The 72,089-nt window shown below is 34.9% G+C and overlaps 3 protein-coding genes across 4 annotated transcripts; 2 read left to right on the forward strand and 1 right to left on the reverse strand.

Moving 5' to 3' along the window:
• The first annotated feature begins 7,471 nt into the window (after positions 1-7,471).
• LOC141904248 (uncharacterized) lies at positions 7,472-9,429 on the forward strand. Its single transcript, XM_074792814.1, has 6 exons — positions 7,472-7,511; positions 7,692-7,978; positions 8,176-8,464; positions 8,589-8,873; positions 8,977-9,219; positions 9,301-9,429. The coding sequence occupies exons 2-5, from the start codon at positions 7,795-7,797 to the stop codon at positions 9,173-9,175; spliced, it is 957 nt and encodes a 318-aa protein (XP_074648915.1). The 5' UTR covers positions 7,472-7,511; positions 7,692-7,794; the 3' UTR covers positions 9,176-9,219; positions 9,301-9,429.
• On the forward strand, positions 9,312-10,752 carry LOC141904249 (uncharacterized). Its single transcript, XM_074792815.1, has 5 exons — positions 9,312-9,478; positions 9,564-9,791; positions 9,889-10,060; positions 10,155-10,300; positions 10,376-10,752. Exons 1-5 carry the CDS (start codon positions 9,328-9,330, stop codon positions 10,615-10,617), a joined length of 939 nt encoding a protein of 312 aa, XP_074648916.1. The 5' UTR covers positions 9,312-9,327; the 3' UTR covers positions 10,618-10,752.
• A 10,787-nt stretch (positions 10,753-21,539) lies between these two features.
• Positions 21,540-56,650, reverse strand: LOC141903226 (BTB/POZ domain-containing protein KCTD5-like). Of its 2 annotated transcripts, none has more exons than XM_074791300.1 (6): positions 56,408-56,650; positions 44,782-44,890; positions 33,818-33,909; positions 30,636-30,731; positions 23,521-23,633; positions 21,540-22,722 (listed from the first exon to the last, which is right to left on the reverse strand). In XM_074791300.1, exons 1-6 carry the CDS (start codon positions 56,639-56,641, stop codon positions 22,650-22,652), a joined length of 717 nt encoding a protein of 238 aa, XP_074647401.1. In that variant the 5' UTR covers positions 56,642-56,650; the 3' UTR covers positions 21,540-22,649. The 2 variants fall into 2 exon arrangements, with proteins under 2 accessions (XP_074647401.1, XP_074647402.1); XM_074791301.1 differs by having other exon boundaries at positions 23,521-23,646.
• Positions 56,651-72,089: the final 15,439 nt, after the last annotated feature.

Genomic DNA, 72,089 nt, shown 5'->3' on the forward strand with positions numbered 1-72,089 from the left:
ACTACACCCAATCAAAATGAATACAATTACAAATCCAGTTGTAAAATATAAATATTCATCAAACATTCTATTCATCTAAACGCTCTATCAGAAGGAGTAGAAATAACAATATTTTCACCATTTTTATTAACATCTTTATTATTTATTTTTTCTTTTAAAGCTTTTTTAAATTCTCTTGATTTAATTCCTAATTGCCGAGACCATTCAATTTGTTTCTGTGATCTCAGTTTTTTCTTCACAGTTAATTCTTTCACTTCGCTCATTTATTGTAGAAAAATGTTTACTTTCAATACTTGAAAATGTCATAAATCCAGTTGATAATAATTTCATAAATCCACCTAATTGAAATTAAATATCCAATCCATTTATTTAATTCAGTCATAACTAAATTTTCATTTTTCAAATCGGATTATAATCTATTTTCATCTTAAATTGGTAGCATATATTGACATAATTTACTATAACCTTTTACTACATTTTCTGATATCGCATCATTAATTCTAGCTATTCTCGCAGTTTCATAAATCTAAAATAATTTAATAATTTCATCTGATTTCATTGTATCTAATTCATTATAACTTAAATTTTTACTAATAAAACTTTTACATTTCCCAGATGCTATTAACATTTCTAATTTATGTTTGCAATAAAGATAATATTCATAATTATTATTTGTAGTAATATCATACATCGATAATATAATTATAATATAATTATAATTCCATTTGATGAATTAACAAACAAAAAGAAACAAAGAGAGCGAGATGAAATGTGGTACAATATAGAACTTTATTTTAATGAGAAAAATGAAATGGAAGAACCTAAATAATTAAATGAAAATGAAGAAGCCAATAGTGATTTCGAGTATGATGATATTGATTTATGTTTTTTTAATAACCACAAGGTACTGGTTTTATTCCATCATCCAAAATGTATCTTTTATCGTCGAATGGATTTAATCTAGTTTTTTCAACTTCATTAATGTACATTTCGTGATCTTCTAATCTTAAACAATTCATTTTATGTTTCATAACTATTGCGTTATATAAACACTTTATATAATCTTGAAATTCTATACGTTTATCAACCACGTGCTTTGTTATTCCTTTTAACTTTTTTCCTTCATGATCTTTTGTTCTGTAACTATTCATTTTACTTCTTATCCCAACAAATTCAATCATTTCATCACCCCCTAATTCATCTTTAAATTTACCAGGAATTTTCTTATTATCATTGCTAAATAATTCATGATCTTTTGGATAATTGCTAAAGTCAAAATGATGTTTTAATGTTTTTAAGTCTTTTGTTATGTCATTTGTCTTGATTTTTAGTATGTAGGCGTCCGTATTTAAGCAAATTAATGGAAATCCACAGTTAAATGTTCCATTTTCAGTTGATAAATCATAAACATAATCTGATGGGTTATATATTTCAAATAAATCTCTAACTTCTTCAGTTCATTCATTTTCTACATGGCTTAAATTAAAGCAATTTGGTTTAGATTTAATCAATGCAATATTCATATTAAAACCTAATGAACTACATAACACATTTAACCCACTTATTGCACATTTTCCTTTCTGAGCCAAAGATATTGTTTTGTGGTTTTCTAAACTTTTTGTTCCATCTGCTGCGTAGAATCCAATGAGGAACCATTTTCTTAAATTATATTTTGCATTTAATACATAATCTGGAACTATATTTTTTTTTGTTGAAGTAATTCTTTTAACTATTGCATGAATATAGAATTCATCATTATATTTAATTGCAAAATCTTTAGGGTTATTCACAAGTATTCTATAAACTGCTGTTTCATATGATCCACCATTCTAAATGTTTTATTTGGATAAACTTCTTCACAGTATTTTTTAATTCTTTTAATTTCAAATCTAGATTGCATAAATACCAACAATATTGAGTGCGACTAATATATTTATAAACACCCGCTGAACCATCTCCGATAAAACATCCTTTGATGAAATATTCTTTTTCTTCTAATGTTTCTGGTTCTATATTATAGATATTATCAATTATTTCATCAAATGACCTATGATCCATTCTTGGGTAAAATCTTTTATGTAATAATTCATCTCCAATTTTTAGCATTGGTTGACGTCTATGACGTCATGCCAATGCAAGTAAAATGGACCGAAAATAGTAGTACGAAAAAATAGCGCCAACTCTTCTCATTTTCATAATAACTTCAAATTGTCACTCCGTTCACGTAAAACATTAGAAACAGCTGAAAAAGACTAAAAAAAATGTTTCAATTATTCTTCACAACATAGCGTCGCCAGATTTCTGATTTAATGGTCCAAAAAGTTATTCGATTGCATTTTTCTCGTTCATTATCTGGTAGATGAGAGTGGGTTAAACAATCGCGTAGCGATATGTACGCATTGACATTGGCAGTAAAGAATGGGGAACAGCCTCTTCTGAATAGAAAAACATAAAATTATGTACCTCCAGTTTATAAATATCACAGTGTTTGGATATCTTTGTTACTCCAACTATCAGTATCCATGGGATTATTTGGGATTAATCCTCAGCGTCAGAATACGTATTTCTAGAGCAGTGGAACGGCAGCCTACTCGTAACTGAAACCCGTATGTGATCGTGCGGGAACGCCTTTACTAAAGTTAAAACCATTTCATGATGACACGAAACATCAAACGGTAAACGGTAGGCTACCACCATGATACGATATCACCAATAAAGATGGATCATTTTATTCAATTTTACCAGAGTTGTTTATTGGAGGAAAATATCATTGTTAGGTACGGCGAGAACAACCATGTTGTATCATCAATCAGTTGACTGACATTGTAAAATTCGATTCGGCTATATTCTAATATAGGTTTTCACTTTAGGACGCCCTACCCGCCTGCTGCACACTCATAAGGCGGTAGCACCCTCTTACGCACTCGGCAGAGATTCGCTTTGTAATGCGCGCCGGGAAAAAATACCTTTTATTATCTTTTTCCATGCGTTAAACAACAGTGATTGAATTTACGCGTTGTTTGTCGTAAATTACAATATTGCGATGGTTATTTGCCGCTGCTGTAGTATTTTGGAATTGAATCGAGCGGCCTCGGTAGCTCAGTGAGATAAGGCGTGATGCTGTTGAATCCACGATCAATGCCGAGTGACAAGTGGGTTCGAGTCCTGCAGGCTGCGAACAGTGTGCGGGCAACACTTCAAAGGCCGTACCGGCGTGAGGTTAAATGAACAATCCAATAGGAATAGTCTTGGGAAACCAAGATCCAAACGACGTACGTAATGCCAATCAAACAAAAAGACAAACAAACAATCATCAGCCGGCCTCAGTGACACCAACGCCGGCATCGCTCGCTGCGACGTTTTGCATGCGTACAGGCATCAGAGCTTGGAGCTCTAAGATCAGAGGGTCTTGCAATTGCATTCAGAAAAAATCGTTCTGTTTTTGTTTTCATTATTCAGTGGGGCCTAACAGTTCATGCGTAAAAATGGGTTTTTGTATCCAAATCTTGATTGATATAAATATCTTGGCTGGGACATGATGGAAAACATCAGAATAAACTAGTTCCGTCTTTTTAAAAGAATCGCATTAATGAGGTTTAACAGTACAAATAGCCTAGGCTAAATCGTTCGGCAGAAAATAAATTCATTTTCAGGAATGAAATCGTACTAGACAAATATAGACCTTAAAGTCTGTGGTCCTCCCAATCAACATCGTCATAGAAGATTTGCCGGCAGATGTAAAACATTATAACCACTTAATACCACAGTATAATCTACCGATGCTTCAAGGCCCATGGGCCTCTTGTTATATCAGTTGGTTTTATTTCATCACCATTTTTCTAATTAAACTATGATCTTCTGTAACATCTACAAATCCTAATTTAGTTCTAACTCTATATATTATTTTATTTGTTTTATGTCTATTATTATTATTATTATCATTATTATACATGTTTAAGTGCCCTGTCCAGATTAGTGAAACTGCTCCAAAGCACTTACAAATACAGAAATACGACGTACAATAAAATCTGATGATAAAAACATTACAATATTGAATTTAAAAACAGTGAACATTCAGTAAGACAATTTCAATTGAAGGCAATTCTAAAATAATGTGCTTTTAAATTCTTTTTAAAACACTCAATAGACTTACTGCATTTAAGATGACTAAGCAAGGCATTCCAAGTTTTTGGGCCATAGACTCCAAAAGACTTGTCACCAAATTGGCTAAACGTACGTGGAATAAAAAGTAAATTAAAATTAACAGATCTAAGATTTCGCTATGGTCTATAAAAACTAATCATGTCACAGAGATAATGAGGAGCCTCATTTTTAAGGATAGAAAATATCAAAACACAGATTTTAAAATCTATTCTAAAGCGGACTGGCAGCCAATGAAGGTCTGCTAAAACAGGAGAAATGTGTTCACTTCGTTTAGTGAGGGTAACTATTCTAGCTGCCACATTTGGTACCTTTTGTAATCTGTAAATCTGTGTCGCCGGGATATTAGATAACAAAGAATTACAATAGTCTTGCCTAGATGTAACCAAAGCATGAATAATTGACTTGGTAGAATCCGTAGATAGATACTTACGAATACAACCAATGTTTCTCATATGGAAATAACAGGATTTTATGACGGATGACACATGATCCGTCATAGACATGGATCTATCAAAAATAGCACCTAGATTCCGTACTGAGTGAGCAGGTACTACAGAAACAGAACCAACATGCAGTTGTACATCAGTAGGTGGTACATAACGAGGAGAACAGAAAAACAAAGACTCGGTTTTGTCACAATTTTTGTCACTATCTCTGTGATAATTGGTAAAAGATCGTCTAAACGCTCTTTTAAAAGCCATGTTGGCAAAGGATCCAATTCACAGGATTTACTAGCTGAACTAGTTATTATTTTCCTTATCTCATCCTGCGTTGCTAAAGAAAAAGTTGATAGACTATTAAACTCCGGAAGTGAGTGGTCACTGCCTAAATTCTCAGAACGTGGTAAGGGCATATCAGCACGGATATCACTTATCTTATCCAAAAACTTATTAAACTGATTTGCTAAAGCCTCGGCTGACTCATAATGTGGTAAAACTGGCACAGATGATGAACCAAGGAGGTGTTTCACTACTGAGAAAACACTTTTGGAGTTACGACCACAATCGATGATTTTATTGTTGAAGTACTGCCTCCTTGTTTCAACGATCATGTGGTTAACAAAACGACACAGCAGTTGATACATCTGCCTATGAACTTCCAGCTTACTCTTTCGCTACTGCCGTTCCAAGCAACGCCGTTCCCGTTTAGTATCATGAAGTTCGTCTAATTATATTTTTTAATTTTTTCCATCCATTTTTTGTCCAAACATCCATTAATCCATTAATTTGTATTAATCCTTTTTCACCATATGAAATATAAGATTTATTTTGATTAGGAATTATTTCTGAAATTCTTCTAAATAATATTTGATTATTGTATTTTTATAGTATTTGGGTATCAGCTGTTACAGAATCAAAATATAATATTTCAATATGCGTTTCCCCAAAAATTGGTTGTAAATATTATAATAGAAATCATTCATTAATAATTTTGATATTTCTAAAACAGTTGAACCAATGAATATAGGTTTATAAAATTTCATTGACGCTCTTTTTAATTTTACTGCTGTTAAATAATCTTTTATTTCCTAAGTGTCTAGGACTTGATTGTAAATTTCTCAGTCGTTCAGAATTATTTGCTAATTCAATATCATTTCTATTTCTTATATTTTCACATGTTTTTCCATAAAAAACTATTATTCATTAATTTAAAAAAATCTTTATCAAGATCTGTTTTAGATATTGTCCTCTGTTGAGTATTAAAATCTATATATTTTTCTAACCACTTCGATGGATTAAATTCAATATATCGATATACATTCTTTAATTTCATTCCTTGTTTTAGATAACACATTCTAAAACATTTAACATTCTATAATGAACGATATAATTGTATTTATTATTTTGTGATAATATTGATTTTTCTGTAAAAACATGATCTTTGGGTTTTATTTTTTTCTGATATTCACTTAAATAACTATCATCTACAGCTAAATGTTCTTGGCAATATGGTAAGTTTCTTGTTTTACACTTTATGTTATCAGGATATTCTCAATCAACTACAAATAAATAACCAATTGGTGCTTCATCTTTTAAACCCATAATTGCACAATCAGTTTTATCATCATTTTCAACTTCTGTTAATATAAAATTTTTGTATGGTTGAGGTTGCATCATTGCTCAACCATATAAATTATTGGCGTCAATATATAATAATTTATATTCATCATCCAATTAACTATCTCCCATAACACCACTAATTTCACCTCTAATTGATTTTTTAAAATAATAAAACCATGTATGGTTCTTTTAATAAATCTAATTCTACATTTGTATATTTTAAACCGCATTGCCTGGTTAAACCAGGACTTAAATAACAATAACAAGGATCAACATTAAAATGATTCAAATTAACTTCTCAAATTTTTCAAATATATCAGCCAATATCATAACATCTGATTTTAAATATAAATCTACTAATTCACCGTGATTTTCTATCTTAAAGTGATTCCAAATATTTAATGTTCTATTAAATACTTCATCTTTCACATACTCATCTTTTAATTGATCATAAAATTGTTCTTTTATTAATTCCATTACATAAAAATCATCATGTGTTTTATAAAATGAATAAGGAATTGCACCTTTAAATCTCAATAATTTAAAATCTTGTTCATTTGGGTAATAATTTCGAGTTATTATCAAATCATTATCAACTAAACTTTTTGCTAAACTATCTAATGAACTTGCTAGAAATCTATAAGAATCTAAAAATCTCAAACAACCAAATTGAAATGAAATGTAATTTTCAGAAGTCTTAGCTAATAGTTTAAAATCATATTTTCTTACATTTGCATCATTCCATAACACTATTCAATTGAGAATTTACAATACTTAAAGGACTACTGAACAATTTTGTTTTTTCCCTTGAATCAATCCAGTAAGATGTAATAAATGATAATCTAATGACCTTAGGTATATTTGTTTTCATTTCGAATACTTTTAAGAGGTTTTTTCTTGCTACGGCAAACCAAAATATACGTAGTCGCGATGCTCAGCAATCTCGGGTAATCCCCTGTGGTGACGTCAGCGCGAGATGTTGAGAACCCGGAAGTATTATCAGCCTCGTTCAGATAGCGATAACAACAGGAGATAAAGTGATTATAAAAAGATTTTAAAACGATTTTAAACTATGCCACGGCGTTGTTTGTACTACAATTGTAGTACACAAGATTCCTTGTTATACAAATGGCCGCGTGATCCAAATATTGCTAGAGTATGGACTGCTTTTGTGAGTAAAAAGCGAGCACAATGGAAGCCTTCGTCATCAAGTGTGCTCTGTAGAAAACATTTCACAACGGAGGCCTTCGACAATTACATGGAGTAAAATGCTGGTTTTGCTAATAGGTTTGTATATTAAAAACATCAATCCCATAAAATAAACTGATACCTTGATTCTACAGCTTTTGAAACAAATCATATTTAATTCACTTTCGAGTGACCTGGGTCTAAGTGTGTCATGTATAATCAGGCGACTTGTAATTAGTTTGGAAACAACTGACTATTATGATGCATTTTTCACTTCAGTCTTCGATTAAAGAAAGATTCTGTACCAACTTTGCATCTCAATGATTCTGTTGTGTCGAATTCTGTTGACTCGCCTCAGAAAGCAGATTTTTTGAGTCCGCAGATGCAGAAAGGACGTTCAGCTTTTGAAAAGAGACGGAGGCTAGCGATGGTCAATGATGCGACTCAACCAAGTGTAGCTGAACCAGAGCTTCAAAGTATTGACTTTGAAATTGATGGTGATGGCGATCTCGATAAGATGTGGGAAACTGTAGCTGTTCAAACTGAACCTATCACATCTAGTAAAGGTAATTACATCCATTCGAAATCATGAATAAGATAGTTGCCTACCTACTTTTAATTTCATATTTCATTTGTTGATTATAGAAATTGAATTAGATTTGATCAGTATTATTCAAAAATATACTTTTAATTTCATATTTCATTTGTTGATTATAGAAATTGAATTGAATTTAATCATTATTATTTAAAAATATTTTTTCAGCAATCCAAACTCTCAAATGGAAACCTAAGTACTTTTGTCAACGTCGACATTTCCCAAAATATTCAAAACCGAAAATCAAAAGCTACAAAATCAGACGCACCTCACGTGGGGTTCAATGTTCCCTTCTATCCCCAAAGACAAGACCCAAGAAGCGATACAGAAAGGCTAGTCAGAGCAGTGTCTCATCAAACAAGACAGATTCTGATGAAGAATATCGTCCAGAGTGCGACACGGAGACTGAATCGGATGATGAATTTCAAGAAGAAAGTTTGAAATTTGAAGAAATGAAGTAAGATGATCATTACATGTAGCCTACCCTCAAGTTAGATATCATGACATAGAAATTTGTATTTGATTTTGTCGAGAGATCAATACTAAGATCTGTGAAATTATAGAAGTATTTTTACTTGCAGGAATGAAGATGACGTTGATTTTCAGGATCAGACCAAGTTTATTGTTTATCAGTCTGCTCTGCTGATACTATTTCAATTCTGCAGTATCTGCAAGGGTGAAAATCTTGTCTCGAAGAGTGTGTCTTCTACCTGTCTGACAGTTAGAACCCAGTGTAAGCTGTGTAACCACAGGACCACATGGAAAAGTGAGCCATCCATCAAGGGTATTCCCGTTACCAGTATATTATTGAGTGTTGGAATACTACTGACAGGAAGCCTAACAGCAAAGGTGATCAGGTTGTTTAAGTAAGTTGAAACCAATGCTTGTCATCAAATTGTGCCTCAATTTTCATCGACTTTTAAAAAATACATTTCAATATATAATTTCAAACATTCATTGTCAATCCAGCTTCATAAAAATTCAGTGCCTTTCAACGCGAACAGTGTATAACCATCATTCGAAATACATCCATGCCGCTATACGACAAGTTTGGGAAAGGAAACGCGAGTCTATGCTTGATAGTCTCAAATCATCTCCACTGTTGATAGGAGGAGATGGACGCTGTGACTCACCTGGCCACTCGGCATGTACTGCTCATACTCAATAATGAATCTGGAGACCAATAAAATAATAACTTCTGAGTTAGTCCAAGTAAGTATGCCTTGTAGTTATTCAGGGTTTATGAATGTGGATTCGTTTTTAGGTATTTTGTTTTTTTAATGTATAATTCAGTCAAATGAAGTGACATCATCAAATGCGATGGAACTAGAAGGCTTAAAAAGATGCGCAGAAAAACTGAAGAAATTCAAAATCACAGCTCTCGTAACTGATATGCATTTGTCCGTTAGAAAATGGGCACGCGACACTTGGAAAATTCCACATTACTATGATACTTGGCATTGTGTCAAAGGTGCGTAAGTAACACAATTTTGTAAATGGTTTCTTAAGGCTTGTTCACAAAGATCTACGTTTTGTTTTTCATTTTATCTGTCAAGCAGTCACAAGAAAACTTGAACGCCTAGGAAAGCAAAAAGACATGGAGGTTATCAAAGAGTGGATACCCAATATCAAAGTCCATTTGTACTGGTGTGCCCAATCCTCAGAATCAGGAGACCACGAGACAATAAAACAGAAATGGCTGACATGCATACAGCATGTTCAAAATAATCATGAGAACTGTCTCCACGCATCATATTCTAAAAAAAAGAAATGGTTAATTCCAGGTATATTTTTCTATTCTCTATTTAATAGCTACCCGGTTAGATAATTAAGTGTAAATAATTGTTTTCATTTTGATTTATTGATCTTTTAATTTTTTAGGATCCAATGTTGCATCTGAATTTGAGAATCTTGCAACTATCACGCGGACAGTTAATCAGATATCCAATATGTCTAGCTATGGACAAACCAGCAGTATCGAATGCTTTCATAACATCTTAAATCATTTTGCCCCTAAGATGATAGATTTCTTTTACGTCGGAATGCTCAGTAGGTATGTAAATACATGTAAAAATATGAATTTACAAAATCACATCATTGTTCTACCTGGTACATTATCATTCTATCTTCATTTCAAATTCCATTAGGATCTGTATAGCAATACTTCACTATAACGAAAATTCTGAACGAATTCAAGCTGAAACGAAGACTGGTAATCAGCGATGGCAGGTGCACTATCCAAAGTATAAAGATGGTCACGTTTTAAGAAAAATTCTGACAAAAATCACTCATGGTAGGCTGAACCTAACAAAGTGTGATATTTTTTACTAAAAATTACTCGGGTTCATTAAAAAAAATTTTTTTTCAGATTACGTCAAGTTATGCTTTGCAGAAGTTTTTAACAACATAAAGAGACGCCCGCATGATTCCTCTAAAATAAATGTACCAGCCACATTGATCGCGGATCGCAAAACGGTAGTTAAGGATGAAGCAGTAATCTACCATACATCAAGATTCAAGAAGGTTACCGAAAAGGTCAAAGGAAAATCAAAATCAACTGTCCTCGCTACTCAACCTAAAAAGCGAACACCGAATCTATTGATGACGTGATTCGCGAGGTTCTGGAAAGTGACTTGGTTGACAATTAATAACCACTTGACTATTTACTGCTGTTATAGCTATCATTGTAGTTATTTGAATTCCTTGTTACTCGGCTCAAGATGACATGATTGACAACTTTTTTAATGCAAAATATATACAAATCATTTATTCTTGTAAATTAATAAAATATTTTATACATTGCAACTAAAAATTGCGTTTTAGTTTTCTAATGGAGGTAGACTGAATCCTCTGAATTGCTGATCCTCTTCGAGGACATCTTCTTTTGGGAAATGTGCCCTGATGCATGACACGATACATGCAGGCAATATAACTCTATTGTTTATGCCGCAGAATCCCCAGCACCATCAAACACACTGTCTATATGCAATGTGCCTATATTTGTCTGGTAAAGGTCCCTCAAACGCTTTACGGCCATACTGCGAACGAAACCCATACCATGCCGAAACATCCAAACACACTGACTGAAATGATGGCGTATCAGTCATGCAAGTGAAATGGTCGTCTCCTGGTCTTGCATTGAGCTGGTCTAATTTATTTTTGACCTTGGGAACCTCATGGCAGCAGATACACTCTGGCTCAGTGTCCAATATCTGGCAATGAGAGCAATGACACCTAGGAAAGAGAAAATGATTTTGAATTACCACGTTCAGTCTGCAAATTGAAAGTTAAACATCCCTAGAAACTAGCTAACACAAAGATGTATGCTACGCCTCGCTCGAGTAACGTACTACAACAACTATTGTTGAGTTCGATGACAATAACATAGGCCTATTGTGAGCAGTGAGTAATAGGCCTACCACGTTGTAATAAAAGTGTATGGTTAGTTAGACAATACTTTTTCTTAGGAATGCCGTGAATAAAATATTTGACCTTATTATGAATAGTTTTTTTTAAACAATAGTTATTCATTACCATTCATCTTGGCGATCCACGTCTAATCTATTCAGTCTATCCGGCCTGTCATCAGGTCGGTCGCCCTCTTCCGAGTCGGATGCATCTGGCTCATAGAAAATATGGATCTAGAATTGGTTCTGCCACGTTTACAGTCTCCACAGATAATTCACTGCCCGACTCACTGTCTTCCCTTTCAATATAATTATTATCTGACGAAGAATCTTCTGAACTTTCATCACTGTTGCTTATGTTGTTAATTGTATCCGCCATGTTTGTTTACAAAGTAACTTCTCGCGCTGACGTTTACTCACGTGACCTGCTCATTACACGTGGTCAGAGTAAACTAAACAGCGGAGATCTTTCAAAAGTTAATTTTTTTGGTTAAAAAAACTTCATGTAAATATTTTTAGGAGTCAATATGGAATATGTGTTACTTAATCAACAGTATAGTGAAAAAATACGATGCATATTGGAATAGTGTTCAGTAGTCCTTTAATTGCGCTTCAGATATAATATAAATGTGCATTTAAGAAATTTAAGCTTCCTTTTTTCTTTTTCATGAATAATTGTATCCCATCTTTTGTATTTTGTAGTTTTTTCCCCAGAACCATGTAATAAATTATCCTCTGTCGTTCTAAAATCTAACCATAATGCATATTTATTACCGGTATAATAATCAATTTGATTAATATTACAATTTTCAGATGATTTATTTTTTTCATTCATAAAATGTTTTCTAATTTCTGGCCACTGATCTATCATTCTCGTTCCTTGACAAAATATTTTATTTGCTATGCCTTCGATAGTTATTTCTACTTTTGTTATTTCAGGATTATAATACTTATCAACCTGTACTGCGCCATTAGAATATGTAGCAATGGTAACAAATATCAATACACCTTTAATAGATCTTCTTGGGAAGTTAATATTCTCATTAATTATTTCATCATTTGCATTAATATTTAAAGTTTTAAATTTATCAATATAATCATATAATAATGAAAATCCTTGATTGTATTGAGTTTGAATTATGCTAGCAATATTTTCATCAGTTACTGTATCATATTCTAAACATATATTCGATAATTTATATCCCATATCTTTAACAACGCTAGATAATACTATTTCATTAACAGGGGCAAATGTTATCTCGAATATAATATCTTCTTGAATTGCATATTTATATAAAGGTGCATTATTATTTATCAATTCAAAATCTAATGGAATTTTATATTTGCTTCCATGAATCTTTTTTATCAAATTATCTGTAGCATTAATTATTATTGCATTATTAGCTTCTGATCTTAATTCATTATGGTTTTCTGATTGGATTCCTTGAAATATCATATTATTTCTATTTTCTTTTGTCAACCATCCAACACTATCAACAACATAATCATTATCATGGCCAGTTACTTTTATAACAGCTGATAAATAAATACTATTTGGAACTTAAAAAGTATTTTGATTTAATCTCGGGATTCTAACATATAAAGTTTCATCAGGATTAATATTAGAAGGATTATGAGTAATTATGTGATGAGATCTCCCTGCTTTAATAGCATTAGATATTCTAGAATTCTTAGAAGGATTTATGTAACTCTCACTCATTTATTTAAGAGAAAAAAATTGATTATTTATTTTGGATCATATTCAAACCCAAAAATAATTGCACTTACAACTGTAATTAAAAATAAAATAATACGTTCAGCAGCAAAGTTAAGAATATTCCCAGCAGATTTCAATATAAAACCAACAAACGATGCTATAATTCCGGGTAAAGCTGCAGCAGATTTTTTAGATAGTTACCATAGATATTTTGCTAATTGCTTTAAACCATCTTTAACTTTATCCTGTATAGAATTATTATCATTTGGAGGTTTATCCGGTTTATTGGGTGTAGGCCTAGATTTTAATGAAGTTGATATTGCTAAACCTATTGTTGTGAATACCATAGTTACAGCTGTTAGAATTGAAAGAATTGTTATACCTTCTAGTTTAAATAATAATTTTATTCTATCTTTTAATGATATTTCAGAAATTGGTTTTATCAACAAATCTTTAAAAATAACTTTTAATCCATTAATATTATAATCACATGATTTTTTTGATAATTTAATTTCTTCTTTCTGAAATTCTATGTTATATTCTAAATCATCTTTTTCTTTTTTTAAATTCGATTTCTTCAATAACTTTATTATCTCTATCTAATTTTAATTGTTCTATTTCTCAAATTTTATCAGTTCTATCTTTTTCTTAAGTTCTAATTTTAAAATCTCTTATACTTTTATCACGTACAATTTTATCAGATGCAAGTCTTTTACTGATAATTTATCTAATTGCTTTATCAGAAAATATATTTAAATCTTCTAATTCTTGATCTGTTGCATCAAGTAATCCATTTGGTAAAAGTTTTTCAATTAAAACTTTATTTGATTTAAGTTTACCAGAAGTTGTTTCTGTTTCTACATTATTATTGATTGTTTCAAATAAGTCATTAATTCTTTGTTTAAATACTCTTTTATTTTGATTTATTTCTTCTTGTGTAACATTTTCTATTTCATTATTGCTTATTGTTTTAATTCTAGATGGTTCTAAATTACTCAATGTTGATTCTGCTAAAATGTTTGTTTTGTTTTTTATAAGAGGTATCAATATAATAATCATCTTTCAAATGATAATAATATTCACCATCTAAAAATTTTAATTCTCTTACTAAATATCTAGCACCTCTATCATTTATATTATATCCAGATCTTTCAAATATAGGTTTGAAATTATAAATATATTCATTATATTCTAAATTTTGTTTTACTAAATCTGGATTTTCATTTTCGGGATTTATTCTCGATTTAGGTTTTTTTTATCAAACTCGTCTGTTGACGGGGCTTTAGAACCACTATCTGCTAAATTAGAATTATATGCTGACCCATCATCATTATCAATATTAGTTTCATCATCATTATAATCATCATCAATATATCCTTCATTATTATTTCCCATTTCTCCCATTTCATAAGCTTCTCCACCTTCTACATCCATTTATATCTTATAAAAATTAAAATCTAAAATACGATATTCCTCCTATTACAATTCCTATACAAGTTATAGCTAATTTAGTATTTTCATGGGATTTATTATCATTATTAGTTTTAATTATTTCATGTTGAATATTATCAGTTTTTATAATTTCTGTAGTATTGTAATCTTTTATTTTAGAATCATTATCCAATTTGATATTCTTAGTTTTAGTTTCTGTTGATTGAATATGTTTTTTAATTTTTTCGCCTTCCATTAATTTTGGAGCAGTGATAATCTTTTTATTTATGTCATTTAATCCAAATGAATTGTTTATTGTTGCAGTCTTAATCAAATTATTGCAACCAATTATATTTCCCATTTTTAAAACTAAATCATTAGAAATAATTAATAAATTAGGGCCTATACATTAATTTAATCTAATATGTGATTTATCTAAATAATTTTGGTACCTGACTATATTTTCTGGAATCGATCTATTTTTATCATTATGAATGGAATCTTTGGAATAATACTTTGAATTGTTTTTTTGTATCAAATGAAGTATTATCATTTCCAACTATTGGTTATCTTGTTTCAACTTTCGCACCAAAAATACAAATCAAATATATTCTATTTCATTTAATATTATTCGGATTCGAAAATATGTGTGAAATCTAAATATTGTGTGAATAAATTTTAAATCACAATAATTCAAATTTTTATCTAAGTTATTTAAATGATTATTCCAACTTATACCACCGCCTGTTGTTGCACAATAAACAGCAAAATTCAATTGGTTCTGCCAATATTTCGTATTAGATTTTACTTTATATATATGATATTCATCTCGAGTAAAAGTAACTTCATATGTATTAAATATATTTTCCATTTTAGAAATAAAAAACTGTGTTTCAGTAACATAAATTTCTAGATTAATTAATGAATTTAAAACTAAATTTTTATATGTAATATTTTTATTAAAATATATTGCAGGAATATTATATTTAATTGATTTATTATATTGGAAAGCTTTTGGAAACCCCATTTTTATAATAAAAAAATTAATAATTCACTAATTCTTTTAATAATTTAAATTGTTCTTCAACTGTTATATTACCATTTAAACTTATTATATAATCTAATGTACTTTTTAATTTATTAATTTCTTTTATATTAGATTTTATTTTTTCTTTATAACTTTTTGAACTTATGCCGGTTAATACACTTGAACTTAAACCTAAAGCTCCAATTGAGATAGCTAAAGGTGTTAATGGTGAGAATAATGCTAAAAATGTTATTACAGAACTAATTGTTACTGAACCACTGATAATAAAATAATTATAATTTTAGATTTTAAATATTTTTTCTTTTTAACTTTTAAATCATTTTCAAATTCTAATATTTGTTTTTCCAAATATAATTTTGATTTAGTTTTATTTATATCATGAGAAATAATATCAATATTATCAACTTTATCATCCAATTATTTAGAAAAGAAATAACTAATTAGTAAATTTATATGCAACAAATAATACAATAACAGTTCCACCTAAAATCCAAATTATTTCATATTTCTGTTGTTCTTTACTTGGTGTATAATAATCTGATAATTTGGGTTTGTATAGATGTAATTTTTCTTTATTTGTAACTGCATTATATAAACTCATAGCTTCATCAACTGATTGAAAATCTCTATGTGTAATTTCTGGTTATATGATTCTTTATTGATGTAATCCATATAGTTTTGTCTGTTTTCTCTATATTCTTCTGCTGCTTTATTATACTTTTCTAACGATAAGTTGTTTTTTTTTGTTCTGATAATGGACCATTTTTATCAATATGCTTGAATAAATAACCACCACCAGTAAATGCTAAAGCATTAACAATTGCCGATCCTATGATAGTTATAATTGCAGATGCCATTTATTTAGTAAAAAATTACGCTTTTATATAGGAGGAATATATTTTTGTTTTTCTAAATAATCAATTGTTAAATTAGATAAAGTAACTGCTAACTTTAATTTTAAAATATCATTGATATCAAATCTATCAACATTAACACTTCCCATTTTGAATACTTTTTTAAATACTATTGAATAACCAACAGTTCCAACTGATAGTAATGCTCCATTATATAACCCAGTAATTATCCACTTATTATCACAAAAAAAATTACCATCTTCAAAATATTTAGTTAACTTAGTTAAAATTATTTCAACATTTATTTCATTACTACTTTTATGATTATCATATATTTCAGTTAATATGTTTTTAATATGATCGATAATTCCATCTTCATTTAATTCATAATATTCTAAGGGTGTTCTAATTAAATCAATTACTTTTTCTATATTATAATTTTCTTTATTAATCATTGATGCATTGTTAAATGATTTACTTTTTATATCAGTAATTACATCATTAAGTTTAATTCTCATTTCTTTACCATGTTTAAAATCAAACCCAAAACATATACTCGGCCCAACAGTTATATTCAGTTATATAGTTAAAATAATTACTCTTTACATCTTAAAACTAATTCATAAATTACAGGAAAGTTATTCAAATCAATTACGTATCCATTGTGATTTCTAATTTCTAATCTAAAATTATTAAATTGAGGAATGCATGGTTTGAAATCGCATTCGGCTAAATTATAATTTATTTGAGTTCCAAATTCTTTAACATTCTTCAATGGTAAAATATTCAATAAACCAGAATTACAAATTGTATCTTTAGTTGCTTCTAATGTTTTTGTAGGATCAATTAAACTGCAATAAATATAAAAGTGTGTAAAAGGCATTAAGTTTGGTGTAGCATCAGCATTACGTATCCTTACATCCGGGGTTATTCTTAAAATTTTAGCTAAAGGTTTTTTAACTAGAAATTGATGCTGATCTTCATTGCCTAATTGTATTCTTACTCTATCAGAGCTATCACTTTTAATAAGTCTTAATTCAAATCCAGCAGATGCACCCATTTTTGAGCGTGCTCTTTTATTAATTTCTTGGCTAATGTTTCTAAATTATATAATCCTGGTTTTAGATAAAGATGAAACCATCTTTTCTTATTTCTGTCATGAATTAAAAAGACTCTATGTTCAATAGATTTATCCGATATATTATAAAAAGAATTACATAGACTTACATTTATTAATTTCAAATCTACACAATTTTTAAATTCTCTATCTAATTGTACTAATAAATTATGTGATTTATAATCTGTATGTCTTCTTGAATCAACAAATATTCTATATTCTTTTAATTCTACCATTTAATTTACATATTTTATTCGAAATCTATTTCATGGTGCCCGTTTTCATTCTTACCCTTATATATGAAATAGAAATCACCAGAACATAATTCTTCTAAATCTTCACTTGATAATCTATGAAATCTATCTGGTAAATATGTTCTGAATTTATTTTATTTCAATCCTTCATATTCTAAGTGAATAACTAATTTATCTCCATATTTGTTAGTAACTGTATCAATATTTGTAATTAAATATTTCTTATGAATTGTTTGTTCATTTAACTTCTTAAATTTTATAATCTACAGATTTAGCATTTGTGATATCTTTAATTCTATCTAGAAATGATTTGATGTTCTCACTGTATATTTGTTTACTCTCCATTTTAATAACAAATTTTTTTATTAAAATGGATTTTAGAAGTTATTCATTTATAAATGTTAATCATTTATATGTTATTCATATATATATATGAATATTAAAGTAATTGGTAATATAGGGGTTCAGGTTACAGGTTGAGAGGGCGAGTGAGTAGAAAAATAAATTCGAGTGTGCGAGAATTTATTTTTCTACTCACTCGACCTTTGGCCTGAACCCCTATATTTCCACTTACTAACACTGAGTAGTAGAATTCGTTTTCGTACTCTGGTCTCTTAGACCTTGAGATCTAGCATAAGATTGATATCGCTGCTTTGGTTGTATATTTGAAAATTCATGCTCTGTCTGCTTACTTTGGGTGTACCACGCCGGCGCGTAAGTGCTAGACACATTTGCAGTTTCTTGGATGGTTTCTTCGTGGGTGTGTGAAGCATGACACACGTGCTATTCCGATATGAGATGTAGTTTTAAAACAAATAAATTACTAAATTGACAATTAAGCAATGCCTTCCAACGAAAACCATAGGGTTAGATAATTTTTATATTACAGTGAATATTTTGAAATTTCAGAAGAAAAACTAGGCATCTTGCACAAGTTATTTTGTACGAAAGGAAGCAAGTATCATATGCGTAAGCAAAAACGGACTTTGCTAAAGCTAAACTCCAATAAGAGGCTTCAGGTCTCAGAATTCAGACCAAAATTGACCTTTTGGCGAACAAAAAAGGTGATAGGATGACCGTCTTATTTTCAATCAAACCAAAACAACCACCAATCAGCCATCTTGAATCTAACACGGTTAGTTGTTGGGCTGAAGAGATGTCTAGGATGTAGAGATTAATGTATATAGCAACAAGAAAATTAATTTTAATTAATCATTTGACGAAAAAATGTAGAATTTTGGGTTAAGCTAATGTTGGTTTGCAAATTTGAAATCAAAGTTTTAAGAAATTTGGGGAATTATGAGAATTGGCGAGTAGGTGATACAGGCCTTCGACTGTAAATAGTGGTTTAATCTTTTATTGAAATTTGTCAATAACGATAACTTGTGACCGACTTCATTTCACTTATGCTCTAAGCTGATCTGCAACTTCATTGTCTCCATGGCCGAGGAAAGAGCTCTTCTGATATCTGATTCATCATCACTTTGGAGCATATCGTGTGGCCTAGCCCAGTCAGTTTGGCTGCCACTCGATATCCTCTTGAGTCTGGGTTGAAGTACTGAGACATGTCATTTTAAATAACTTGTTCATCTTATTCTGTATTAATTACCCCTGTGTTTTGTATGTTGTATTTTCTTATTGGTTTACCTTTGTCAGCAGTATGAGCTTGGCATTGAGCCAATTCATGTGAAATCGCGGTACGTATTTTTATGTGAGCATTTGTTTCATTGGTTCTCGGCTTAAACGACGTATAATCGATGCGATTGAAGACATGGCGAACCTTCCATCGATGACGTGGTCAACTCAGTTAAAATTCTACGAAAAACTGTTTTTGGCGGGAAAATTCTTAGCTCTTGCATATAAAATTACAATGACCTCGATTGGGGGACGTTGCCTCTACGAGCGAATGTGATTGGCTGTTTTTGGGATATACGGGGAATTCTGGCGCTACTAAAATAATTATGGGAAAGCCATTAATGGCGAACGTTTCATTGGACTAGGTGCCGTATATGTGCGAATCTAAAATGCTCATTGCTGGTGAGAATATAATTATTTCACATATCGCCATAGGTATTGTTTCGTTTTAATACCCGGTGATTGTGTTGTAGAGATCGAAGTGAAGCGAACGTTCACTACACAAGGCATCCACGTGTGCGCAGGAGCGCTAACATTAGACTGTTGCACACACAAACACACGCTTATACACACTACTATATGGTGATGCAGTAACGCTGCTGCACGTTTGGTGTGATAACAGGCTGAATAATCGTCGTAGCAGAAGATGAGCGCTGTGTTTTCTGTTTGATAGAATTTGTAATAAATTGTAATTTCTTGTGACCTGAAAATACTAAGCAGCAAACTATAGGTATAGGTCGAGGTATGAATATTGTAGTGGTAAATTCCAGGATTTAAAACGATCTAATACTACGCCCCGGTGTTTTAGCTTCCGCGGCCATACATGGGAAGAGGTTTCGTTTCCAAGACACAATATTCAGCCACCCTCTGATATGTGACATCATACGAATTTTATTTGAATATTTTTTCATATTGTGAACATTTTTTTTGAAAATATAAAATAGTTTCCAATGCCGCGCCTACCTGTACCCTACAAAATTTCGGACGTAGACCATAAACAAATGTTTATCTTTGGTCTTATTTGACTACAAAATAATTCTTTAAGAACGATAAAATACAATATAAACTTCTAGAACTTTGAAGTCACAAATTAAAAAGATTTTTTCAAGCAATGCCCTTACTCCAAACAACATCTAGCTTTCAAACCACACTTTGCCCATGGGCAATTTATTTTTAAATTTATTACTTGTGTTTTGTATATTGTATTTTCTTATTTTTAAATTTGTAACTTTATTGAATTTGGGAATCTGATCAATATAGAATTGAATTGTCCCCTGATACACATGCCATCAGAGGATGCGGAGCCATATACGACAGGTATGCTATTATAAATTGCTATTCGGAATGATCGTTCTCATGAAACCCGCATACCCCTAATATTGAACATATTTTCTAAAACATTTGGATATTGAAATCATATGTTTACACATTTTCAAATTGACCGCTGGTAGCCGCCGATAAAACTCACGCGGCCCTACACAGATCGTAGATAGCTTCGTCCACCAGCATCCCCATGTCAGGGTCTTACTTTTATATTAGACTTCTGCACCGTGTATACATCCTATTTTTGACCGAATAATCCGATTTACTTATCATTTCTTTTTATGCCTGCCGCTTCTGATATAATCATAGATCCATTACTATTACAATACGTCTTCTCATGATATTCAATGCCATAAAATATTTCGAGGTTCAAATAGGGCTCATTACATAATCACAGTAAGACATTCTACATCTTTGTCAATGATATTTTGCCAAATAGCTTGTATATTTACACATAGACCTGACATTTTGCACGATTTACGGTTGTGATTTGTAAAATGACGCTGAAGGGTAACATTGTTTAGGTTTCATAATGGTAACGTTTTATAAGGCGTCAAAAAATCAAGCCAATCTGGATTCCGTGTACGGCTGGATGCATGGACAAAAATTGAACGCAATAGCCTGCTGAGACCAAAGTTCCAAGTGGGCTAAAAATTCATCATGTATGTATAAGGACTTTTCAACAGACGTAAGTTGTCTAATAAACAAAATGAACTAGAATGAACTTAATATATCTATTTGAAACATATAACAGGAAAATTTATTCATTTTTGAATTGCATTTTTTGGTAGTAGAAATATATCATTGGTATGATTCATTTTCTTATGAAATTTAATATCAACAATCTTTTACTCTACTGTCTGATGGTAAAGATTCTAGGGATGATGCGCGAGTTTTTATGAACCCAATAACTTACGGCACAGATTTGGTACATTATGAGTTGGTATGTCAATGAATTAAGTACAAGTATTAATACAAGATCAAAATAACCTGAAAAATGAACATTCATGAAAAGGGGACAAGGGCAGAGAATGGGGTGAAAATCTATATGTCTTTTCAATCTTAAAAAACATTTACATTTATAAAACAAGCGTTATTGATATACTATTTACAATTCACTCCCCTGGTTGCAGGTGGTAGAACTTATCTCGTAGGCATTGTTGTTTGGATAAATAATCATTGGGCCAGGGGTTATGAATGATTGTCTCCAATTCAGGAGTAGTGATGCATGTGAAAATGAGACAGCATTGAATAGAATTACAGGTGCAAACATCTTTCGTACTAGAGTTCCATTATCAATTTTGAATGCATCCACCAGCAGAGCCGACTCCACATACAGTCAAGGATGCATGCATATAACATCCAGAAATGATTGGTCTAGGATTTCAACCTGCATGCATGGCATAGTCAGGGTATGACATTCGTTATCCACATTACAATGAAACCTACTATGAATGCAAGTACCCTTTGTTTGCCTTTATCTACAGACATGATGTGTATGCAGTGAACATCGTGCAGATTAACACAACTTTCGCAGAACAATAGAACAATGATTCAATCTTCGCTGTAAAACATCTTTCGTACTAGAGTTCCATTATCAACTTTTGAATGCATCCACCAGCACAGCCGACTTTACATACAGTCAAGGATGCATGCATATAACATCCAGAAATGATTGGTCTAGGATTTCAACTGCATGCATGGCATACTCAGGGTATGACATTCTTTATCCACAATCCAATGAAACTTACTATGAATGCATGTACCCTTTGTATGCCTTTATCTACAGACATGGTGTGTATCCAGTGAACATCGTGCAGATAAACACAACTTTCGCAGAACAATAGAACAATGATTCAATCTTCGCTGTTGGACAACTTTATATGGACACAGTAATTGTCACATCCGTGACCCACGTTGCTGTAAAACCTGAAAAAAATTAATGCTAAATAATGGTTTTCTTGACGCTCTGGTTTAATAAGGGAGCTATTATGCATGTCTAGTGGTCCTATTTTCCCCAAATCATTGAAAATCCCTTTGAGGAATTGCAAAACGATATTCATAATCTGTTCCCTAAAAACTAGTTTATTTCAATGTAATGATCTGTTTTAAATAATATAATGCAAGGTTGATGATGTAGGGTAGCAGGTGCAGCAGGGCATAGGCCATACCTGCCTTCCCTATAAAGCATAGTTTAATTGCCCAGACAGTAGGTCAATGACTTTTCTTCCCATCCCATTTTCCATGTAGTCAGCATAACGGTCTAGTTCACACACGTTCAGCAGACAATGCTTAACAATGTCAGTTGGTGGGGTTATAGGCAACATTCTCTCTATGAGTGATGCTTCAATTAATGAAGTTCACATGATAGGCACTACTCTCATGCACTTAGAATGACTCCAAAATCCTCAAAAACTTCCCCCATTTGGGCTACATTCCTACAGTATTTGTCTTGGCATGGATACAGGCTTGTTAAATATCGTCCCCAATAATGACAATATAAATCTTTTATAATGATTACAGAAACCCTGTCTTTAGCACAGTTGACACATAACATACATTCTGTCTTCTTTTTCTTACCATACAATAGCCCCTACAGAGAGTTAGATAATCATAAAAGGGGTAGATACACCTATCAAAGCATATTGAAAATTTCCCGAAGTTCACAATGTAAAAGCTGTTAGTCCGCTCATTGGTTCCACCAGTTGGTTAAACATAAGATCTTACCCTGGCTTTATCCGTAGGCTCGCTTTCTTGACCATTTGCAATATTCGGACATTCCTTGGAGACAACACACAAAAACTCTGCATGATCCTCAGCTCCATAAGTATATGATGAACCTATGTTTATTAACTGAAAAAAATGTTATGACTGAAATAACTTTTGTCTTAATGTACTCTCTCATTCAATAATTAATGCAAGATGGATTAAAATATGAAAATGATAAATTATTCAGCTATTCAAAGCCCCCTGGTGACCATATACAAAAACCAATGACCTTGAAACTCACAATAATCCAACATGTCATAAGCTACAACTTAGCAATTGATTGTGCTTACAAAAATTCCAAGTACCAATATATATATAGGCAAATTATATCATTCAATATTCAGCTCAACCTAAATTCCATATGAGGAGATGAATACTACTCTAGGTTAAAACCTGTCCATATTTTCCTAATAAAAACCTTTTTCTATCTACAAATGAGGGCTGATGACACAAAGATGGCTGCCCATTATGTCACGCTTGACTTATCAAAGGATCTGTCTGTAAAAAGTAAGAGCCTTTCTCACAGTACAACCATCATGAATTTCAATGAAAAATCGCAAAGCATTCGGAAGCTACAGTCTGGTAATTCAGGGCAAAAATAACCTTTTTGGCCACAAAAATGTCACAGGACAGCCATCTTGGAACTGATTGACCAAATGTTTCCTATGCTGATGCACCAAGTGGGGATAAAAACATATGTGAAAGATCAAGATAGTTGATCGATGCGTTTTCAAAATTTCCCAAGAAAACTTCACTAATGTGTGAAAGTGCCCATTTGGCAAACAACAATGACTGCCAGTCGGCCATCTAGATTCTGATTTCGCCAGTTTTATAGGGCACAAGATGTATCTAGGGTAGATGCATGTATAAACCAAAGATCAACACAATCCATTGAAGCATCTTCATAACTAATAACCTGATTCGGTCTACGGACCGACGGGTGGATGGACAATGGACGAAAAGTGAACGCAACAGGCCGCTGGGACTAAAGTCTCAAGTGGGTTAAAAAGCCAAGGAATATTTAAGAGAATTGGAGATGAAACTATCTATGGGCAATGTTGATATTGAGACTAATCTTTAGGCCTATATCTAATGACATTATTCATTTTTCATGAGGCATATGATATAATTTGAGTAAAACAATCAAAATACATATAATAAATTCAGAATAACATTGGTATACAATGTAGATTGAGCTGAATTTTTCTGTAGGGCCATTGATTCAAAAATAAATGCTTTGCGCTATACCACAGAGGAAATCATCCATACTATGATCAATATTATGATTACCAGCATCATAGTCAGTATGTTTTTATGTTAATTTAATTCATGTTAATTTTACATGGCAGCGACTTATGCGCATTCTAACTGCCCACATGAATTCCCATACTAAATTGACTAATTCTAATCGAAGAGCGTGCCGTTCTCATCGAGAATTCAGTGGCAAAATTATCTATTTAAGTAATGTAAGTACCAAATAGAGATGGGTCAGGAGTTCGAGGCCGCATAGCTCCATACACATTTTGGTCACCTCCAATTGTTCCCGGTCTACACGGGTACAGGTCATCAAAGCTCATATGGTGTCCACGGGCATGGACACATAGATTTTAAATGGTCCAACTAAATTCTATTGCCAAAAAAATTCAACAGTTTGAAGTCCTGGGCAAAGGAAATCACCTGTGGTTTACACGGGGATTACTGCAGTTAAGACTAATTCAGGAATTGATCTAATAATCCCGAAAAGAGACAAATCGAAAGATCTTTGTGTTCGATCTATGCATTTAATGGAATTTTTAAAATCTATTTTAGCCTTGACCATTCTTTCCTTCGCTGTTTTTCACTTATAACTCCTTTACCATCTTCACCCGTCAAGGGATTCGAACCCACTCTGCTAAAGCCATTCCCCGAACCCCTTAACCTCACGAGTCGTTGGAGTCGTTACTAGGCGACCACAATCAGGTCGGGCCAATCACAGCGCTTGTTACAAATTACATTAGGCATCTATGGAATTTCCCGGTAAATGGACCAATCAGCGAACACGGAAGTATTGTCGCGTGTTGATATATGACGTCATGCGCAGTAATGAAATCGCGCGTCGTGAGGCCAGGGGGCTAGTGGAAGCGAGTTCGGGAGCGATACCAGAACCCTGGCAAGCGAGGATGCTCCTTTACAGGCCGAACCACTTATCACTTGAAATTTACATGGGCTCTACAACACATAAAGCTAAACAGTAAAATCAACAAGAAAATTAATTTTAATAAATTATTTGTGAAATTGCAAATTTGAAATCGTAGTTTTAAGAAAGTTGGGGAATTATGAGAATTGGCGATTGGGTAGGTGATACGAGGTCTTTGACTGTAGTAGTGGTTTAATTTTCTTATTGAAATTGTCAATAATTGATAACTTGCGACCGACTTCATTCACTTTTGCCTCTAAGCTGGTCTGCAACTTCATTCCCTCCATGGTTGAGGAGAGAGCTCATCTGATGTCTGCTTCATCATGACTTTGGAGCATATCATTGGCCTAGCCAGCCGGCCCGGTCCCAGTTTGGCTGTCACTCGATATCCTCTTGATGTCATTGAAAATAACTTGTTTATGTTATTCTGTATGAATTACGCATGTGTTATATTTTTAAGGTTTTCTGACTTTCGTCGTAAACCCTCCTGTAATTCTGTTGATTATTATTATTTATATATTTTCCGCCTCATTTCCTAAAAAAAAATTCATCTTCATTCAGATTCAGCAACTGACAGCTTCTTAACAAAATCTTTAAATTGATACTGTAATAACGGTGTGAACCAGCAGATTGTCTGAATGTACTGTCTATCCTATTCGAAACTTATATTTATTTACTAGGTAACTGTCAATAAAGAATTGAATTGAACCTGAATGCACATGTACCGATAATATGCCCAAAAGAGGGAGACTCCTAGAATATCAGTTCCGAGTCCATGAGTTCACGAGTCCCGTGTTCGCGAGTCCAACAGGTTTACGAGCATTTGTTTGTTGTAACCTCTTTCGTATTGTTGTTTTCGTGTCATACCAGTTATTTTATACACGTAAATTGCATATCTGTTCATGTAACTAAAATCGTCAATAAATAATATTTGAATCGGTCAAATTTGTAAATCAAGGTCGCTGAGTCGTTGTTGGCTACTAGAATTGCAAAATGTACCATGTTGATAGAGAATTTCTCAGTTTTTGGTACAGTACATGGCTAATATGCAAAACAATATAACGGCATTTCGAGGGTCCAGAGGGCTAGGTCCAGCAGATCAAGAGGGTCTAGAAGGTTAGGATTAGGGTTAGGGTAATGGTAAGGTGAGGCATTATAATAGGGTATGTTAAGGTAAGGTTATAAGTTGTCTAAAAGTCCCTTCACCAAGCGGTTGTACGGCTAGCGCATACGGCTAGTACGCTTCACTCACTCTTCGGGGTTTGCTTGTTCGAGTCCCGATTTTACACTGATTCTGATTTTGACTTAGTCGTGCAGCTTACCAAAAATCAGAAAGTCTTGATATCAAATCGATTGTCTGCTCGAAAGATATCTATCCCACTAGTCTGTAATTGACGACACTTGAACAAGCATCATCGTTTATACCGGAGTCACCATATCTACTGTTGGAGGCATTATTCACTGGGAAGGATAAGGCCTTAGTCACGTTCAATTGGCCAAGCAATCGTGCAGGCAACACATCCGAGAATCCTTCGGCCATTGCAACTTGTTCTTGGTGTACAAATGCATTCTTTTTCCGCAGCATCAAGGTTTCTGGTTGATACACTGAACAAACATGGCTTTTGTTGTTCTTATGCTAAAATTCAGCGGTATGTACGATGTGCAGCAGTAGAGCATGGGACAGAGCTGACTGGATATGAACCAGGTTCTTTCGTCCAATATGTTGCTGACAATGTTGACCACAACATCATTCCACGGAATGGGTATCATCACCACTGTTACACCAGAAATTTGTCAAGCTTCACTAATACATCGTGTCTCTGTGTCAGCCGAAGACATTGCCGCTGTTGAATGGTGATGAAAACCATCGCTTCAAATGAAAAAAGAAGAATTTCTCTCAAACAAGCAAAACAAGCAGAAGTTCATCACCATCCTTGGTAACAGATTAGAAAAAGTTGGTTGTGAGGTGCACCATGCAAAAGCCGACGCAGATTTGTTGATAGTAAAGGCTTCTGTGGAATGTTCATCAAGACATGATACAATACTAGTAGGAGATGACACTGATCTACTGATTCTCCTGTGCTGGCACGTCAGAGCTCATGCTTATGACATATTGTTCATGCCAGAACCATATTTATTCAAATATTTCAATAAAAAGATTAACTTTTTAAATCTATTCCAAATCATAATAAATACGTTCTTATCTGTAAATTTACTCAATCAATCGACTCAGCAGGTGCTTCAGTTCTTTATATAATCACAGGAAGACATTCTACATCTTTGTCAATAATATTTTGCCAAATAGCTTATATGTGTACACATAGACCTGTGACATTATGCACATCGATTTATGGTTGTCGTTTGTAAAATGACGCTGAATGGTCAACATTGTTTAGGTTTCATAATTTTAATGTTTGATAAGGCTTCAAAAAATCCACACTTTTAGTTCAAGAGCTAATGGTTCTGCCTTCTCAACACATGATACTCTATAGGCTGACCATGTGTGCTGGACCATTTGAATAGGTATACCTAAGATTCACCGAAAATTCAGTTGAGTACTACTAGTCTGTTGGTTTATCATGGTTGCCAGAATGGTGATGGATTGTTAACCCTTACAATACCACTACCGTATGGCATACGGTCCAAATTGGCAAGCTAGCATACCCGTACCGTATGTAATACGGTATCACTTAACCCTTCTTCTAGAAGGGCATATCTATCAGTATTAGCCGGTGCTGGCATCTGCAAAAAATCCAAGATGGCAACAGCCAGGAAAAAACAATTTGGCTTGATGAAACGGTTCAGCAGCTCTTATATGATGCTGACAGTGATGCTGGTGACTTGGAATTTCGCTGTTGTCATATCGCGGAAAGACGGAATCGCGGAATTTTCCAAAAACGCGGAATTTCTTCATTTTTACTTTAAATAGAAAACGGGTTTTCCCACGGGGATACCCACTGTCGGACAGGGCACCGGACCGATCGATGCAACGAGTTAGGTTCGAGTCCCATTATTTGCAGGGAATTTTATATGGAATTATTATATTACGATACCGTTGACTGGCTGCCACCTGAAGAAGAAGTCAGAATCAAGTGGGGTGAAAGAGACCAGGCACCTAATGTCTATTTTTACTGGGCAAACTTCGGTTATCGAAGATCATCGACTTTTTGAGAACTTCAGAAACGAATATTATCAGATAAATATTGAGCACGTTCGCGGTGTCGGACCGTAGTTGTAGATTGTTGCAAACATGAAATCCTACGACCAAACAAGAATCGGTTCAAATTCCTTCGTCAAATTCGTCCAGTACCGGTACCAATGAGATTCTTTTGATCCAAATAATCAGCATAGGAACGTATATGTTATAGCAGTCACAAAGAAAACATTAAAAAAACGAAACCATTTTATAATCTTTCATATCATTTAATTCTAAAAGATAAACCACATTCGCTTATAACAACAATGTAGACACACAACACGCATGAACAATCCTAAGCCAGAATGAAATGGTGCATAATGTCTATTTATTTTCGTCTGACATCGATCCAGTTCCACAGTTGTGAGTTAACTCTGAGTTACTTAGAATCAATTCATTTCCAATGTTTTAAATCCAGAGACCAGAGTCAAATCTTAACTCGGAACTGAGTCCTGGAGAATGACCCATGGTGTCATCAAAAATCCTACGTTTACGTACCATCGATTTGTATTCCTTCAGTTAATGCAGCGATACTCTGTATCACTGAATTCGCAAAGCACGTATTGCCTAGGTTCTACATTATTTGGAACAGTATCGTTAAGTTGTTGACTGGCGATATAATAAATTATCAAATACTAATTCCCGTGGTTGAAAACCTGGGTCTGATGCCCTGTCCGACAGTGGGTATCCCCGTGGGAAAACCCGTTTACTATTTATAGTTAAAATGAAGAAATTCCGCGTTTTTGGAAAATTCCGCGATTCCGTCTTTCCGCGATATGACAACACCTTTGGAATTTGGTAGAGAACAAATTGAGAGTGACAACGAATATGACAGAAGCAGTTCAGATGATGAGACTTAGTCAGAAAATAGGTTTATGGTGCCGGCAATGATTTTGATGATGAAAATAAAATCAGTGACAATTTTTTAGACCCGGTTGATATGGTTGTTATGGCAACGGAAACACCTACTACAATAACGAAGAACCAGAAACTGTCCATCCTCAAGGTCACATATATCCAAATAATTTGTCTTATTTGTAAGCCCAATGGTTATCAACACCATGGTATACAATGTATCAGTGTCAAATACATAGGTAACAATTTTCTGAGGCCTGAAATTATACCCCAATGAAACCACTTACATCCGGCCTTCCGACATATCGGTGGAGAAGTTGGTAAATCAGTGGAAAAATAAATTTTTTAGTTGTTCCATTGCTTTGAAATTTTTACTACATAAAGTAAGGATATATGGCATACGATTTCAGTTGGAATTGAATAGATCAGTGCATTTTGTTGGGAGACAGAGCAGTTTATCTGAAACTTTTTCGTGAATTTTTTTCATGGCGGCCATCTTGGAGTAAGTGACCTTGACCTCAAGTTCACTTATATCCAAATTATTTATGTCTACTTTGTTGGCCCAAAAGTTATCAACAACATGCTATATAAATTTTCTGTGTCAGATACCATGGTAATTATTCTATGAATTTCAAATATACCCCTATAAACCCCTAAATTCCCTCCGGTACAGCAGCGGAGACACTATGTGGTATTGAAAGGGTCAATGTCTAGGATAGTGACAAGTATTCTACTTGTTGTAAAGAGTGTAGACATTGTAAAAATAGCAAAACAGATGGAGTGAAGAGTAGTCTTTTTCCTGGGGCTTGACCTTGCACAGGATAAACCTTAAAAGTGTAGACTTACTTGTTCAAACCTCCAACCATCAGACATTGTTGATACCATTTGAGTAAGTTCCTCTTCAGAACATTGTAAAACTCTATACACATTTTTCACGTGTGACTAAAAATAAATAACAAATGTTTTACATATGCCACTACGTTAAAGACACATCAAATATGATGGCTAACTTCCTTAAATAAATTGCCCATGGGCAAAGTGTGGTTTACCTTGAAAGCTAGAGGTTGTTTGGAGTAAGGGCATTGCTTGAAAAATCTTTTTAATTTGTGACTTCAAAGTTCTAGAAGTTTATATTGTATTTTATCTTTCTTAAAGAATCATTTTGTAGTCAAATAAGACCAAAGATTTGTAACAATTAAGACAAGAAGATTTTGTAAGACATTTGTATGAAAAAATATTCTGAAGTTCACAAGCACTTATTCCCGGTCAAACATAGGTGCCCAAGATAGATAAAGGGGCACCATATCCAATTGAAAAGGCACATTAAGTAAAAAGCACAAAGAAAATTGTCAAATTAGTGGATCCAAACCCCCCACGTTGTATGAAATATCCTTGCCCTTTTATTGATAAATAGTGCCCTTTTAAATTTAGAAGGTAGATCAAAATAGTGCCTGGATAGCCCCTGGCAACCTCTAGGCTGTCAACATCATATTTCATGCCGGCCCCCTGGTTGCCAGCATTATTTGATTTGAATCGACCCTATGTCAAAGACGGTTCGGCCCCAAGTTATGCCCTAGTTATGTACCCAGTTTGAAAAATAATTGGTCGACAAAATTAGCCACTTGGTTTTCATGTCCGCCCCCTGGTGGCCATAATTTGAACTGAACCAACCCAATTTTAAATGAGGTTTAGCCTAAGTGATGCCCTGCTCATGTAGCAATTTTGAAAATTTGGTTGACAATTACGACCTCTATGCTGTTAACGGTGTTTTTCAGCCTGCTGGCCATCATAATTTGAACCAATTTGACTCAATTTTAGATGGAGTTCTGCCCCAAATGATACCCTACTTGTACACCAATTTTGAAAAAAAGGGTTGACAATTGCCGCATCTAGGCTATTTCCATCACTTGGGGTGGCGGCTGCAGTGTTTTTAGGCACAGCTAAATCTATATGCCACACTCAATTGAAAGTTCAGCCGGGGGCATAAAATGTAAGTTGGCTTATACACCAGATACCTTCGATATTGATTGAAAGTGACCATGTTCCGAGTTCAAGGTCACCATGATGAAATGGACTATCAATTCATGTTAGGCTACGCTCTCAATCAGAATTAAGGATACTGATAGAATAGTTGATTATACCTTAGGAATGTATCAAAATTAAATATCAAGAGAAAAAAAATCGAGTTTATTCAATGCGCAGTACGCAGTATTCAATATGGCATGCTGCAGTAGCAGTGTACCAGTACCTGTAGGCGTTTAATCCATATACAGCACTCTAATACATGCGCACGGCATTCAATCATACACAATACATTCAACATGCAGATACAAACAATGAGAACAAATCCGATAATATATTGCACAGTATTAAAGACTCATTACTACTATGCAAAACACCATCACTGTTTTTGAAGACTTATCTAACCGCATGAAGAATTGAGTCGACCTATACAGCTAATATAGACAACTTTTATAAACAGAAAATTTTATTTCAACTTAAACACCAGGGCCTGTCACCAGGTTGGTTAAGAGGGATGAAACGGCCCATATTGAAAAAGTCGAAAAATATTTTCAAAAAAAGGATTTTTTGGGGAACAAAATGCAGTAACTTTTAGCCAAAAAACTTACTTCCTTTTGGTCAAAATGTTAATAGTTTAGGCCTCAATTAGAGCCGCTTTTTGAATGAGACGCCAAATTGGTTTTTTCCGACTCCACAGTTGTGCTAACAACTGCCGAAAACCGTCTTAAGGAGCACTCTTAACTACGGAGCGCTCCGATGTGACGCCCGCGATTGAGGTGATTAAAGCGATTGAAGTGATTTACACTGTTCTCAGGAATAAAGAAAATGTTAGAAAAGGTCGGAAATCCGTCTATGGTTGGAAGATTTTCATCCCTGGGTTAAGATAACCTGTGGATAAGTTCTTAACTACCGCATAAGAACACATCCACCGGTTAGTTAACCACTAGTTAGATTCAGTTGCTCAAAACCTTGGTTAGGTCGCGGCTAGTTAAAGTTCCTTAACCAGCGGTTAAATCATTTATCCACTGGTTAGCCTTTTTTTCATAAAACATTCATCCGAAAATTGAGTCAGACACTTGAATCGCTGTAGATTAAATCTGTTGTAGCCAAATGTAGGCATTAAAAAACTGCGCTGGCCATTTTTAACCACTGGTTAAGTACTACACATAGACCCATGGGTCGTTTAACTTTAACCAATGGTTAGGGAATTTTACTGTTGGTTAAATTTTTGAGAAACCCAATCTAACCGACGGTTAAGAGTTTAACCGTCGGTTGATTGGTTGATATCAGTTAGATGTGGAAGCCATGTTTGCTTTATAACAAATGTATCGAAGATTCTGATTGGTGGTTGAAATCTTCAATCAGCAGCTATTGCCTCCGCAGTAAGATTTTTCAATTGTTATAATTAATTTCATTCGAATATAAAAAAATACATTTGCGGGCAGTTTTGGCATTGGATCAATTGAATAGTTTGTTTCGATTGACGACATGTATGCATCACGCGCGTCAGTCTGATCATTACTGCTGTGCACTAATCAATAGACCACGTGCATGCAGGTATATACTCTAGTGATCAGTAATGTATAGACGCTGCTCACTAGCGTGCGGCACATTTTTGAATGCTATCGTTTAAACCACATCGTTCCACTATTTTCTTATTCATATCGTGTCAGCACATGGCCCCCTACATTACTGTAGTAGCAATACGCAGCACAATATTGATTTTCTAGATGAACACTCAGGCTAGCCACAGCAAGTCGATCATTAAGGAACTCACCACATGTGTCATAACCGATCATTACCCCCTACCCCCTTTATTTTAACATCAAATCTTTATCGATCTTAGAGACCACAAAATTTTTTCAAAAGTCGTAATTCCGATTAAAGTCGGAAGATTGAGATCCCTGCTTTGAGCAACCGGCCCCAGGTCGACTTGAACACTTGGCAAATACAGCAGATACAGCCAGATACAAATGGTGTTTCCAGCAATTTTTTCACAGGCCTACCTGATTTAATTTTGCATCTCTATCATGTATGCGTTCTTTGACTAGTGTTATCAAACCGGTTATATTATAGAATTCAGATTCTTCTAACACCCCTGAAAATACATCATATAGGCAAAATAATCATATATCATCTAACAACCAACTCCATATGGTGATAACTAATGACTATATGACTTCTTTATCCTCGAGCATTCCATTCTACATTCTCACATGAAAAATGAGACATCAGTTGATAGCCAAAATGTGCTAAGTAAGAAGCTAATCTTAAGCCATCTTAATTCTGATTACCACAGATATCGAACTCATCGGAGATGTTTTGGTCATGCACAATACATCAGAATTTGAAGACCATTGGTCAAAAATTGTGGTATGTAGAGTGTTCACAAGAAACCTGACTCACGGAGACGTGCTAGACCACCTCTTAAGTACCAGGGGTAAAGCATAAGCCTGAATAGCCTTCCGTTTAGCAGGCTAAAAAACCAGTCCCAAAATGGGCTTAATTTCTTCCGAGTTCATAGCAAGCCAAAACTTTTGGCTAACTTTTAGGTTTATGTTTGATGCTCTTTGCAATCATTCCAGGTTCGTACATCCCAGAATGCCTCGTTAAGAGCAGATGAATAACAGCCACAGAAAACTCCTTGGATAAAAGTGAAGAAAATAGTTGCATAACTTGCTGAAATTTTATGGAAAATCGTTTCAGAAATATTGCGACATCAATTAAATCTTTTTATCAGAAATGAGTATTACACATAGGCCTTGTCATTACAGGTGATTTGTCATGAAACATAATTAACGTAATATCAACAAGCTATTTAAGCAACTTTACTTCCGAATTATTGTTTAAGAAAAAAAGAATTAACGTTGATTGTGGTGCTCTACTCAGTGGTGATCAGTTTACTAAATAAATTGCCCATGGGCAAAGTGTGGTTTACCTTGAAAGCTAGAGGTTGTCTGGTGTAAGGGCATTACTTGAAAAATCTTTTTAATTCGTGACTTCAAAGTTCTAGAAGTTTATATGGTATTTTATCTTTCTTAAAGAATTATTTTGTAGTCAAATAAGACCTAAGATAAACATTTGTTTATGGTCTACGTCCAAAGTTTTGTAGGGTACAGGTAGGCGCGGCAGGGAATCTATTCAATATTTTCAAAAAACTATTTTTCACAACATGAAAAAATATCCAAATAAAATTCATATGATGTCACATATCAGAGGGTGGCTAAATATTGAGTCTTGGAAATAAAATCCTTTCCAATGTATGGCCGCGGAAGCTAAAACACCAGGGCGTACTATTAGATCGTTTTAAACCCTGGAATTTACCACTACAATATTCAGACCTCGACCTATGCCTATAGTTTGCTGCTTAGTATTTTCAGGTCACAAGAAATTACAATTTATTACAAATTCTATCAAACAGAACATACAGAGCTCATCTTCTGCTATGACGATTACTAAGCCTGTTATCATACCAAACGTGCAAGCGCCAAGCAGCGTTACAGCATCACCAAATAGTAGTCTGTATGAGCGTGTGTTTGTGTGTGCATGGATGTATTAACTAGTTTATACATCCATGGTGTGTGCAACAGTCTAATGTTTAGCACTGGCGCGCACATGGAGGCCTTGTGTAGCTAACGTTCGCTTCACTTCAATCTCAATCAACACAATCAGTGGGTATTAAAATGAAACAATACCTATGGCGATATATGAAATAATTATATTCTCACCAGCAATGAGCATTTAAAATTCACACATATACGCCACCTAGTCCAATGAAACGTTCGCCATTAATGGTTTTCCCATAATTATTTTAGTGGTGCGGGAATTCCCCGTTTATCCCAAAAACAGCCAATCACATTCGCTTGTTGAGACGACACCCTCCAATCTAGGTCATTGCAATTTTATACGCAAGAGCTAAGAATTTTCCCGCCAAAAACAGTTTTTCGTCGAATTTAAACAGGTGTTGACCATGTCATCGACGGAGGTTTGTCATGTCTTCTATCGCATCGATTACACATCGTTTAACCCGAGAACCAATGAAACTAGGGGTCCAGGGACACCATGCCCAGTTGGGAAGTAGTTCCAAATGCTCGACAATCTAACAATTTCAACATTCAATGCCCTCTAGTGACCATATACAAAAACCAATGACCTTGAAACTCACCATAATCATAGAACATCAACGAGCAGCAACGATTTTGTAATCCATTGTGATAACAGAATATGCCTCGTTACCAATTAAATATGGAAATATTAAGTTATTCTACTATTCAACGCCCCCTGGTGACCATATTCAAAACCCAATGACCTTGAAACTCACCAGAATCATAGAACATGTCACGGACTATAACTTTGTAATTGATCATGGTAACAAAATATGCTTAGGTACCAATATAATAAGGAAATACTAAGTTAATCTACTATTCAACGCCCCCTGGTGACCATATAGAATAACTAATGGCCTTAAAACTTGCCACAATCATAGATGATGTCATGAGCTACAACTTTGCAATAGATTGTGGTTACAAAATATGCATTGATACGAATATAATATAGAAGTACTAAGATATTGTATTATTCAACTCATAGAACAGGTTCTATGAGCTACAAATTTCTAATTGATTGTGGTAACAAAATATGCTTAGGTATCAATATAATGTGGAAAAACTTTTTCCCACCTACGAATGAGTACTGATGACACCAAGATGGCCGCTAATTGCGTCATAATTGGCTGATCAAAAATACCTGTCTCAGGAATAAACCATCCCTTTTCAAAGAATACCCATCACAAATTGCAATGAGAAATGGCAAAACAGTAGGGAGCTACAGGACTCAGAATTCGGGCCAAAATTGACATTTTTAGGCACTAAAAAGGTCATAGGACGGTCATCTTGAGTCCGATCGACCTAATTTTTGTTTCGCTGATGGGCCCTGGTGGGATTCACATACATCCGAAAGATCAAGGTAATTGATCAAAGCGTCTTCAAAATTTCCCTCAAAAAGTTCAAAAATGTGTAAAAAAATGTTGACTTGGCAAACAACAATGGCTGCCAGTCGGCCATCTTGATTCTGACAGGGCCAGTTATTAGGCTGAAGATGTGTCTAGGGTAGATACATGTGTAACCCAAATATCAAGGCATACAAGGCTTACATAGAAGCGTCTTCAAAACCTCCCAAAATAACTGGATTCCAACTACGGACGGACGGACGCTACGACGGACGAAAAGTGAATGCACTAGCCCGCTTGGACTAAAGTCCCAAGTGGGCTAAAAATGCTCACATAAAAAAACGTACTGCGATTTTACATGAATTGGCTCAATGCCAGCCTCTTTCTGCTGACAAAGGTAAACCAAAAAGGCAGCACTTTCTTTACTCCTTGTAATGAAAGCAAAGGAAGTCCAGAAAACATGCAGAACCAGAACAGCTATGCAGATGATTAGCTGTAAATTCTTATTCATTATAGAAACATATATAGGGGGGAATCATATATGCCCATATATAGGGGGTTCTTCTGATGAATCCCCGTTTGGTCAAAGTGCCTTTTTCGGCATCCGAGAATTTTCTCCAGCCATCCCGGATACGGTACAAAGTCCAGCAAGCTGTACATCATACAATATGGCGTAGTTGCTATTAAGCTGTTCAATGACATACTGATGTTATCCAAAATCAATTAATATGCTATCTGCCACTGTGAATCATGGAAGCACGAAAGATGCCTGATCTGACACCTCCTGCAGACCAGTTTGAACTCGATGCTGATTTTGATTAAGTACCACAAATCTCAACTGAAGTAAACAGTAAAAAGGCATCAGCTATTGCAGTGGAAATACTGAAGCACCCGGGCTTGTCAGCAGAACAGCCCAAGATACTGCCCAAAAACACTACAAGGCGCCTATAACGGCTGACAGCACAAAACTCCAGCCAAAGGAAGACTGGGCATTGAACCCTTAACAGGGGATGTCACAACAATGGTGGCCGCTTCACCACTAATCTTCTATCAAAAAATTGCAGAGTAACTCGCTCGCTCTGCCTTTTTCAGAGCTACTCGCATGTCTAAGAAACTAAGAAAGAGAAGTTTTTCAAACCATTCGAAAACCCAATCACTTGTATTTCAGAAACTCCAGTGTATCAGGCTAAAATTAAAACCTAACAGGCAAAGAGCTTGAAAGAAAACGAGTATAAAAGGAATGGTACCAGGTGAGTAAATGGAACGAGAGAAGCGTTTGAGATGATAGAGTAGAGAGCATCGGATAGAGTCGCCAAGTTCACTCGATAATGTTGAATGTCACTGCCGTTGAAAATTATGATAGCATGGCTAAGTAAGTTAGAAAATCGCCAAGTTGGCTTTCTACATCGACATCTTAGTTACTGTCATTGGATATTTAATATCTTTGCGCTCTCTCAAACCACCACAGACCTTGAAAAGACCTGGTGAGCCGGAGCTCAGCCCAGCATGACTTTACCTTTCGAAAGCCTGGATCAAAGGGAGTCCCATGACCCAAAAACAATAAGTGAAACCCTTTGGACGGTTGGTTTTCTATGATACATGTAGTCGCGACGTTAATATCAAAACATTAACATTATATTTGGAGAGTTGAACCACAACAAAACACCTGATTGATCTAAAACACAGAAGCGCCACCCAGGGCGTGAATAGATAATGAGATGCTGACATGAAAAATGGTGGATGTCAGCATGCAGGCCTCCCAGTACCCCTTACAAACCTTAGAGGACAGTTCTTAGACGAAATGATTTGAAAAGTAGAGGACAGAGAAGACAAAAATTACTAAGATAATGTATTGGTAACTAATAGCAAACTATGCATATTTCAATTCTCATAAAAGATTTTCAATATTAAATCTTCGGTAGTTGTATAATTGACCAAATCAAGGTATCTTCAGACCAGTCATAATGCATATTACACGAAGTGTGATTGGCTCAATTCACCCTGAAGCACCATAGTGACGGTGATGTAGAGAGCTAAACAAAATAAAAATGTATGAAAACAAAACAACAAGATGCGGATGCATCCAAGTACGTTCAGTCAGGTGCTAAATAAAGGCACAGCATGTATAATTTCTGAATTAAAGATGGCCACAAAACGGCCACATTGGATACCTTGACCTAATTTAGTCATATAATATTGACCATTTCATTTCACCCTTCCCATATGGAAAATGAAAGCTCTACACAGAATACCATGCCAAAACATGTATTTTCAGAAACCAAGATGGCAACTAGTCAGCCATATTGGATGACATCATGTCCTAGGTAGTTTGGGTATATAATAGACCATTCCATTTCACATGCTGATATGAAAAGCTCTACATGGAATAGTATGTCAGTTGATAGCCAAAACGTGGATTTTCAAAAACCAAGATGGCCACCAGTCGGCCATATTGGATGACACCATGACCTACGTAGTTGGGCCATAACCAGGGGGCCAGAACTAGGGGTCGAGGGACACTATGCCCACTTGGAAAGTGGTTTCACATGCTCACCAATCTAACAATTTCAATATTCAACGCCCCTGGTGACCATATACAACTAGGGGTCCAGGGACACCATGCCCACTGTGGAAGTGGTTCCAAATGCTCAACAATCTAACAATTTCAATATTCAACGCCCTCTGGTGACCATATACAGAATCCAATGACCTTGAAACTCACCACAATCATAGAACATGTCAGCAGCTACGATTTTGTAATTGATTGTGATAACAAAATATGCCTCGTTAACACTTTAATATGGAAATACTAAGTTATTCTACTATTCAACGCCCCCTGGTGACCATGTTCAAAACCCAATGACCTTGAAACTCACCACAATGATAGAACATGTCACGAACTATAACTTTGTAATTGATCATGGTAACAAAATATGCCTAGGTATAATAAGGAAATACTAACTTATTCTACTATTCAACGCCCCCTGGTGACCATATAGAATAACTAATGGCCTTAAAACTTGCCACAATCATAGATGATGTCAAGAGCTACAACTTTGCAATTGATTGTGGTTACAAAATATGCATTGATACGAATATAATATAGAAATACTAAGATATTGCATTATTCAACGCCCCCCTGGTGGCCATATACAAAAACCAATGACCTTGAAACTCACCATAATCATAGAACACGATATGAGCTACAACTTTCTAAATGATTGTGGTTACAAAATACGCTTAGGTATCAATATAATGTGGAAAAACTTTTTCCCACTTACAAATGAGTACTGCTGACACCAAGATGGCCGCCAATTGCGTCATAATTGGCTGATGAAAAATACCTGTCTCAGGTATAAAACATCCCTTTCCAAAGAATACCCATCACAAATTGCAATGAGAAATGATAAACCAGTAGGAAGCTACAGGACTCAGAATTCGGGCCAAAATTAACATTTTTGGGCACTAAAAAGGTCATAGGACGGCCATCTTGAGTCCGATCGACCCAATTTTTGTTAAGCTGATGGGCCCTGGGGGAATTCACATATATCCGAAAGATCAAGGTAATTGATCAAAGCGTCTTCAAAATTTCCCTCAAAAAGTTCAAAAAATGTGTAAAAAGTGCTGATTTTGGCGAACAACAATGGCTGCCAGTCGGCCATCTTGAATCTGACAGGGCCAGTTTTTGGGCTGAAGATGTGTAACCCAAATATCAAGACATTACCTTGAAGCGTCTTCAAAACTTCCCAAAATAACTGGATTCCGTCTACGGACGGACGGACGACGGACGAAAAGTGAACGCAATAGCCCGCTGGGACTAAAGTCCCAAGTGGGCTAAAAACCAATGACCTTGAAACTCACCACAATCATAGACCATGTCACGAGCTACAATTTTGCAATTGATTATGGTAACAAAATATGCCTAGGTACCAAAATAATAAGGAAATGAAACTAAGTTTTTGACCATATAGAATAACTAATGACCTTGTAACCCACCACAATCATAGACCACGTTAGCAATTGATTGTACAGCCAATCTCTGTTAATCCGTCTCCGGTTACCGTGTAAGTGTTTATTCCGTATAAATAAATTGGTCACGTTTTTCAGTAACGTTATCCCCTTTAAAATTCTGTGTCTAATTCGTACTCCATAATCCGTATTTTCACTTATTCCGAAGACAAATGCATGGTCCCACTGTTCAATTTATATGTTAATCCTTATGAGTAATCCGTATTAGCTGTATCAGGTGTTGGGAACATACACTTGTAATCTAATGAGGTTAATGTGGTCAATTTGAAAAGAATAGCGACTATGCGTGCTCTGCACATCAGCCGCACATAAAGTGATGCGGTAGAAGCGTGCATAGCACGTCTGTAGCACGGAAAGGCTTAAAATTCCATCAGGACTCGAAGCTAAATATGGTAAATCTTAATGAATAAATAATCCGCAAGGGGACACGCTAACATGGTGAACATCATAATACTTTTTTACAGCAACACATTCATATTTTCTACCATGTTTGATTGCAGCTGTGTTCAATTTTTCTGGACTAATAAAGGACTTGCACATTTTCTGTTTATCGGCTCTATCTGTTGATTTACATATTCAGCCAAAATTACTAGAAGTTAGCCCAAAAGATCTCTCTGATACCAACAAAGGGTTATTTGCCTCTTGTTTTTTCTTCAATATGCTGGGAATCTTTATAAATAATATCTATGAAAATTTCTTTGTAACATTTCTTTAGTTAATATTGATGGTCATTTTCAAATGCATACATATTGGCAGGTGGGTACATTTGCTTAAGGGGTATTTGAGGTTCAATTTCAGAATAGTTTAAACAAAGGCACCGGACATAAGAAGTGTACAATGGATTATTCCTATATTTCACAGGTGTTGGATCAAAAATGAGGCTTTCATTTCCTTTCAGAGGTATATCATTTGCCTTCAATGGTGATCATATTTTCCTTTTCTTAACTTGGTGAAAAGATTGTAATTTTTCAGTACATCTCGATTCAGTCAGCAATTTTTTAGAGTCATAAAATTTTGCTAGAACCTACAACAAAGCACATATGTGCTTGTTAGGGCCCATTCCTGCAGCGCAATCACACTGTGTTTCAATAATCTCACCATTGTTATTGCATTTTACATCTAAAATATACAACAAACTTTTTTTTATTTCAGCCCAACAGTCTGTAGAAATATGCATAATCAACATTATTATCTTGTTGATTTGCCATTCTTTTGCTCCATCTCACATATTTGATGATTCTTGAATCGCCTACTTCATTGCTCTCAGAGTCCAGTAATTTATCAAATTTGTTTAGGTATGAGTTTGCCTCTTCAAATGTAATCAGTGATATATATCAGTGATATATTTGCATCGGAATTTAAATCCCAATAGGTTATCAGATCCAGTATGTCAACTTTATACTCTGGTTCCAGGGACTGTGATGCTGTCCTACCAGAGTTGAAATTTCTATCATAGGCTTCCAATCTATAAATATAAAAAGCAGTTAAGTCTGATGTATTTTCAAGAAACAGTATCAATAATGTTTTGTATCATCGGGCTATAAGAAAAGATTTGAAGATGAAAATCTTTGGAAATGTAGATACAATTATGTGTCATGATTGAAAACATAATATTTGATTTGACCCGGCCAAGGAATTTTCAAATTTAAGATCAGTTATACAGGAACTGGCTACGAGGGTAAGCTTATTCCCTAGTGTCATCGGCTACATCTGTAAGACGACGTTTTTGAACAGTTCGCATTGTTTTTGTGATGAAACTGCATTTAAGTGGGTCATCTGCTGATTATATCTGCCTGGAAATCTACCCCCATTCAATATAACGGCACTAACAACTTATCACCCCACTGAAAATAATGGTGCAGTCCAGGGATTACTATCTTTCCATACGTCTAAATAGAGGTGCAACCTATTCATGTCTAGAGTTGAGACACACGATGAAATATAAAGGCCTACCTTTCAACGAGCTCTATTTTTCTCCCAGATATCTTGGCATTTCGTTTTTTCAGTTCTTCCTTTATTTGTAGCACAGTCCAACCTTCTGATTTTGGCGAACAACAATGGCTGCCAGTCGGCCATCTTGAATCTGACAGGGCTAGTTTTTGGGCTGAAGATGTGTATTGGGTAGATACATGTGTAACCCAAACATAAAGACATTACATTGAAGCGTCTTCAAAACTTTCCAAAATAACTGGCTTCCGTCTACAGACGAACGGACGGAGGGACGACAGATGAAAAGTCAACGCAATAGCCCGCTAAAAGTCGGCTAAAAAAGAACAGTGTCACCAAACAGGCATCCAACATGTTGATGGCCATGATCCACGACATTTTTTGGGTCCTCCCTATGAAAATTTTGAAAATTGACAGTTTTTTGGTACATTTTCCAAGCAATAAATGAAGTCTTGATGCAAAATGCAAATTTACTACATTGAGAAAATGACCTTAGATCGGACCCTGGGACAGGAAAAAAATTGCACTTGTTGAATTAGGACTTAGAGGACATTTCTTCAATTCAGAGGGCATTAGAGGACACTTTTCCAATTTGAGGATTTAGAGGACATTTGGGAGCCCTGCAGCATGGCACCTAGCAACAGCTGATTAAGTTGGAACCTGGTGCCAACGCATCCATGCGGAGCTGAAAAGCGAGTAAATAGTGACTGACTAAGAAGACCAATCTAAGTATTTTGGCAATCTGATAAATACTACAATGAATGCAATATATAAAAAAGGACTCAATTTTGGTCAGTGTGAACTTTTAATGAAAACTGACTTTTCTAACGAGAATGAAATCTTCGAAAAATTGACTATGGGCCATTTGTCTGAACAAATGTTCATAATTGTAATACATCCATTGAATGATTTAAAAGAACTAAAACTATGAATGACCCGATAAGATACGGTACAAACTTGGTGAGAGCCTGGGTTTCATCGGAGGTTTTTTCATTTTTATCATATGGACCAATCAGGACAGAAGCTTCCAAGTTCTTCAAATTTGAGGCCGGCTGTACCGGTTACTGCCGAAACTAAGTTTATCGACTGACATGATTTTTAATAATTTGACGATAGGATTGCTTACATCTTCACTCAGACAAATCATTGTTACGCGCCACCTACACCGTGACGCGCGTACTCTACAACTGATACATACACGCAGTGAACACGAGAGTATAAGGCCATATTGCCTATGCGACTGTACACGACTGATTTCAAAACGAACGCTCCATTGTGCCCCAGTTAACAAACTAATACAAATAATCAGGCTCCAAAACGGATCGCTATTGTGATCGTTAATGAAATAACTTCAATTAATGATGATAAAACAAGTATTCCTGTTGTGTAAATATCAGACTCATCACTAAAATTTGATGCTATCAGTAAATCAGCTGTGTGGCGAACACGGAACTAAATTTCCGCATTTTGAAACCACATTTTCGTCAGATATCTTGATGCAACGTTACCTTATGCACGGGATATCAAAATTAGATTAATCATTGAACACATGGTACACAATAAATCGTTATATCATACGCCTTGAATATCAGTATTCGCGCTAGAAATGATATCAACCTATTCAATCGTGCCGCCATTTTGTTTGTGAAATCCCGCGCACCAGCTGATCACCTTGTTCAATGTTATGACGTCATGATGGAAGTCAAAACCGCGGCACAGTCAAAATTTTATAAAAAAATATGAAACCCACAGCTTTCAACTTTGCGCACCATAAAGAAAAACCAATTACGAAATATATTTTTGCTTAATCCGTTCAATTCGCCCATTAGTAGTGAAATTAGGTTAATGAAATTGCGTTTGAGTGTGCTAAAAATAGCTTCGACCTATTTAGTGTATTAAGCATACAAATGATTATCGATCGGCCAGACCGTTGACATAGGCTCGCTTAACACGAGCCAAAAAGAAGCACCAGGTCTAAGAAATGAGACCAAATACGATTTTACGTAGCACAAAAAAGCCGAGATGGTCATCTTGTTTGCAACTTACCTTCTTCAGCTAAATCTTTATTAACTACAAGTTTACCATGTCGAAGATAATTCAAAACTGGACCAAAGTATGTAGGATCACGATCTATCAAATATGCTCCATTCTCATCCTGCAAAATAGAATAATTAGGCCTATTTTCTAACAATTGCTAAGCACAGGGAAGGATAACACCAAATGAAACTCCCCACAATAATATCGAACACCCCAAAATAATATCGAACAGTTGGCCATCTTGATACTGTTCAATTGCATTGACATGTATCAAATGATAACAAGGCAATTTGATACTAGGTATCTACATCCTCTGTGGTAAAAAGAGAGTGACCCCTGAAGACCTTGATCTTTGTTATCCAAAAATGATGCAACCAGCAGTAAACTGACTATAGTTAAACGAGTGCATGAAGATTGGGTCAATTGGGAAATGGAATGACAATGCTATGAAGGATGTATAATATAACAAGTATAATCAATAACAGCATTCCTTAGAAAATGTGATGGCCGGAGCCGTGCTATTGTTATTTTTGTTGGCGCACCATACTGGTGCACCACCTACAATCTTTTGATCTATTTTTCGTTCTTCTTGTAGTGTCCATTGTGGAATAAAGAGGTATTGTTCAATAACTCCTTTCATTTGTGTAGTTATTTTGTGGGTTCACAGGAATCTTTGGGCCCTCTTTTTGTCCTACCAAACCCCAAACCATTACATTGGTGGCAGCGAACTGGGATTTTTAGCGATTTTGATTGAGTTAGAGCGAGTTGAAGTGAACCCACCTTTTTTGTAAAGGGTCTGTGCGTCGTACCGTCATTTTTACACATGTTTTAAAAGTATGTCTATAGTGTATTCCACTTAAAGTAGTAAGGATCAGTAAGGCACTAATTATACAAAAACAAATACGTGAAATTATGCGAATGAATTTATTTGCAGTTTTGTCCTCAGGCCTATTATTATTATTATTGAATATTTATTGTGTTGGTATATGACGCACTGCTGCGAATTAACTTTTCTGGTTTTATTACATTTTAAAGAGTCCGTTAATTAACCTGTATCGCTATATTCTACCTGTAAATTCTATTGTTAACTAGGGGTCCAGGGACATCATGCCAACTTGGAACTAGTTTCAAATGCTCAACAATCTACCAATTTCAATACTCAACGCCTCTATCCAATAACCATGAAAAAATACAATGACCTTGAAACTCACCACAATTCTGGAACATGGCAGCAGCTACGATTTTGAAATTGATTGCGCTAACAAAATATGCCAAGTTACCACTATAATATGGAAATACTAAGTTATTCTACTATGCCACGCCCCCTGGTGACCATTTGCAAATGCAATCAACACAATCGCCGGGTATTTAAATGAAACAATACCTATGGCGATATGTGAAATAATTATATTCTCACCAGCAATGAGCATTTAAAATTCGCACATATACAGCACCTAGTCCAATTAAACGTTCGCCATTAATGGCTTTCCCATAATTATTTTAGTAGTGCCGGAATTCCCCGTATATCCCAAAAACAGCCAATCACATTCGCTCCAAGAGACGACGCCCCCCCCCCCCAATCGCAGTCATTGCAATTTTATACGCAAGAGCTAAGAATTTTCCCGCCAAAAAAGTTGACCATGTCATCAACGGAGGTTTGTCGTGTCTTCAATCGCATTGATTATACGTCGTTTAACCCGAAAACCAATGAAAAAAATGCTCACATAAAAAAACGTACAGCGATTTTACATGAACTGGCTCAATGCCAACCTCATACTGCTGACAAAGGTAAACCAAAAATGAATGTTATTTCATTCACAAGAGTCCATTTCACATGTAAGATAGAGAGGAGATAAATTAAAATTGCTATAAAAAATATAACCATAAAACATGGGGTCCCAGGGGAAGTATTTTTTTACTCCTCATGTTTGACTGGTAGCCACATACAAAAACCAATGACCTTGAAACTCACCAAAATCATAGAACACATTATGGTCTACAACTTTCCAATTGAATATAGTAACACAATATGATTAGGTATCAATTTTATGTGGAAAAACTTTTTCCCGCCTACGAATGAGTACTAAGACACCAAGATGGCCGCCAATTGCGTCAAAATTGGCTGATGAAAAATACCTGTCTCAGGTATAAAACATCCCTTTCCATAGAATACCCTTCACAAATTGCAATGAGAAATGGCAAACCAGTAGGAAGCTACAGGACTTAAGAGGAGTTCGGGCCAAAATTGACATTTTTGGGCACTACAAAGGTCATCTTGACGGCCATCTTGAGTCCAATCGACCCAATTTTTCTTAAGGTGATGGGCCCTTGGGGGATTCAAATATAACTCAAGATTTAATAAAGCTTTAATTATCGACTCTATGCTTAAAAGATTGATTAGCTGCCAAAAATATACATGTTTTACTACTTGTCCCCGAATTCGGCACTCGGTTTCAAAAATATACGGCAACTAGTACCTAAATTAGGGATTTCAGGTCACTTGATCAAAATGTGTCATAATTAGCATTTTCCACGCTTCAAATTTTCAATCGCTCATAAAAAACGTATTCTATATCCGATTAAAGCCAAACTTGCTCAGTATACTCAATTTACTAGTTATCTTTAGTGGTGTAAATTTCATGAGTGTATCTCGCGTAGTTACAGAGAAATAAATCGTAGTTCAGCGCGCGTCGGCTCATTTCTAGGAAACAAGATGGCGGTCATGTTTGTTCATGCATTTTTCAAACACGTGAAAAATGCATGCAATTTTTTAGGTCAAATCCGCGAGCCTGCTGCTGATTGGCTGGATATTTGACCTCAGAATATTTTAAGAACATGTTTCATGTAGAGCATGTCGGTGCGTGCAAGTTTTGGTAGGCCCTATATCACTCGGAAAAAGTCATAAACATAATTCAAAGTGCTCATACGCTAAAATTAATAATTTTAACAACTTGCACTCTACCACATAATAAAATAAGATACTTTATATAATGTTTTCAATTATTACTTTTAAGATTGATTTAGTAGTCTTTCGCAGATTTTGATCTAAAGTCGGCGAGGTGCTTGAAATTTGCTTGTTTACATCCGGGTCACTTCCGGCTCCACACCAGCTGTCATTTTAACCACTCTAAATGTCAATTTAGCAAGTAAAACACCACTTTCACTCAATAAATTCATACTTTATTATGAAATCGGCAATATATAAGACGAATAATGGTTAGGCCTACCCAATTTAAAAACTTTGAGTATTTTGCGCAAGAATCCAAGTTTTGTCTAAATTTTAGCTCATTTTTTTATTTTTCCAATTTGCTTCACCTTTAGGTAATAAAGTAGTCATTTCATATTTTAATATCTCATCTTGAATACTAGGATATCCCTCTGAAAAGCAGTAGTTATTGATTTGTTCATGCTTTTTCAATTCCAGTTGACCGTTTCGCTACTGCCGCTGCTAGGCCTATAATACCCACCAACCAATGGTTAATCAAATAGATTATAGAGGATTATATTATCAATTTTCTTTTTCATTCGAATGACTTGCCTAGAAGGAGACCTTTAATTAGATACCAAACATGACATACTTTGTTAAAATTGACTTTCCGATGAAATATCGACACAAAACAAGATGGCCGCCATTCCACGAGCCTCAATTTGAGATATCATGACAAAGGCTTTTCCATTCATTTCAATTTGATTTCGAAAAACTATGTAGTAGATCTCTTCAACGCTTTATCCTATTCTTCCGCGGCAAGTGAGTATCTGAATAATAATGATATATTTATTAGTATCTTTTATTTCAGAAGGCTTTAAAACATTGAACTTATCCAGTAAGATTAGTTATTTCAAATAATAAAGGTCTATAAGGCCATATCGAATCAACTAAATACATTAAAGATGTAGTAAATTATATTCAAGATGGCCGCCTTGATACTTACCTCATGGTTTGCGTGTTAATCGGTATTCATCTGATCAGAGATGCTAGGGCCAAAGTACCAAAATTCCGGAATTTAGAAAGGGGGATCTGGGGGCCCTCCCCCAGAAAAAATTTTGCGTTTTTGCATCGCCGGATATGCTTTCTAGAGCGATCTAAAAATACGATGGCAGCCATTCGTTGTGCTTCACATCCCTCGCTGCCGAGCGCTATCCGGGTGACGAAGAATATCTTTTTTCCTGCCACTACCGTATTTGACCTGGTCTTTACAAACGACGCAGTACGCCACGCCAGCTAAGTCTAACTTACGAATGTAGTTCGATAAGTAGTACCCGTTACTGTCCTTACACTCAGCCAGTGCCAGTTAAATTTATCTTTTATATTGCCTTTATATCGGCCGACTCCTAACTGACAATCTTTCCGTGCGTGCTCATTTTGCAGACCGTCCCGCTTGACAGCTGCAGGCAAAAAGAAAGTTACAAAGCTGCGTGCCTCAGGACATAGCACGCACGTGGTAATAATTAAGATATTTATTAAATATCATCTTAATTATTACCACGTGCATCTTCACATTGTTGGCCGTCAGCGGGACGATGTACAACAGCGCGTTAAGATAATTGACTTTTAATTGGAAATGGCGTCACAACAGTGGCGCTCCGCCTACGCACCGAAGATACCACAACAAGCACACATATATACATTGTAGCAGAACGTCCTCGAAAACAGAGACCAAGATAAAATAACACAGAAGCGATGACGAGTACAAGCAAACCAACGCTTTTACGGTCCGTGCCATTACTGGTCGCCGCGAGGAATTCTCACCCAATTTCCGGAATTGACATCGGCGATCCTAAATTTCCGGAATTCCGGATATTTCCGGAAAACTAGCATCTCTGTCTGATGCACGATATCTTGGGTATATTATCTCAAAATTGATATTCCATGTCTTAAGTATCATTTATCTTGAGAAATAAACTATAGTATTGCGTGTTAATGGTTATTGTAGTGGGTATTGATTAGATAATTAGTATGCAAATTAGCCTAATTTACATATTTGTGCAATTACTTACATGAATCTAAACCAACTTTGTATAGACAACATACTGACCAAGTTTGGTTTTAAACGGATACAAATTCTGGGAGTTATATTGGTTTTAATGTTGAATTTAATTCCTTAATCTGGCTAAAAAGCAGCAAAACGTAGACACTTCCTGTCAGATACTTTGCTTATAACTTTTGAACCGCTTGACCAATTTTGAATCTGTAAAGTGCTGTATGCTTATACTATCCCCTTCTTCATTTTAAGCTATTAGAACGACACATAGGACACATAGAAATTTTCAACCTGAAATCCCTACCTGAATTACCCTACCATCGCGTGGATTATACAAATAAATGAGATTAGCGTACTGGTATGACCGCGTAGTTTTAAACTAGGGGTCCAGGGACACCATGCCCACTTGGGAAGTGGTTTCAAATGCAATTTCAATATTCAACGCCCCCTGGTGACCATTTACAAAAACCAACGACCTTGAAACTCACCACAATCATAGAACATGTCAGCAGCTACGATTTTGTAATTGATTGTGATAACGAAATATGCCTCGTTACCAATTTAATATGGAAATACTAAGTCATTCTACTATTCAACGCCCCCTGGTGACCATATTCAAAACCCAATGACCTCGAAACTCACCACAATCATAGAACATGACATGAACTACAACTTTGCAATTGATCATGGTAACAAAATATGCCTAGGTACCAATATAATAAGGAAATACTAAGTTATTCTACTATTCAACGCCCCCTGGTGACCATATAGAAAAACTAATGTCCTTAAAACTATCATAGATGATGTCATGAGCTACAACTTTTAATTGATTGTGGTTAGAAAATATGCATAGGTACGAATATAATAAAGAAATGCTAAGATATTGTATTATGCAACGCCCCCTGGTGGCCATATACGAAATCCAATTACCTTGAAACTCACCACAATCATAGAACACGTTATGTGCTACAACTTTCTAATTGATTGTGGCAGCAAAATACGCTTAGGTATCAATATAATGTGGAAAAACTTTTTCCCACTTACGAATGAGTACTGGTGACACAAAGATGGCCGCCAATTGCGTCATAATTGGCTGATGAAAAATACCTGTCTCAGGTATAAAACATCCCTTTCCATAGAATACCCTTCACAAATTGCAATGAGAAATGGCAAACCAGTAGGAAGCTACAGGACTCAGAATTCGGGCCAAAATTAACATTTTTGGGCACTAAAAAGGTCATAGGACGGCCATCTGAGTCCGACCGACCCAATTTTTATTATGTTGATGGGCCCTGGGGGATTCACATATACCCGAAAGACCAAGGTAATTGATCAAAGCGTCTTCAAAATTTCCCCCAAAAAGTTCAAAAATGTGTAAAAAGTGCTGATTTTGGCGAACAACAATGGCTGCTAGTCGGCCATCTTGATTCTGACAGGGCCAGTTTTTGGGCTGAAGATGTGTCTAGGGTAGATACATGTGCAACCCAAATATCAAGACATTACCTTGAAGCGTCTTCAAAACTTCCCAAAATAACTGGATTCCGTCTACGGACGGACGGATGAAAAGTGAACGCAATAGCCCGCAAGTGGGCTAAAAATGTATGGTTTGTTGGGATTGTTTCTAAGATTTCACATAGAAATCATCGTTTGAAGTGAAAAAAACGACCATTTTGCTGTCCACCATAGAATCGGTACACCACCAATTTGAGCTATCTCTCGTCAAAAAACGATGATTTCGTTGTGAGATAATTGTCGTAGAGTGGTGGTTAAAGGCTCGTTGGAAGCAGAAAGTCTTCTAGGTTGTATTAAAGCTTATTTCATGTGAATCGGTTGAGAATTTTTGGAATCACAGTCGATTGAAGTGGAGTAGTCATTGTCAGATTGACAATTTGTTGCCACCCTTGTTATTTTATTATACAGATGCAGGTATACTGGTACCCCCATCATTGGTCTCATCCATTATCAATCGTGACAAGTCCCTGTGGACAGCATAAACTAACGATATACAACTTAAGACATACAACATCAAAGTTGAAAACTTAATGAAACGATAAATTCAATTCGTACTTAATTGATCGAATTATGAGAAAATATTTTTTTTAAATGTTTAAAAATTCGTTAATCATCAATATAATTCTATTTATTGAAATGTGCATTTTGATTTCAAAGGCCTCCATCAATATTATTTGAAGCTATATAAAGTGACAATTTTTGCAAGGAATGGAAGTAGTTATCTATTGAGATCAAACTTTATTTTTCTAATGGAATATTTATTGCAACTAAAATGACATGACAATCATAAATGACAAAAGTTTTGAATAAATTTTCATTTCATCTAATTAAATGAAACAAATTTCAGATGAATCGGTATCTTCAGTATTCTGTCGATCAGAAAGCAAATGCTATCGATGCTATAAATGGTGGTATGCCTATCAAGACAGCTGCCAAACAATTCGGTGTACCTCGGTCTACACTGCAAGATATAATCAAAGGAAGAATCGAAATGGGGGCAAAAACAGGACAAACGACACTCAATCATGAAGAGGAGAGGGAGCTAGTGGACTTACCCTGCAATAGGTCACAGATGGGAATGGGGTTCAATAAACAAACATTGTTAAGGTACGCTGGAAAAATTGCAGGTAAAAAAGGAAAGCCATTTTGGTGGTAATCCTTCGGAGAAATGGTGGAGAGGTTTCAAGAAACGCCACCCAGACTTAACTTTGAGGACTCCGGAGTCAACTGCTAGTGTAAGAATGGCAGGCATGCAGCCTGTTCGAGTTATGAAGTTTTTTCATTCATATCGCGGTGTCATCGACGGATATGATTTTCAGCCGCGCCATATTTGGTATATGGATGAGTCCGGGTTCCAAATGGATTTTTCTCCACCGCAAGTTGTTGCAAGGTAATAATATTAATTAAGTCATTGAGTAAAAAATCAGCATGATATCAAATGAAATGAAGGTTAAGGCCATTCAGTTTTGATATATTTCATGCAAATTGAAGATAATTAATTTCAGGCGTGGAGTAAAGACAGTACCTGCTAAATCGAGCGGAAATAAGGAGCTTGTTACAGTGATTGGCTGCGCGTCAGCAGTCGGGCAAATCCTGAACCCACATTTTGTGGTGAAAGGAAAAACCCGGCTGGCTGTCACTGGATTTGATGTTGAGAGGGCGCCGAAGAATTGGAACATCAGTGCAAGTGACAGTGGTTGAACGAAACAAGTAGGTGTATATTTTCATGTACCGGTATACCCCTGAAAAGAGAAATGTCGAGATCATGATCGATGCCAAGAATAGGTAATTACTGCACAAAAACTTCAATCAATATACCCGGTAACTTTTTCTTACAGGGTATTGGTCTACTTTGGTTTGAGGAAACATTCCTTAAAGCTATTGGGAGTGAACGGCCACAACTTCTTATCGTTGATGGTCACAATAGCCACAATTTTGTTGAGCTAATAGAGAAAGCCAGAGAAAATAGAATGGTGATCGTTGAACTTCCGTCGCACACAAGCAATTGGCTCCAGCCTTTAGATAGTTGACAAACCATTTGTTATGAATTATCCGTATAATCATTGTCTTTGTTTTATTATTATGGCATATAATTCTATCCATTAAAATATTTGCAGAACTGTTTTTGGGCCACTAAAAAAGGCCTGGAACTCCACTTGCTCAACACTCATGGCAGATAATCCTGGATAAAATATTTTCATTTTAGAGATGAATTCATGCAACGGTATAGTGGGAGAAACTGAAATTAACCAGATAGTAGGACAAATTAACGATAACCATACTGATATGACTGATGTAAGACTGAGATGAGAAATAATATCATATCAAAAGATTAAGATATTTCATAGGCCTTGAATATATTCAAAATCGTTTTACGGGATCTTGCAACTGGAGTGAGTATCACTAAAGCCTGTCCAGCTGGTAAAGCACTTTCTGTGATTGAGAGCACTCTCACAAAACAACAACTGGCCAAGTATGACAAAAGATATCAAGAGGGGTTCGATTTAAAAAGTGATGCGTTATATATGACATGGAAGCGGTTAAAAGAAAAATCATTGGTGAGTGACAAGTGAATAGATTTAATAAAATAAATCCATCCGTCCTGACCTTGAAATCTTTATTTTGTAGCAAAGTGACTACTTTCCATTTGATAACACCTCTTCGAGATCAAGTAAACTAAGCGATATTCTAAAATACCCTCAAGCTGAAGCACGTGAACCCTGTCAACCCAAACCCTGTAGGCCGACTGCAAATTATTTCGTTATAACATCGGATGAAGCATACATTGAAAAGTGTTTACCAGAAGAGAAGAAGTCACAAGAACCTCGAAATAAGAAATTAAAAACTATCACCAAGGTAAGTTAAATTGCTATGATGTATCCTAATGATTGTTACCCAGCACTTACCATGCATATTTCTTCCATCATTACAGAAAACTTTACCTGCAAAAAAACAAAAGACATGCCCAGCAATCGAAGTAGGCCTAATGGAGAGTAGACTTGATGTACGTGCAACTTCTTTATTTCTAAAGATTTTTTGTATTTTTTCTCATGTTTAATTAAGTGTTCTTACTTCCCCACCAGCACAACAAGGCAGCTACATCGACGGATGTCCCAGCTGAAAAAAGCAGCCCTATACCATCGTTAGAGGACACACACCAGGAACTAAGGTAACCTTTGCGAACTAGGTACTCTGTAAATAAACGATCAAAACAGATGATTAGTTAATGAAATCCAAATAACATTCTATGGTTCTGAAGCCCCGATCGAGTAGACGGTGATTGTGATTCAACGGCACCGGGTTATTGTTCTTGGAAGGATTTAAGTGAAGTCCCAAAATAATTCTTATTATTGAATTTACATCTTCAGAGCTGATTGCTCAAAAGGGTGAACGAGGAAAAAATCACCTCTATTTTGGAATAGTAAGTACAAGAATGGATGGGCCTTGACAGAGGATTTGCTGATCCTGTAACACTAGACTGCAATGTTCATTTCGGGTCGAAAAAATGTTGCCGGAGAGCTCTTCGCTGCAGATCAAGTTTTTGGAACAGCTCCAGCGAAGAAATTTATTTGTATGGACCGAAGACGTCGAAGATCACCCGGTATCAGGGGTCATTATGGTGCTGTGTCCGCCCCGCGTTATCAATCAACGATGCCAGCTTTCATTTGAATGTAGAGAGTACGAAAACACCAATGACATTTTCTGTGCAATGACCTGATATGATTTAGGCCTAGTAGGCCTATAGTAATATTGGTTTTAATATGATTTGTTATTTTTTTCTGTTATTGAATAAAAATTTGAATTTACATTTCTATGAATGAAATAGGCCTATTGCCTGCTGAGAAAATTTATTTGAAAAATTGTTATCAAATATATTTTTGTTACAACAAATAAAATTTGTTCACTTTTAGCAAATTTCAATGATGCAATAGACATGATAGGATGGAAACTCTCTGATTTTGTTGTACAAGTGTCGATGAAAAGCATCTACTACTTACCATGAATTAACAGGCTGTACAATACAAGCTTAAGTTTCATTTCTCTTGCCGCGTTGTCTTTGTTCCAGAAGACCATTCCTCCCCTAAGAAACTTCGCCTTACAGGCCCACATTTCTTTCAAAATGCTGAACATTACCAATTTAACACTGTGATGAGGCTTTCAAAGTACGAATTTTAACACAGCGAAAACCAGTATGGAACAGCTGATTGGCTGGCTAAGTACCAATTTACATTGAAAATTATACGCTGAAACATCACCGTTTCATCAGATTATGTATAAGTTTTCAATTTCATGCACCTCATTAATATGCACATTAACATAATACATATTACGGAGCCTTACTTTTTCCAAGAAAAGCCGATACAGGCCCTGTAATCTGTATAAAAATCAATTTTAAACACACTGCCGAAGTCAGGTACGCGGTGCCAAATTAAGGGAATACAGTGCCGAATTCAGGTCAAAATTTTAAAAAATCGCCCGATTTTGTTGAATCCTCATAACTTTTTAAAAGCTTGACCCGGAGTAACAATATTTAGACATTAAACTCATGTTACGGTCTCTAATTGATATAGTCATCCAGTAAGTGATTATTTACCATGAATTGCATATAGGCCTAATTCAGATAGAAAATTGCCGTAAAAATTTACTGTGCCGAAATCAGGTCACCCTCCCCTATATGTGCACTTTGGCCCTAGACGTTATTTGAGAAACAACGGCTAGATACTCGACTCACCTCGGGTAGGCCTATGATATGAATGCATTTCAACCACAGGGGCTTGTTAACTGGTTTGGATTTTATTTCCGGGTTGTTGATAATCTCGCGAGAATGACGCTATAGGCCTATTTGAAATGCGATTAAATTCAAAATATGACGGAAATACGCCTAGGCCTACCTCGTGTTGCTATTGCTTATTTATCGGTATGACTGCAGTGGCTCTAATGGTTATATACCTAACCTTACCATAACACTATTCTTTAATAACACTAGCGCCACCCAGTGGATAGGTGACCCGAACTGCAGTTCGACCTTTATTTGCATTTCTAAGTTAGCGCCATTCTCGCGAGATTATCACCAACCCGGAAATAAAATCCAAGCCAGTTTACAAACCCCTTTGTTTCAACTGCAACACCATTTCCCTTACCTTATCGGTATCTAAATCAGATTCTTCTTGGCAAAGTCGATATAAAAACGATTTCGGATCGCGACACAGCGTAGTCCTTGTCGTAGAAAATAAAGTCCCACCGACGTTTAACTTTACCCATTCGTTTCTACGTGAGCGAATATCTATGTTAGGGTTATGGCAGTTAGTTCGTGCCTCAGAACTACATGAATGATTAGTTCCATCATTGTCGATTTGAGCATCTATCGACTCCATTTTTGCAACAAGGCGAAACAGGTTAAACTGCAGCAATGCAGCACGTCTCGTGAGAGGACCTGGGACCCGTGATGGGACATCGATGTCCCGTCACAGGTCCCGATAGAAAATGGAAACTTAGCATTTCATAGACGAAATGTCGAAAGAGACAGCTCGATTGATTACTACACATGCAAAATAATGTTAAGAACATGTTAATCTAAATTTATTCGTAATTTGATTAGGCCTATTTCAGATCAATGATATCATCAAATTAAGCCTAGATGTAATGAAGGTCGGATTTCAATTGTATAGACTGACTAATATCGAAAATAAAATGAAATGCATCTTACAAATTTGGTCATTATGAGTTTTCCGATTTGCTCAGCTACCCGTATTGGCGGGGTAGTCTAGACGTACGGTATCGGCCCCACTCCGCGCGGTTGCGCCACCGCGCGGTATTTACGCGAAGCAGCAGAACACAAACATGGCCACTCTCTCAATTTTCAATGATAGAAATCGTATGTGCATTTCAATTATTTCGGCTGTTAGGGTTTTAAAGCACAACATAAGTTGATGATGTGATATATGGCGATGTTAATTAATGATAATTCCACAGTGAAGCTAGTCACGAACGGTGCCGATTGAGTGTACAGCTGCCAAAAACACTGAAATGTGCTTGCGTAACTATTTGCAGTGAATTGCAGACGAAACATGAAGCCTTAACGGCCGTTTTAAAAAAAAATTTATACCAATCGCAATTGTAAAATTCAAATGAGATAGAACCTAAGTTAAAATTCTGGCCATTTCTAAAATGTTATTACTAATTTTTAGTCAGTGCGGAACGTTTAGTTTTTTCAACAATAATTAGGGGTGGTAGGTATAGTCTATCCCAGTAGTTATGACCGCGGTGCATCAAAGAGTTGTTACACTAACATATCAGGATCCCTGTGGTTTCTATCACTCAGTCTTACGAGTAATTGAGGTCAAGCGACTACTGCATTCAAGAGTGAATAATATACCATCAACTGGCCATTCAATAAAGGATATAAAATTCCAATTTTTATAATATTACAAAATCCTTTCTTGAATTTTTTAGTTTCATTTTGGGAATAATCATGTCATGTGGCAAATTCAATCTGATTGATTTTGTACATCTATAAACTCTTCAGAGTGTGAGCATATATAATTAATATCTGGAATTATCTCATGAGTCAAGTGCTGTTGTATTGCTTGAAACACCGTCTAAATATAATCTTTCAACTTGGAAATTGGTTTTGACACTTCATAATGTAAACACTGACTTCAGCATCCAGCGAAAATATTCACTCTTGAATGCAACAAGACTTCAAAACTGAATTTTCATTGCTTATTACTTCATTTTCTTGGATTAAGTGTGGAAAAGTTTTGCTCTTTATTCACTCTTGCCTGTAACCATAGTAACAAGCAGCTGGGGTCCAACGAAGCAGCGATGCTCATGGTGAGTTTGACCACTTAAAGCTGTCAGTATCAATTAAATTGTTGTTGATACTGGCTCTTTGAGAGTGAAATGCCGCGGTCATAACCACTGGGATAGACTTTAGTCATGCAATTCAAGTCATCATTTATTACACGTTACTTCCGTGTTGTTGAAAATCTCGCGAGTCCTGGACCAAACCCCAATGAACAATGTGATCTGTGTGCTGGCCGCAAATGCACACAGATCACACTACACTACCCATTACACACTCCAGTACCCACAGCTTTCATATATCCATCCAAATATTTAGTGTCTTTCTTACTGGATAGGCCAATGAAAGCTCCGGTTTGCTGAACTACCCCTATTGCGGGGATGCGGTATGGTGTTTGATCTGACAGTTTCAAGTGGTTAATGGGTGTTTCAAGTGCTTACAACGATGCTTATTACTTCATGTGGTACGTGGCTGGTAAAGAGTGTCATAATACCAATACGCTAAAAGTATACCGCTAGGGCTTCGTAGAAAGACCACTGCCTGTGGCCTTCCCAAATTTTAATTTTCCTGTTCGATTTGATTTCGTTCAATTAAGACTGTGACGTCAGTAATACTCGCATTTATTTTTCGACCCTTCGACCTTTAACCTAAAACAACTTATTCCCTATTACTCTTAAAATATTCATATATATGAATATGAATAACTTCTAAAATCAATTTTAATAAAAAATATGTTATTAAAATGGAGAGTAAACAAATACACTGTGAGAACAACAAATCATTTCTAGATAGAATAAAAGATATCACAAATGCTAAATCTGTAGATTATAAATTTAAGAAGTTGACAGAATCAACAATTCATAAGAAATATCTAATTACAAATATTGATACAGTTACTAACAAATATGGAGATAAATTAGTTATCTACTTAGAATATGAGGGATTAAAAGGAAATAAATATAAATTCAGAACATATTTACCAGATAGATTTCATAGATTATCAAGTGAAGATCTAGAAGAATTATGTTCTGGCGATTTCTATTTCATATACAAAGGTAAGAATGAAAAAGGGCACCATGATATAGATTTTGAATAATATAAAATCAATTTTAATAAAAAAATTTAGTATGAAAATGAAAGCAAATAAGAAGCACTATTAATTGTCCAACATGTAAAATCAATATAAATAAATCTCAAAAAGCAAGGCATAATAAAACTAAATCTCACTTAGAGAATAAATTGAAATTAGAATATAAAGATGATATACTAGAAACTAAATTAGAAGAATTAAAGAATGAAAAAGAAATATATAAATGTGATACGTGTAATCAATCATTCAGTAACAAAAGATATTATAAAGAATATTTAAAATCTAAAAGTCATATTAGAAATATGAATAATGATATTTTAGGTGAAGATTATTTTGATAATGATAATAATAAACCGAAGACAATTAAAAGAATAAAAGATACTCTGAATAATAAGAAATCATATATGGAAAATGTTAGAAATTATATTAATTCATTAGATAATAAAAAAGATATTGAAATAACCGAAGCATTTAAAAGTGATATTGGTCCAGCAGCTATCGAGTTTAAATTTCACAAAGGTAAAACATTAGAAGAAAATAAAAAACATTTAGAAAATATGAAAAATATTACAAAAATAATTACAGACGTAGAATATCGTAAAATTAGTATTATATATATTAGTAAAGTTAAATTTTTAAAATCTGAAGATAAACAAATATATAATATAAATTCTCATTCACAACATATTATTTCAAAACAGCATATAGATGATAAATTAAATAAATGCTATAATGAAATAAAAAGGTAAAATAGAAGAGAAATATTTTGAAGGATCTGGTTTAATATTCGATGAAATAATATTAATGGGGTGGCCGAGGTAGAGCTCCAGTTGGGAAACTGCAGATTCATGGTCCCCATGGTAATAGCCGATGACTTGGCTCAGGAGTGCCTGCTAGGTAGTGACTTCTTTGAACAGAATTGTTGCATTACCCTGGTAGAGTTCTTGAGTGTGGCCTTACCCATGTACCATTGGAGACAAAGGATGCACGACCTATTTGCTGTCGTTTGTTCCTGACCGAGATTTATTACACTCCGGGAGGCCATGAGGTCGTGGCCAATGCGTATTTCAAGCAGAGATATAGTGTAAATAACAATTTTGTTGTCTTGGTTGGTCGAGGGAACCGTACTCCGTGCCTGGCTGGCAAATCTCTGGTATGTCCGCGGGATGGGAAGGTTACAGTCCGCCTGGCGAATTTTTCAGATGACACCCTTAGGGTTCGTCAAGGGGAGTTTGTGGGTATTTTCTCACCTATCGAATCAGTCGATGTACTCACTGTGCAAGTTCACCCAGTCCTGGCAGTGTGGCTGTCACAGTGTATCTACGTTGCTCTACGATCCTGTGTAACCACTGTGGTACATCAGACACTAAGGTTCTTGGTGAATGTGCAAGACACTTCTGGTTTGTCGGAGACGGAACTGCCTCAGCCCCAGCAGGATCCCCATGATTTAAAGGGTCTTTATGACGAACTAAACGTCGATAGTCTCCAGATTTTGGAGGGTGATCGGGAGGATTTGAAGACTGTCCTAGCGCAGCATCAAGGTGTATTTTCTCGGGGGATTTTGATATTGGGGGGACACCCCTCATTAAGTTTGAAATCGATACCGGGGAGCAGAAGCCGATCAGGCAGCATCAACGACGTCTGCCGCCCCATCACAAGCAATTTGTTGAGGGGTACACTGCAGAACTGTGTGACCAAGGTCTAAGGCCATCCCAGTCGCCTTGGGCTAGCCCAATCGTCGTAGCCAAGAAAACTGATGGCAGTTTGCGTCTGTGCTGTGACTGCAGGAAATTAAACTACGTCACAACTAAAAACAGTCACCCGTTGGGGCGAATAGATTCTACCCTCAAGGCACTTTCGGGATCGTCATGGTTCTTGTCTCTGGATCTAACCAGTGGCTACTGGCAAGTGCCGATCCAAGAATGTGACAAACCAAAAACAGCTTTTTGTTCTGAAAACCGTTTGTGGGAATGGAATGTTATGCCGTTCGGTCTCACAAATGCTTCGGCCTGTTTCACCCAGTTCATGTATTTGGCTCTCAACAAGGTGTCATGGAAAACAGCCTTGATCTACATCGATGACGTCATAGTCCACTCTGCGGATGTGGCGTCCCACATTTCTAAGCTGTCAGAGGTATTCGGTTGTTTCAAAGCAGCAATTATGAAATTGAAGCCAAGAAAATGTCACCTCCTCCAAAAGCGGTTAAAATTCTTGGGCCATGTCGTGAGCGGGAACGGAATTGAAACTGACCGGGGAAAAATTGACAAAGTCCTAGGTTGGCCAGCCCCTGCCAATGTGTCAGAAGTACGAAGTTTCACTGGAAATTCATAGTTGACTGTGATGCTAGTAACTGGGCTATAGGTTCAGTTCTTTCACAGTTGCAAGACGATCACACAGAACCACAGAACGAGTAATAGCATATGGGGGTCGAGTTTTGAGAGGCGGGGAGGAGAACTATTGCGCCATGAGGTGAGAAATGTTTTGCTCTAGTCGAATCAATTGATTATTTCCGCCACTACTTATTGGGTGGTAAGTTCCTTCTCTGGACTGACCACGCAGCCCTAAAGAGGCTTCGGTCATCCTATGTACAAGTCGCCCGCTGGAATAAAAGGCTGGCGGACTACGATTTCGACATTCAGCACAGGCCTGGGCAGAATCACTAAAATGCTGATTCACTCTCTCGTATTCACAAGAGAGGCGCCAAGCATCATGGGGATTACTCTAGTTGTGGCGTCACCGGAATTCCAGCAGTGACATTCGTGCAAACGATTGGTATATGGGTCCTAACTCGGGTCGAGATTGGTGATGATGACATAAGAGTAGTCAAGGAATTAGCCCAAAGGGGTTTGCAAAAGCTAAACACTGATTCCCTGCGTCAGTATGGTTCTAAAGCGAGGATTCTCTTGGGCGAATTTGAACGCTTGGCTATGGTAGAAAACCTGCTTGTTCTGAAACCACTTCCTGGCGCCAGATTAGCCAAAAATCGGGTGGTTCTGCCAAAAGTGCTATTACCTAAGGTCCTATCTTACCTCCATAACGGTCCATCCACTTAGGTAGGCACTTAGGGACCACTATGACAGAACGTTAAGTCCGCCAACGGTTTTGGTGTCTTGGACTGGCGAAGGCAGTCAAAAGCTTTGTCAAGCATTGCCGTATAGGGCCTATGTCAGCAATGCAAATCCCCCCCCCCCCCCTAAACGACCTAAAGCGCCAATCGGTAGGAGAGGGCAAAGGCTGCATATCGACATTGTTGGCCCACTGTAACGAACAAAACGTGGGAACGTTTATATTATTGTGGTACAGGACACATTCACCAAGTGGGTTAAGGCCTGGCCCAGCTAGAAACCAGAAAGCACCAACAGTTGCCAGGAAGGTCGTGAATAAGTGGATCCACGCTACGGATGCCCCGAAAGTATTCATTCGGACTGTGAATCGAATTTTGAATCTCGACTGTTCAGTGAGATGTTGTGCTTGCTTGAAATTATGATCACTTATCACCCAATGGAGAACGGCCAGGTCGAGAATTTTAAAAAAGTCTATAGAATCGATGTTGACCACGACGGTGAATGACATGGGGAATGACTGGGACGAGGAACTGCAGTCCTGTTTGATGGCTTTTCGTTCCAGTGTGCAGGAGTCGACTGGCGAAACGCCATTTTTCATGACATTCGGCAGTGAGATGACCCTACTACTGGCCGTTTTAGTTAGCCCTCCTGAGGAACTTGTCCATCTGACCATGTTTAGCCAGGACATGTGTAGAAACCTGAGTGAAGCTTATCAGAGAGTCCGTGACCGCCTTGGAAAAGTCCAACGATTATAGCATCTGTTTCTGATGTGTGCTGACGCCATTATGGCATATGGCCATAGTTCTTTCGTTTGAAAGAGCATACATCTACCCATCTCGAACAGGGTGCGCCAATATCGTTCGGCGGTCCCGTTTTGATGTGGGCTATACGGCGCTGACATATCGTGCCGTATGCGGTTCTTTTTCATCAGATTCTTAAACGATTCATATATGAACTCTGAACCTCTATCTGACTTCAGATTTTTAACTCTCCTGAAAGGTGCCATGTCCGCTAGAAATTTTTCTGCTGCTACCGTCGTGCTACTTTAACTTTTCAAAAAGTACACGAATACGGCACCAGAATAGTCATCATTGAAGGATAAAGCATATCTAAAACCTTCGCTGGAGACTGGATCGATAGGTCCAGCTAAATCTGTATGAACCAGAGATAGGGGTGATTTTCCCAGAAGATCAGGTTTTCTGTTTATGGTTGAGGTCATTTTTCCTAAAGTACATATATTGCAATCACCTGGATTTCTAATAATACCAGTTATCTTTATTCCTTCAACTACTTGTTCTAGTTGGAAAATATCATTGAAGTTACGAAGACCTAATATTTCGTGCCAACTTTGTAAATCACGAGTTACATTCATGAAATCATTTTGATATTCACTTATCATTATTGGATGCAGTTTTCAAATAATACAATCTACCAGCCTTTTTGATGTCATATTTTCGACCACTTTGTTCCGATTCCGCCGAGTTTGGATTGAATACTACCGTTGCTCCTTCTTGGGTGGCTGCCTGAACGAAAAATACATCTTGCGGGTAGCTTGGTACATATAAAACGTTTTTAGGTTTGGTTTGAACATTATTTCCTGCAGAGTCAATTATCGATTATTTAGCTTCGCCGCGTCTGAGCGCTACATTTGATGATCTATCACCGTTCGCAAGTTCAATGTAGTGATTTTCTGATTTGAAAGAGTCATCGAACTTTATGAATTTTGAAATATCTGTAATGATGTGCGATATCGCACCGCAGTCCACTAATAGAGAATTCTTATTCGCGGAACACGCGAGTAATTGGAAAATGTTGGTTTCAGGCCAGAGGTCGAGAGGTCGGCACATCACTCATCACCACAAGTAATTTCTCCCCCTGATAAATGGGAGATAGAAAAGCTATCTTAGCGACAATAAATAACAGAATAAAACCAGCAAAAAACAATTTGAAATAAAAAAGTTAGTCGATGTTACAAAAGAAATTGAACATAAAATATTAAAATTAGAAAAGATAAAACTAAATATGGAGATAAAATATCAGCAAATTTAAAGGCCGAGGAGCAGTATAAAAGCCCAATCAATGTCAAAGATGGCAGTACCCGAAGCCATAGTGCAGTGGAGAGCTCCAACGGTTGAACCTGGAATTCTCCTATTTTCTCTGTTACATATCCGATTTGGATCCTCCTTTTTGCCAGACATATGTATTAATGTGTAATATATTCATTTCTGCAGTCAAAAATGTGTTTTAGGCCCTCCTCTTTGAGAAATTAAGCTTTTTAGTTGGCAAAATTTGAATCGTTGAATGACATAGAAGGAGGAGTTATCCAGTGAAATAGTGTAGCTCACTGATCACAGTAACAGTAATATGATACCTATAGTTATCAGTATACATAAACAAAACATAGCCTCATTCATAGTACCAAAATTTGGCAACATCAAAACTTTTTCTATGGTCAATGGATCAGTCTGAAATTTTATACACTTGTTTAGCTATCTACCATCAATGTTGTGTCCAAATCTCATCGAAATCGGTTTAAAAATTAATGATTTTCAAAAAATTTGAAATGTCTCTAAAATCTTTAATCTTGGCCCTATCTCTACAAAAAAATTATTACTAGCATCAGATTTTCATTCCCACTATGACTAGACTAGTTAAAATTAGTTTAGAACTTGATACGAAAACTTTTATGAATATGTCAAATTTAACTGTGTGTGACCTGCAGTTAATGTTGTAAGCCATCCTCGCTCACTCTAAACATTATAAACAAAATACTGTAGTTAGTGGGACGGCCGATCTCAAGTGTTTGCCACTCGATGTACTAGCATCCATACTCCTCAGCCTTTAAGTTACTGTAATGTTAGTACAACTCGAGAATTCAAAGTATTTTTACCTGATAAATGGGTTTCATTGAGTACAGAGGAATTAAACGATTTAGAAGGATTTAAAATAATCTATCATGGAAAAAATGAAGACGGTCATCATGATTTAGAATTGTTGACTAAATAAAAAAAAAATAATTTAAAAAAATAAATTAAAGAAATAAATTAATAAAAATAAAATAAAGAAAAAAATAAAAAATATGAATATCTAGAATCCGAAATGACTTATCTTGACAATTTAATTGCTCCGCGTAGATAGACAAAAGTAGTGAGATATGCAATTAATTAAAAATAAAATTATTTTTTTTTGCTTTTTTTCTAAAATATTAATCCATTTTTTATTGTGAATTTTGGAATTTCAGAAGTATTTTTATCTTTAATAGTAGTAGTTTCAGAATTATTAATATCATAAATTTTATTTGATTTTTTATACCAACTACATCTAATCAAAATGAATACAATTACAAATCCAGTTGTAAAATATAAATATTTATCATATATTCTATTATTAGAAGGGGTAGAAATAACAATATTTTCACCCTTTTTAAATACTCTTGATTTAATTCCTAATTGCCGGGACCATTCAATTTGTTTCTGAGTTCTCGGTTTTTTCTTCACAGTTATTTCCTTTAATTTTTCCACCTCGCTGATTTGTTGTAGAAAATTTTTTCTTTCAATATTCTAAAATGTTATAACTCCAGTTGATAATAATGTCATAAATCCACCAAACTGAAATGATAAATATCCAATCCATTTATTTAATTCAGTCATAACTGAATAATCATTTTTTAAATCGGAATATTATCTATTTTGCATCTTGAATTGGTAGCATATAATTACATAATTTACTTGAACCTTTTACTACATTTTCTGATATCACGTCATTAATTCTAGCCATTCTCGCAGTTTCATAAATCTTAAATGACTTAATAATTTCGTCTGATTTCATTGTATCTAATTCATTATAAGTTAAATTTTTACTAATAAAACTTTTACATTTCCCAGATGCTATTAATATTTCTAAGTGACGTTTGCAATAAAGATAATATTCATAATTATTATTTGTAGTAATATCATTTAAAGCACCATTATCGGGAGTTAATTTTTTTTTCTGTTATACCTAAATCATCCAAAGTTTTTACAATTGGAACATCACTATTTTTAGATTTTATTTTCTTTTCCTCTCCCATTTAAATAACAAAAAAATTATTTGTGTTGTTGCAACTAGAATTCAACTAGAATGTAACTACAAATATACTAGATTAACAAGCTAGTTGAAATATTATTGTTTTTATTTATTTCTTGTTGAATTTTATTTGATTTTTGTTTCAACTACCATTAACTAAAATTTAACTAGAATGTGAATAATAATATAATAGATTAACAAGCTAGTTGAGTTTAAATAAATTTATATTTAAATGGGTGTTGTAATCGAAATAGTAATTTAGATCTTTTATTATTTTTCAATTTACCCCTATATTCATTATGTAAATCATGTGGACTAATATCGTTTTCCTCAAGTGCATTCTTCATTGATTTTCTATCTTTATTGTATACTAAAAATCTAATGTTTTCTCTAAAATCTTTAACAATTGAACTATATGCTTGATTCAAAACCCACGTTATTATCCCAAAATGTCTCCCAGAAAAAGCTAAATAACATAATTCACTTTCTCGTATTTTTGAATCATGTAAATTCGCACAATCATCTATGATAAATAATATATTTGTTCCTTTATAAATATCAATTGCTATTTTAATACAATTATCTAAATTTCCTTTAACTGTTTTAGGGTCTTATACAATAAATTTATTATTTCTAGTAATATTTCTATTATAAGTTTGATTGAATTCATACGTTGGACAAAATAATACTTAATTATCAAAATAGTTTTTATTAACAGTATCTAATAAATTCAATATAAAATAAGTTTTTCCACAATTTATTACACCAGAAATTAACATATTATGAGGTTCAAATATAAATAATTCCATTATTCATTTATATATTTTTTATTTTACTCGATAATATCCATTCATTAAATTTATCTGGCCATCCAACCATTTTACTAAAGAATATTTTTTTCTTTTAACAGTTTTTGTGTTAAGTACTTTTTCAATTTTATATTCTTGTTCTGGATTTTCAGTAGTTAAACTTAATTCTTCATTATAAAAATACCCATAAACTCCTTCACCATCTAAATCTTCTAATTTATAGACATATGGTTTTGTTGTTATTACATTTTTTATTTTATATATCTACTTTTTCTAAAGGCCTTAGATTCTTCCAATTCCAAATTTCCAAGCTTTTTATTATAATCATCATTCATGTTAAATTTAGATATTGGTAATACGTGATCAATATGAAAGTATTCACCACATTTATAAAGATTCATTTTATCGTCAAACTGATATATTATCCATGATTTTAAGAATTCATCTGTACAACCTAAAACATTTGATAGTGTAACTGAATGCGTTGCTTTACTAAATAATTATGATAATCTATTACTTAGACATTGTCTCAATTTACAATTAAAATCTGTTTGATATTTTTCTTTATGATATTCATTTTGATACGCTTTAACGCGTTCTGGATTATTTTCCTTCCATTGCTTAATTTTATCGGCTGCGTTTTTCAAAGCGGTAATAAGCCCTATCCCGGTGACAAATCGCTATCCCGGTGTTAAATATTTTAATCACTGGGATAGTGTGTTTTTCAAACCTGTGTTAACTTTATCACCAGGATAAAATCAGCTATCCCAGTGATAAAGTTAACACACCTCCGACGTGGTGATAGCAACACTATCACCAGGATAAATTATCAAAATGGCTGCCATTTTTTATGATGATATCTAAGAACGAATTTATAGACACCCACACCGCTATCGATATCACGAAACAGTTAAATTTGCAATTAATGATTATTCAAAAATGAAGTGAGACAGAAGTATAGATTTAGTTCGGAAAATATCACACGAATAACGGATTTAATTCGAAAAGATATAACGTATGATACACAACGTTCCAAAGCACTTTCTGCTGAGTTACAAGTGAAGGTTGCTCTCCGATATTACGCAACGGGTAGTTATTTGGAAGCACCGGGTGATACATCTGGTCTTGTTAAATCTACTGTTTGGAAATGTGTCCATAGAGTATCAGAGGCGCTTGCCAGAAAAAGTAACGAATATATAGTCTGGCCGACCACAGATCAGGATAAAAATCGAATACGCCAAGGTTTCTACGATTTTGGAGGTTTTCCTAATTGTATTGGTGCAATTGATTGTACGCAGATTCGTATCGAGGGCCCGCAAGAGAATGAAAATGCATATGTCAACAGAAAAGGATTTCATTCAATAAATACCCAGGCAGTATGTGACAGGTATGTTTTGCTTCTTGTTTGTTGGTTTATTCTGTCAGTATCGAGTTTATCAGTAAATCAACTTTCTTTTAAATAGGTAAATTTACCAATGTTGTAGCGAAGTGGCCAGGCTCCTGTCATGAGTCACATATTTTCCGCAACTCGGCACTCAAGAGGTAAAAAATTGGTACCTTGTTTAAATCTATATTGTCTAAATTAATTCATTTATGTTGTCTGAAAATTGCATTTAAGGTATTTAGAAGATAATTACAGAACCCTTGAAGACGGATTGATTATTGGTGATAGTGGCTGTGGTTGCTCATCTTACCTAATGACACCATATTTGCGGCCAAGTAATCTAGGACAGGAGCGTTACAACCGAGCGCATACATCATCAAGAGTACAAGTTGAAATGGCTTTTGGAAAATTGAAAAAACGTTTTTTTGGTAATTATCAAATTAACCAATTGCTGGGAAGCAACTATGACTAGAATTCAACTTCCACTTTTCAAGAACTACATTTGTTTTAGGTTTTTACGATGCATCGATTAAATCGCAATTTTCTATTTTCTTGAAGAACACGGATACATACTTCAAGGGGATAAACAATTAATTGCAGTTGATTAACTGATTGAGACTCTATCAGACAATCAAATCAACTAGACCCGATGCGCTATATACCCGATGCGCTATATACCTATACAATTTCAACCTTTAACCTGAACGCCTATTATCCCTATTACTCTTAAAATATTCATATATATGAATAACATATAAATGAATAACTTCTAAAATCAATTCTAATAAAAAATTTGATATTAAAATGGAAGCAAATAAGAAGTACTACTGTTCAACATGTAAAATCAATATAGATAAATCCCAAAAAGCAAGACATAATAAACCTAGAACACATTAAGAAAATAAATTCAAGTTAGAATATAAAGAAGATATATTAGAAACTAAATTAGATGAATTAAAGAATGAAAAAGAAACATACAAATGTGATACATGTAATCAATCATTCAGTGATAAAAGATATTATAAAGAACATTTAAAATCTAAAAGTCATATTAGAAATATGAATAATGATATTTTAGGTGAAGATTATTTTGATAATGACAATGATAAGAAACCGAAGACAATTAAAAAGAATAAAAAAATTAATTAAACAATAAAAGACCATACATGGAAAATGTAAGAAATTATATTAATTCATTAGATAATAAAGAAGAAATAGAGATAACTGAAGCATTTAAAAGTGATATTGGTCCAGCTGCTATTGAGTTTAAATTTCATAAAGGAAAAACATTAGAAGAAAATAAAAAACATTTAGAAAATATGAAAAATATTATAAAAATAATCACAGATGTTGAGTACCCTAAAATTAGGCTGTTCGAATATCACGGATACCGGATACCTAAATACCGGATACCGGATACTCGAGATTGCGGAGTATATAGCGCATCGGGTCTAACGGTCAGCGGTAAACGGCAGTTCGTGTGAGATCAAGTAGAAGAATAAAAGGCCTAGATTATTTTCATAATACATCGGTATATGCTTTTCAAGTACAGTAGCATACAAACGTCACCGGTATAGACAATTCAATACAGATTCATTGCTTCCGAGTAATAACACGATTACATACGACAGACACGGTAACAAACAGTGGACAGAAAATATTTTTTATCATTCTGCCAATTTGAACGGATTACCGAATAGACCGTTACCGTTTTGGGCAGAGCTACTGTACAATACAAAATATCTTTATCATTCAGTTTCACCGAGAAGGCCAAGTTATTGACGATCTATATTTTCATGATCTTTAGAATCAAATTTAACATCAGGGTAAATAGTCACTTAGAGAAATGGTAGGTACCGGTATTCGACGAACTGATTTTTGAAGGTTATACCAAAACAATTGGCGTCCAGGGGTGTTTATTTTCGACGATCGCCATGGACTAAATTTAATTTTTAGGGACATCGTGATTGAGAATGAAATGTAGACATATCGTCCAATAAATAGAATATACCGAATATTCTACTCCATAAGAAAACGAATTTTAATTCTTTGTTTGTAAATACTTGTATTTCATTGGTGTTCAGCTCAACTATTCCATCGTAAATCAACAAATACAAAATGTAGAGATCTTTAAAACAAACTTTATTTGAAGAAACGTTAGAACAGCCAGACTCGCTTATGGCTTTTTTTTCTAACTTGAGATATAGGGCCTAGCAGTACTCAGCCCTATTAACGAAAGGATTTTACAGAAAAACCAAAAAGGGCCACCAATACATATCCATCACCAGTGAAGTAAGATAATAAAAAATAAATATAACGTTTAACTTCACCTAACCAAGGAACAACAGTATTCAGAAAGAAATATGTATAATATTGAGATCGATGATGACACTAAAAACGTTAAAGCAGGCTGTAATCAGGCTGACAAATAAGTTGGTTAGCCTCTGTAACAATTTGAAAAATTAACTGTATGTCGCGGCAGTACTACTTACAACAGCACGGAAACGACTCCTTAGACCCATCCGGTATTCAGGTGTCCGGTATCCGGTATCCGTGATATTCGAACAGCCCTAAAATTAGCATATCTTCTAAAGTAAATTTATAAAATCTGAAGATAAACCAATATATAATATGAATTCTCATTCACAACATATTATTTCAAAACAACATATAGATGATAAATTAGATAAATGTTATAATGAAGTGAAAACTAAAATAGAAGAGAAATATTTTGAAGGATCAGGTTTAATATTCGATGAAATAATATTTATGACTTTACATGTTTATAACACAAAATATAATAAGTTAACTAAATCAAAACCAATTGATGAAAATAATTTATCATATTATAAAGATGATGATATAAATGGATCAAGTTATATCAAATTACCATTTAAAACAAATGCTGTTATAAATGTACAAAATGAAGATAATAAATGTTTTCTATGGACAATAATTAGTTGCTTACATCCAGTTGAGGATTACAATAAACATACTTATAGATTAACAAATTATAAACAAATTGAAAATAATTATAAGATAGACAATTATCCAGTTAGAATTAAAAATATCCCAAAAATAGAAAGAAATAATAATTAAAGAATAAATGTATTGAATTTAATCAAATTGCCAAAAACAAAAGGTAATAAAATTGAGCATTATACATTAGAACCTTTGTATTTATCAAAATATTATGATTCAAATGGTGTTATAGATATATTATATTATGAAAATGATTATATGTGGATAAAACAAATCGATTTATTTTTTTAGAACAGAAAATAACCACAATAAAATATATCTATGTAGAAAATGTTTACATAGATTCAGTAATGAAAGTAAATTATTAAATCACAAACAATTATGTGATAGTCATGATTATTGTAAAATAGTTTTACCAAATGAAAAGGATAAAATATTAGAATTCAAAAAATATGATTACAAGAATAAAGTACCATTTGTAATATATGGAGATTTTGAATCACTAAATAAGGAACTAACTGATCAAGATAGAAAAGAAATATATTATAAAAGAAAGAAACTAAACTATGAAAATGATTTTTCAGAAGAACCACCAATAACAAATACTATTAAAAAGATTCATC

This window comes from Tubulanus polymorphus, chromosome 4 (genome assembly GCF_964204645.1).
Source record: "Tubulanus polymorphus chromosome 4, tnTubPoly1.2, whole genome shotgun sequence".
Taxonomy (NCBI): Eukaryota; Metazoa; Nemertea; class Palaeonemertea; order Tubulaniformes; family Tubulanidae; genus Tubulanus; species Tubulanus polymorphus.

Coding starts and splice junctions, on each gene's coding strand:
- LOC141903226 (XM_074791300.1), bottom strand. CDS start 56,641: ATGGAGTCGATAGATGCTCAAATCGACAATGATGGAACTAATCATTCA. Junction 23,634..30,635: donor ATGGTTGGAGGTTTGAACAA/GTAAGTCTACAC, acceptor TAATAAACATAG/GTTCATCATATACTTATGGA. Junction 22,723..23,520: donor AGCCTACGGATAAAGCCAGG/GTAAGATCTTAT, acceptor AATTTTTTTCAG/GTTTTACAGCAACGTGGGTC.
- LOC141904248 (XM_074792814.1), top strand. CDS start 7,795: ATGCAGAAAGGACGTTCAGCTTTTGAAAAGAGACGGAGGCTAGCGATG. Junction 7,979..8,175: donor ACCTATCACATCTAGTAAAG/GTAATTACATCC, acceptor ATATTTTTTCAG/CAATCCAAACTCTCAAATGG. Junction 8,465..8,588: donor TTGAAATTTGAAGAAATGAA/GTAAGATGATCA, acceptor TTTTACTTGCAG/GAATGAAGATGACGTTGATT.
- LOC141904249 (XM_074792815.1), top strand. CDS start 9,328: ATGGAACTAGAAGGCTTAAAAAGATGCGCAGAAAAACTGAAGAAATTC. Junction 9,792..9,888: donor AAAGAAATGGTTAATTCCAG/GTATATTTTTCT, acceptor TTAATTTTTTAG/GATCCAATGTTGCATCTGAA. Junction 10,301..10,375: donor TCTGACAAAAATCACTCATG/GTAGGCTGAACC, acceptor ATTTTTTTTCAG/ATTACGTCAAGTTATGCTTT.